Below are 72089 nucleotides of genomic sequence, written 5' to 3'. Positions count from 1 at the left end.
ATATAAGCATGTCTGATACCAGTCGTGAATTCATATCTGAGACGAGTGCCGAGGAAGTTAAAAGTGGGCCTGTATGATTTCTGATGAGCAGCTACAGGCCACTGCAGCAAGTCCCCAGCAGCAGTATTTCAGTTATAGGAAACCCAGTTCAGCCATGCATTAAAAAGCTTCCATCTGACAATTCTTGAGACAAAAAAGATGGTTTAATTGACTTGGTATACTTATATAGAATGGTTAGAATAGTCCATGAAGTAAAATTCGCTGTTTTGTTTCCCATGCCAACATTTTGAGTTTACAGTGGAATTACCCATATGGTGCTCCCTCACTATAATGCAGGTCTCGGGGGCCACACAATTTGAGCATTACAACCAAAGAGCATTATACATGGGTGAAGGGGTGGGGAACAACACACATTTAACTAAAATACAAAATAACTGCCTCTCTATAGTCCATATAAAATGAAGCAAAATGTAAATTAACATTGCAAGCACAATTTAATCAACAACATATTTTTCACAAAAAAACAAAAAACAAAAAAAGATAGTTAAATTCCCACTCATAGATCATTTTAATCAGTTTTTAAACTATAAATAGCCTGGCTAAATGGCGGTTGGAAGTTCAGTTCAAAGCAACAGACAAGCAAACCAAGTGCGAGAAGGAGATTGGGTCGAGCGAGGCGGCGAGAAGGAGATTTGGTCGGACGAGGGGTTGATGGGCAGAGGGAATAGGCTCACCCCAGGTTGCGCTGCCAGAGTGGGGCTGAAGCGTGTCGTCTCCCAGAGAAAGCCACAGCTCCTCTAGCAGCAAAGAAGCAAAATACATTAGGAAAGATAACCATGTAATAGACCTAATATGTATTTAGTTATAAAACGAATGCTGAATAAACGAATGCTGTATTTAAGGTAGAAATATTGTTAGGACCCCAACCCCAAATACGCCCCCATGTATATCCTGTCAACCCCATCGAGTTGGGGTTAATTAAAATTTGTAGAACTCTGACATTTTTTCATGCTCGGGTGGGGTTGTCTTGCGAATGACCCCATCACAATGCAGAAAATTAACTTTATCTGAACCCGATCCAGAGAAGATAATCAGAAAACAAACGCAGTGAGCAGTAATGTCACAATGCACGTTGGTCTTCCAATTAAAGCTACAGTACCACATTAGCTTCTCAGTACACAATAGAGTGTCATCATTTTTGTTGTATTCAGAATAAAATAACAAGCAGCATAAATATTCTACATTTGTTTAATTCTAACATGTAATAACATTAATAACATGATCTGAATAGTGCAACAATTCTATATTGTTTGAATGTATTTTCTATTTTTGGTCAGGTTACAATATTTCAATCAATCAATGAGTTAATCCATGCATTTTTACATAGCACCTTTCATGGCAATGCCATCCAAAAGCTCTTTACAGAAAAAAAAAATTCTAAGTACAATGTCATAACTAAAATAAAAACATGATACAAACATTACAAAATGATTTACATAAAAAAATTAAGTGCATCATTACTGACATAAAAAAAATATTACAAACATTACAAAACAATGTACATTAAAAAAAAGAAGTACAACATCATAACTGAAATTTAAAAAATATATATATTACAAACATAGAAAATGATTTACATTAAAAAAAACAAAAAACTCCCTATTACCAAAAGCTAGGAAAAACAATTGCGTTTTTAGCAGTGTTTTCCGTTTCTCAAGAGAATGAGAGCCTCTCACTAGTGGCAATGAGTTCCAAAGTTCAGGAGCACAAGTGGAGAAACTCTGACCTCCCAGAGTGACGTACCTGGTCAAGGGAACAGCCAGCAATTCTGAGCTTGAAGAGCGCATCTGACGCCTAGGGATGTAGGGATGCAGCAAGTCCAATAAATATTTAGGGCCAGTTCCCCAGACAGCCTTAAAGGTCAACAGAAGAATCTTAAAAAATAACCTGATATTTGAAAAGTATCTGATGCAGAGTTTCCAAGACAGATGTAATATGTTCATTTCTTTTTGTACTTGTCAGTATTCTTACAGCAGCAGCTATCTGGACCTACTGTACTATTCAGATCTTTTTATTATGTTATTATTTGTTAGAATTAAAAAAAATGAAAAATATTTAGGTTGCTACTTTATGTGTTATTTTATTCTGAATACAGCAAAAATGGTAGGCTGTCGTGTAGTGCACAGCTAACCTGGTACTGTAGTTTTAATTGGAAGACTTAAACGTTGCTGCTCGCTGCATTTGTTTTTGGATGATCTTCTTCAGATCGGGTTTAGATTAAGTGAATTTATATGATATATGATAATACACCGTGAGTGAAGGGCCAGAGAATAAACAAGGGTCAAGAACAATTGTATACAAAATAGGGCTTTTTGGACTTTCAACACTGCTATCACCTCTCAGTGCATGAAACTTTCAATGAAACCCGTCGCACTCTAACAGCAGATTATTCTTACAGCAAAACATAGCAAGTTAATTAAGCACTTTCTTCAAATTTTAATATTATAAAACTGAAGTGGATCCAAGAGATAATGTCACTCAAACACTGTTGAAAGTTACACCAGATTCCTTACACAGATCATCTAAAATCACCTTCTGAGTGGAGCACTTATGCCTCTTCACCATGCGGGTAAGGAGAGCCTGGGTTGTTTTTCCACTGCAGAGCTCAGTTTGCCAAAAGATATGCAAAGAAATGGTGTTAAAAATTAATAGACCAACAGTGCAGCTGTATCTTGTATCACTATATTTTGTAAATAGATTTAGGTATTTCTTTATATTCCATAAATTTTATTGAGCATATCGATTTAATAAAGTTCAATTTGTTCTGTTGAAGGGTGTGACAGGATATGGCTGAGTGATGACGTCAGGCCAGAATGCGGAAGCAAAACACACCCAGGTACTGCAGTTCAAAAGATGCGTGGTGCACCATTTATTTTCAATAACGTAAAAATATAAATAAAATATTTAAGCAAACAGAAACACTGCTCACAGAGCAGAACATATTAAAAGTTTAAACAAAACAAATCACGAACACAAAATACAAAACAGACCTAAGGTCATGCTGGGCAGTTGCCTTTACTTATCCTTTTTCTTCAACTTTTTTTTTTTTTAGTTTAGTTTTCAGTTCTCTCCTCTGTTCCTCCTCTGAACTCCCACCCAGAGCAGGGAGAACTGCAGGCTCATCTACCATGGGCGATGGGTTTAACTAGCTAGTAATTGTTCTTTTACCCCACGGCCACAATCTGCACGAGTTTATTAGTGTGGATGGGGCTTCCCATCCACACTGCAACAAATATAAAAACAAAACCTACGGCCATGCTGTCAAAACAATAACACAGCTCTCACCGTCATTTTTACACATAAACACAAATAAATAAATCATAATACAAAACACAAAATAAACTTCACAGGGGAAAACCCAGCTATAAAAATAAATACTGTACAGGGCTGCTTGTCCTGTTACAAAGGGGAAAAAAGAATGTTTTAAAATTATGATTTGCCAAAGATATTCCGTTTAAGGATAGTTTTTTTTGGGGGGTGCTTAAAAAAAAAAAGAAGCTGAGCGAGAGCAATGAGAGCTGTAGTTGTTTGTGTGGTACAGCTGGATTTTGTTTTAATATATTTATTTATATTAATATATAGTAAAGATCAAGGTTGAGAAATGTGGTTGAATTTAGTGGTTTTGAGTGAGTGAGTTAAGAATACCGTACCAGCGGTTTATGTCCATTTGCTTCAAATCATCAGAGATTCAGGCAAAAACTTTTTCATTTCTCAGGCATGACTCCAAATCTTCCTGAACACTTCTATCTGCCCACAGCAAAATGTGAACCTGCACTTCCTCAGCGTCCCAAGGCTGTACTTTTCTCTCATCACACGCACTGCTCGTCATGTTGTTTGTTGTTTGTCTTTCTGGAGTTTACTGCTCGGAGCCGGATTCAGATGTCTTGTGAGGTAGGAGTTTCACGGTTTGGTTCTTGCCCAGCTCGACAAATACCCAGTGGAGAACCACCCGTACCCATAGTGTACTAAGCCCTCATGGGTCAGGTGTGCCAGTGGAGAAGGGGTATTAGACTGCTACTATAGGTAACCCCTTTGTGTGTATGCACACCTTTAAAACTCATAGAATATGTTTATTCTTATGTCTTTTCTGCATATATACAATAAATGTGGGATCAATTACTTTATAAAGGTTTTTCACTATACAGTGTATTCATGCATATTATCCCACCCCTATTAGTGTCAGAATGCTGCTCCACAAATACAAAAGTGGCAATCTGGTTCTAGGAAAGTGATAATGTTTATACAGCCTAGCAACAAGTAGTAAAACCATAGGCTTTAGCCTATCCCTTAATTGATCTACCTTACTTGATGAGCAATTCCCATTAGACTAGCATTGATGTCTACAGTTTATCCAGGGGAATCTCAGACCATTTCTGCTGCAATACTATTAATGGCTTGTCTAGGTTTGTTGACTTTGCTATGGCCATATGTGACTTCAAGTAATACCACTGGATTTGTGTCATGCCATTACTGTCAGTTCCACTTCACAGGGTTTCCTCTCAAGTATCTGCTTATTGAGTCTTGCTATGTGGGCTCAACAGCACAAAAGACTAGTGTACATGTTTGACAGTACCAGCCACACACTAAGAATAAACTTCCATTTTTAGGATCAATGGACAAATACTCCACATTGACATGAGAATCCCTTAATGTTCTTATTGTTCCCTTAATTTTTGCACTGCAAATAAATCCATTAAAACATGCTTAAAAGGTAAGGAGAAAATAGGGGCCCCTATATATAGATATATATATATATATATATATATATATATATATATATATATATATATATATATATATATATATATATATTATTTCTTCAGAACTTCCTAAGGATTTATAATAGTAAGAAACATTAAATTAGGTATTATTTACGTATACTTACTTAGCATAAAAAAAATATAACTCTTATTTTCTGTGTAAAATGTTTCCACCAAATTCTATTTAAAAGGGCATCACATTTTATTTACCATGCGCCATTTTTTCATTAAGTGTACATCAAGTGTCATACTTCAAAGCAAGTTTTCGGAAAAAACCTGTCTCTGTGCAATGGTATGGTTGTATGTTTCCACCTGTGGACCTAATACTGTGTTTTGAAATTGTATATATATATATATATATATATATATATATATATATATATATATATATATATATATATATATATATATATATATATATATATATATATATATAAAAAAAACACCTAAACAAAACACACCTTAATTAACATATTACACACTAAACATTTTCAAAGTGCAATCTGCCCTAAGCGGATCTCATCACACATCAACTGCACTAATCGTCACCCCGATCACAATAAACAACTAGAATCCAAAGACAACTACAGCCGTAAATACATAACTCACTCCTCAAAAAAAAAATTAAGGATCAACATTTCAAACTTGAATCACATTTAAATATGGCAAGGAAACACTCTTTACACTATTAAATTAATAGATACATTAATTTAATTATGTGTGTCACATCAGTGACACACATCTGAACATGACACTCATGGAAATCAAAATGTCTATAGGCACGGTCTCTGTAGATACATTTTTAATACAGTTTGAAATGGTCTATATGTATGTCTCAGTATCTCTACATTAACAAAGCATGCTTTTAATGACGTCAGATGACGTCTTGGGGAAGATGACGTCTTGAAGAATCCTGCCCCATTTTTCAGTCAGTGCAATATCAAGCCCTCTGATGTCATGTTGAGGGTTACAATGCTGATGAACACATCCCAAGGTTGCTCTATGGGATTAAGGTCCTGATTCATTTCGGCCAGTCCACAGCTTCTATGATCTCTTGCTCAAGATAATCCATGACAATCAAAGCAGTATGATGACATGTTTTGCATTAGAATAAACGCAGGATCTACAGGGTCCAGGTCTGTGTCTGTGTTCCATAGATGTGTAAATCTGTACTATTCTTTTGATCTCCAATGCAGTTGACTCCCCACGCCCTAAGTGAGTCACCTCCAAACCAGTCTTATTCAACAATGTTGAATTGAGCAAATCATTCTCCATGAGCTCTCCATACTCAGACATGTCGATCATTAGTGGACAGATACAAATATTTTTTCATCACTGAACAAAGCTGGTGCCCAATGACTGAGCTGACATTTCTGGTGATCAATGTAGTAATAAACTGTCTTTTCAGGTATGTGGTGTCAAATGACATGCTATTTATTATTTCAGTGTTATTTGGTGATCTTAGGTATTTATTGTAATGGAGAGGTGCCTATACAAAAAAAGAAAATATTGTTATTTTCAAGAACGAGTCAAATGACTGCTTATTGAATCTGCAACCTCTAAAATGTACAAACATGTTTCCAAAAACTTGATATTTGATATATCTTTGATATAAAAATACAATGCATGGCCCTTTAAACAACACACACACAACTCATGGGAAAAAAATACAACACATGCAACCTGGGGAACATAGGCATTCAGATAATGCCGATACGCTAAACCTTTGTTAAAACAATACATCATATAAAGTAAAAAGCTGAAGCTGATTTTTGATTTTTTTTTTTTTTAAGTGTTTGAGTCTGTCGTTCTTGTTTGTTAAGTGTGTAGACCTAATTTCAATGTGTGCTGTATTTACAGATGAAATTAAACAAATACTGCCAAAGTATCGAAAGAAAATTGAGGTCCTGAATAAGAGTAAACGTGGAACTAGCAGGGAACTGGGAGAAGCTGTGAAAGGAATAGGTTGAGCTTTCTAATCCAAATTCACAATGAATCTGAGTAGTATTTTAATCCGAGTAGTTCAAAAACTTCAATACATTTTTTTACATTTTTTTTTTCTCCTCTGGATAGCAATTAATAGCAAAATGACTTGTGTAGTACTCGTATGGATATCCGTTTGCACTTGTTGTTCGGCATGGGCTTAGTAGATATCGGTCACTGCGGGATGTGGCTAACCTCCCACTGTCTTGTTCAGGACGTCTAGTGTACAACCCTGTGGTTTGAGACTGTGCCCACAATCTGGAAACAACAGAATGGGTCACACCAAACTGACCAGCTACACATCTATTTAAGTTTTCACATACTGTACAACCAAAGAAGACAGTTTGATGTCTGTTATTCATAATTCATAGTGAAAGGACTAAAATAGAATAGTCACTCGACCAACACACAATAAATCTTTGAAGCATAAAAAGATCAGAGTGAGACACTGCTGACTCCCACACACATCGGCATTGAAATGGTTAATCAATCAATCTTTATTTTATATAGCGTCTTTCATAGCGGACCACCATCACAAGTGCTTAATCAAGATATATCTTTTTTTTTTTGTTTATGATTTGCCAAAACATTTGCTTTCAAACCCGTATATTGGAAACCTATATAGTGAGTGGATGTGCAAGGCATGGCAAATGCGTGGAATCATTTTCTCATTTACAATCAATTTTGTAGGCTGTCAAGTCAGAAAAAGAACGGCTATTACTTTGTTTTATGTTACAGACCAGGTTGAAACAAATGAGAAAGTTCTAGTCATTTGATTGTTATATGTTCTATTTTTATTTTTTTGTGGTATTAAAGATTCCTTTTTTTGGGATTACTGTTTCTCTCCTCAGTGTGTGCTTTGTTTGATTTTACAACCACTCAACCTATGAAAGCAAAAAGGAAATCTTAAAAAAAGTAAGAAATAGTAACAGTAAAATATACAAAGTCATTGTGGGAGGGTGAAAGCATTGCTGGTGCACAGGTGTGTGTGTGTGTGTGTGTGTGTGTGTGTGTGTGTGTGTGTGTGTGTGTGTGTGTGTGTGTGTGTGTGTGTGTGGGGGGGTGGTATTGACAGGGGCTTAAATTCCTCCCTGCATAATCGTGTTTATTAAAAGGATGATCACGGGTTTTAGTTTAGTATTAGTTTAGAGTTCATGTTGGTGTGTAGGTTCGTGGTTGGTGTGCTGTACTGTGTTTACGTCCGTGTCTGTGTCCTGTTTGTGTCAATGAGTGTTTTAAAGACCTTTTGCTTTGGCCCTTGTGCTGTTTCATTTTGGTAATGTGCTTTGTTTAGTGTATTTGTTGTTATTAAACCTGTGCAATAGCACTTTGAACTGCAACTTCTGTGTCTGCCTTATTGACACTCACCAGCCTGGCCTGTGATACTGTCCTGTTCACAGTCATTTATTAGGCATACCTTTGCAGGGAATATTTGTTTCTTTCTAGTTCCATTGTCTTATCTAAAATCCTCTAAAACAAGAACACCGGTAGAGAACATTCAGTAATGCCAGAAGTGTAAACTAAATGTCATTTATAAGCATATTTGACAAGATTTGTTCAAGATGAGGATTTCCATCAGCAACACAACTACTGTCAAAAAGCAGTGCTAAGAAATGAATTCATATCAAATATTACTTTTTTTTTACTCTCACCACCAGAAACCTAAATAGGTTACCATAAATGTATTAGAATTGAATTGGCTTGCGAATTGCCTTATGTTTATGACATGTAAACACATGGAAATACATTATACAATAAATTACAAGGGATTATCCATGCCTACACAAATTGTCAACGGGGCACTAAAAGATGAACACATAAATCATATCCAAACTGCCTAATTACGATCAAGTATCCAGTATACAGTCACTACACTTGGTAGAACCACAAACTTTAAATTTAAATGTTTAATTGATAAATCCATGAATTAAGGTATGCACACTTATAAGAAACAAATAAACAAAAAATCTTACAATACCTCTTTTTTAGCACAAGCCGGCTGATATGTCTTTTGTTTGTTTTTAGCTCTCTCTGTGGGCTTTTAGTGATACATACTTCTGCTGCTGAGAGTATGAGGAATTCCTTCCTATAATTCTTTCAGTGAATTCTCTTCCCCTGGTACAAAAGTGTAACAATACTTTATGATGCAGTGCTGTGACACATTTAGGTCAATGCATAAGTATAATTTTACTGTATCATTTTTTTGGAATCTACCAGGCAAGCTGCACTGCAGAGCTTAAATATGGGATAATAATGCTCTGAATTCAACTGCTTAATTTTAGTTTAAACATTTCTTTTCCATACATGGTTATCATTAGTGCAGTGTTATTATTTGATAATATGTGCTTGAACATTTTTCTTGTATACACATATGTTACCATATTCACAATTGTTGCATGTATTCAGAATGCTAAAGTTTGTTAACAGTTTTTTTTAGCACTACAGAAATACAGTCTGTAAATATGTAGTAAATGCAGCGCAATATGAGGTGAAAATTACTTGGTGTTAGAATAACACTGACAACAAAGAATGGCTGTTATCTTTTGCTTTTGTCAGATGGCATAAGGTAATTGATAGTAATGTGGTGCAATGCTCAAAAGGGGATGATAATAATATTACAGCTTTATTTGTTCCAAAATCATAGTGCCATCAATAAACAAGCTGTGCACAGTCGGCAATTACAAACAGAAAATTGTAATATAAAAAGATGATACTTTTAATATTGTAATATAAAATGATTAAACTTTTCCATATATATTTCTACCACCTGCACAAATTTCTAAGTCATGCATGTGAAGATTGGATCTATGTCGACTGGTGTACTATTGAAATGTACCCTACTTTAGACCAAGCTACAAAGACCCAATCTGCCATACATGCAAGATACTTAGTCATTCTACCCAGATCTATAGCCTTGTCCTGTATGATTGAAGAAGAAATGGAGTATCAGGGAAATACATTTTATTCATTTACTGCTACAAAAAACATATTACCTTAGTATCTTTCATATAGGAACTTTTGAGACCTAAGAAATAACTGTAATACATATGTGACAGGGTCTTACTCGTGTCACGCGTGTGGGTAGCCGCTGTTCAAGCATACAGAGAGACAGACGTGGTGTTGATGTTGAAAACGCCGGCACAGGCTTGCAGGTTTATTAACACAGAAAGCGAAAGTAAAATAAAGGTGGTCATATGACGTTACCAGCGATGGTAACGCATAGAGGACTAATACAGCAAACTGTACAAAAAGTGCAAAATAAAACACAGTACAACAAACTATAAATCAAAATGTGCCGTGAAAACGGCAGGCCTTGCAGCAGCCAGGTCTCCATGTCCGGGTAGCGTGGACGATCTTTAGCCCGTTGTCCGTGGCTTGTTAGTTGCCGTGTTTCTCCCAGCTGGTTTCTCGGTCCTCGACCAGCGCTTCTGTACACACAGCGTATCTAAGAGGGCAGACCTGAGGAAACAGCAGAGCGTTAACTTATAGGGCTAACAATCTCCCAAGACTCGCCTCCCAGCCATTCAGAGGGGGGGAAAGTCCACACACCCACTTTCCCACCTCCCCGTGTCACTGCCATGACTCACAGGCGGTTGTTGGATGACTGCTGCCCTCTTCCTGCAGCCCGTGAACACGCCAGCAGAGTCAGCACAGATCTCCCCCTGCTACATAAGATTTACTGATTTATTTTCTTAGCTCTATGCTAGCATTACTGGCACACCGGTGGAAAATGTCACATTGATGTAGTGTTTTAGAGGTATACCTTGTGACATGCCTGTATAGTAAAGTGTTATGAACGAGTTAGGAAGGTGTTCTGTATCCTGTGTAAGTCCATTTTAAATAAAGCATTACCGAATTTTGGTTAAGCATCCGGCTAAAATATTGAGTTATATCAGCTAGGGCATCAACATACAACATTTGTTTTAGGGATCATGAACACTGATTTTCTTACTTTAAAATGCTTACTGCAAATTAAATTATGATTATGATTACAATCTTATGGGAGTAGTTTAGAGCATAAAACATATATTTTTCTTAAGATGTTATCATTTTTAAACTTCAAATGTCATGCTTGGTTTATTCAAATATATTAAATTGTCAGAAACATTATGCTGAATATCAGAAAACACTACACATTTACATATTTCCTCTATCAACTGATAGTTCTCCCTTTGTAATGTGTCTGCTTTCCAACTTCATCAGACGGACTATACTAGTGCCGCCTCAGGGGCAACATTTCTGTAATACAATAAAACCCATACTACACATACAATGAACAGATGAAAGGAGCTCAATCAGCAATGGCATTTCTCAGTCTAGCAGCTTGGGTAAGCATTTGGGTGGTAAATATCCAACTGTGAGAACAATTACTATTTGCTACATAATAATTAGTGTGGGATTCTGCAGACAGAGATGTGTAGTTAACAATCTACTGGGCATGGAAATTAGCAATTTTGCAATCAGACAGAGATTGAAATATTATAATGCTTAGGTTTTAGTCATTATGAAATTGAATATATAATTAAATTTTTTTTATATATTATATATATATATATATATATATATATATATATATATATATATATATATATATATATATATATATATATATATATATATTGTCAGAATATGGCTACTTGTAAATTGTAACAATGAGACATAATGAGGTACTGGCATTCTTTCCGTACCTGTACACATCTTACAGTGCTCAAATTAAATACGCACAGTTTTCATACAAAATGTGGCATTGCATTTCATTGTACATTTACCATTGGAATCTATTTGCAAGGCATTGTCTCTAATCATCAATTAACACCTAATTGCTGAACGCTGTACATTCCATAATAAAAAATGTATACAGAAACAAATAACAACAACTGGAAAATGTGGCAAGAACATTAATTACATCAGATTATTTGTAGGTTGTTCTAGTTTTGTAAAATTAGAAATTGAATTAAATGCTTTGAACATATTCCCAGATACATTTTCTGATACTAAAGCCTGATTCATACTTCAGACTCCACATCATTTCTAATCAAGGGTCTCCGACCCTGTGTGACAGGTGGTTATTATCACACTCCACCTATAATCAAATTTAGCAGCAATACAAATGACTTGCACCACACTTAATATCATTACAAACTGCATGCATATATATTGACACTTTTTGTATACTGTACGCTGCATGATCTCAGTTCTTGACATGCATTAACTGCTGCCACCTTTCTGCTTTGTAAGCATTCAAATTAAATTGAAAGTCTTGGAAATATAATTGCATAAGCACAAAATATACAATACCTTCGCTATCAGATAAAAGAAAAGTCTTACTGACACATTTTCTTCACTTTGGGAAATGACTGGAGGATATAGGCCCTACGTGTAAAAAAGCTGTTCTTAAGGATTTTTTAAATTTCATTTTTCGTAACATTATTTTTTTTTTGTAATGCTACTGTTCAAACAAAAAGAAAAAAAACACTTTGGAAAACAAAGCAGCAAGAACAGGTTACATGCAAGTAATGAAAGCTGTTGCTTTAAATTGTTTTGTTTCTGATCATCATTGCATCTACAGTACTGTATATCTTATGGAATAAAAAAGAAACAGCATAGACTTTTCAATAGTTATATGTTCTCCTAGATGCAATTCTTGAATTAAATGAACTTTTCTATGTGTGTAAATATTTATAGCTTTCCTTTCATACATGACGCAGTTTGAGATTGTAAAAAATTCTATAGACGTAATATTCAGTCACTCGTCTAAAAAACGTTACTTGCTGTAACCCTGGTTCCCTGAAAGAGAAGACGACCACCAAAACATTACGTATGGGATATGCTTGCCTATTGGTCGGTATTCACTGAGCTCTCTATACCAGAGCTGCTGATAGGCCCCTTCATGGATGGCATTCTTGGTCCCGCCTACCGAGGGGTTAAAACCGTCATTCCACGGAAGTCATTTCTCTTTTTGCATCCAACCCATGAGGACGACCAATGCGATCTCGCGGTTGGTGGTCGTCTTCTCTTTCAAGGAACCAGGGTTACAGTAAGTAACCTAACGTTCCCTTTCAATTCGAAGATGACCACCAAAACATTACATTTGGGAAATGTATACCAGGTTAACCCTAGGTTAGTGGTATGAGCATGCAACCTCAAGGACCTTCGTACCTATTGAAGGCAAAGAAGGATATACCACGTTCAAGCAGTAGAACCTGGAGAATGTATGCGGCGTAGCCCAGATAGCCGCCATACATATATCAGACAGTGAGGTCCGTCTGAAAAGGGCCCAAGATCTAGCCAACCCTCTACTACAGTGCACAGCTCTGCCAGGTGGGGGAAAGCCAGCACTGAGACTGTGTCCGCAGAGACTGTGTCCGCAATCCAAGCGGACAGACAAAGAGCATGTGTGAGACACTGTCAGCCGATGATGTCTGTCACTCTTGGGGTGTAAATGGAATGCATTGAGCCACGCTTGGAGTGGGCGCATGCATAATAGACCTAGCTTGACAGTTGATACGGCTGTGGCAATCAGACCCAACAGTTTTTGGAACTACACCAAGGGGACCTTCGATCCCTGTTGAAACAGGGAGAGGCAACCCTGATAAGCTGCTACTCTGTCGTCTGACAGGTATGCGGCATCGTACTGGAGTCCAGCCGGAGCCACAGGTACATCGTGTACTGTACCAGTATAAGACGACTCTTTGTATCGTTGATGGAGAGGCCCAGTCACACCAGATGCTGCGTCACAATTGCCGTGTGGGCCACTACTCACGACTGAGCACAAATCAGCCAGTTGTCGAGACAGTTGAGTACTCTGATCCCCTGCAACCGCAAGTGGGTCCAGGATATCATCCACGCACTTTGAAAATGTACGAGGAGCTATGGAGAGGCCGACCGGCAGCACAGGGAACTTATAAATACTTACCTGAAAGGCGAAACAGAGATACTTCCTGTGCTCTGGATGAATGGGAACATAAAAATACACATCCTGTAAGTCCACGGTGGTGAACCAGTCACCCGGCCGGACTGACTGGAGAATGTGAAGATGAGTCAGCATTTGGAACCTCCTCTTTTTCAAGAACTTGTTGAGGAATCTCAGGTCTAGGATGGGTAGAAAGCCAGCGTCCCTCTTGGGTAGCATAAAATAGCTCTAGTAGTACCCCTCTACGCAGGAGGTGGGATCTACGAGATGAATGGCCTGCTTGCACACAGATGTGTGCGTGGCTTCTCAGAAGGGGGGGGGGGTCCCCCAAAAGGAACTGCAGAGCGTACTGTTGTACACGGTAGCAAGCACCCAGTTGTCCGAGGTGCAAGCGTGACAGTATTGCAGCTGTTGTGCAGTGAAAGGCAGTGGCTCTCACTTGAATGGAGCTTCCACAGTTTGATATATTAAAGTGTACTCTGGTTTTGATAAAGCTATTGTTTGGTACCTTGGCATGTTACAAATATATTGTGGTTTTAAAATTTCGTGAGAATTAGCAATTGATGCAAACAGTTTATTTCTGCTCATACGTGACATCCCAAATAACTACAGACTTGATCAAATCCTCACCTTTATAATTTACTGCCATGGCCATCGTCACAATGGACAATCTGCCTGTTTCTATCTGGTATTCAATTTCACATTTGTATGAACAGTTTTCAGTGCCCATCTCTTCAGTCTCAACCAGCAATCAAATTGTTTCTTCGTGGCATTGACAAAAGTAAACCTCCAAGCAAATGGCTTCTGATTACCACTGAGATCCTATCTAAATTAGTGTCCACTTTAGGAAGAAGTATGCTCCACCCTTTGAGGATACCTTAATGGACTGCATGATGATATGTGTTTTCTTTGGCTTTATGCACTGTGGGGAATTTACCACCAGTACTGCTTCCCTTCACCCTGGATCTGGTCTATGTTTTCAGGAGTGCTCATTCTTTCATCTGCGCTCATCAAAAGTGGATAGAAAGAAGGAAAGTGATGTCATTCAATTCAACAAGATTGGATCTTTCACATGCCCAGTTACTAAGAATATCTGCATGTGCGTCAACTTTCTCTTTCCTCCGTGCCATTGCATTCTATTTAAGCAATATAGTATATCACTACGTCTAATAAATCTTATTTCTAATCCTTATCTGAGCTGTTGACTTGTTCAATGAATATTTTTTAGCTGCAAGAAACCACCTGCTATCTATGTTTTTACTAGTTATGTGGGAGCCATGAGGAATATTTTCATGACGTTTGCAAACAATTATTCTCTTATAAATATGTAGAGAATAGGTGTTCTTGTTCAGAGTAGAAAAGTCTTTCTCAATACTTCCAGCTGAAAATCAGCTGTTTTTGTAACAATGAAGTGTGATGCTTTTATTTTACAGATACTACTGAACATTGTGAGTGAGACAAGATAATAAATTATGAGCGTGAAAAAAAAACTCACATTCGGCCCAAGGGGATCGATCCCTTTGTACAGTGGTTAAAACACATGTTGGTAAGGCAAGGTTAGCAGTTTAAGCTCAGCTTGTTACACCTCCTGGTGTTTGTACTCCATGTATTTCTTACTGGCCCCTCCTTCAGACCTGTACCTCAGTTCTTAGCCTTGACCTTGCCTGTTTGTGATTCCTGCTAACAGCTTCCTCCACAATTTATGCAGCTTGTTGCTCCCCACCTGGCCTTGTGCAGCTTGCTGATGACTATAACCTTAACTAATAAACACAGGAAGCTGAATCTTTTTTTTTTCTCTTAGTATCTAAGATAGCACTGCTCATCAGGCTTCTCCAGTGCAAGGATGGAGACTTTTTTCATGGCAACAGAAGCCTAGTTAGTCCAGGGTAGAAGATATTCAAAACAGTGCAGCTCATTGTTTCTGTGATAAGACGCTAGCACTGTTTCTGGCTTACATTCTCTGTTCTTTTACTGTTACTCACATTGTCTAGATACCATCTTCCTAGACTTGATGTGCTGTTGTGATATAGTGGAGTTGATAAATCCTTTAATAGAGCTGCTAGAATTTCAGATCCATTATATTTTTTGCAGATGTCCATGATTCTCTGTGCCTCTTCGTCCAATGATAGTAATCAACAAAATTAATATCTAATTAAAGCTAGTAACAACTTAATCTGCAATATTATTTTTTTCCAGCAGATGTCTGTATGCTCCTTCCAATTGATGTAATAGAGAATCCTTATGTCACTGACAAACTTACATAATGGACCACTTAAGACACTTTCTACATTTCCAGGATACATGCTACAAGAGATAACATTGTGCAATATTAGTAATGCAATATATATATATATATATATATATATATATATATATATATATATATATATATATATATATATATATATATATATATTCAAAATTGTTTTCACCAAATAAGAACAGTGAGGCAAACAAATCCCAAGTATAATGATTATTGTTGCTGATGAAACTGTTCTGATGAGTACTCCATACAATAGCAACACATTCATCTCACTGACAAGGGATGTATTTAACATTTGCCATACTGTGCTTCATGCAAGTCTGTCGACTCCATTAAACTGTTGATTTATTTTGGTAAGCTCTTTATCCTTTAAATTGATCACTGTTTGTCATTGGGAGTAGGTACTTGACATAGAGGCTTTTAATGAGAAGCAGCATTGTCCCTGATGTACGTCAGCAAAGCAAGGATATGTCATTTACTACTAGATCCTAGAGAAAAGACAGACACAGTATTGTATTCGGTGAAAATCTATTCAAACTACAACAATCATACAAACTGGATCCTTTTCCCGCCTCCGCACAAACAAACGAATAAACAAATAAATAAATAAATACATACATACATCAGCAATCTGCAACACTTCTAAATGATCCCATAGTCACAGAACAACCTGCAATCATACTATTGCAATACATATGTATGCTTTTTTGAAAACCATTTACAGTATATTAAAGCTGAATTCCATGTTAAGAATGATTCCATGCAAAATCGACTACACTCATAGTAAATTATCAATATCTTAAAAAACACTGAAAAATAACAAGAACAACACTCTTTTGGCAAGTGACTTCATATATTTATAAAATATCATTGTAGTTTCTTTTTTGTATTGTTATTATTTTAGGGCCTGTCCACACTACACATTTTAAACCATTCTTATGATCTGAAACTGGTTTAAAGTGGCATAATATGGTCATCATCCACTATACACTGGGAAACGAACTTGAAACCACCTCCAGAGGCAGTCACAAGTGCTGTTCTAATTAAATCATATACATTATCTAAAAATGACTGCCATTGCCATATCAGGGGTTAGGGGACCATTTTTGCTGTAATATATATATATATATATATATATATATATATATATATATATATATATATATATATATATATATATATATATAAATGATGACTTCTGTCAACTGTCTATTAAGTAAGGCACTATTGTTTTGATAAAGCCCTTTTTTCAATAACAGCAGTAACCCATTGTGTCTTTAAATCCACTGTATTACAATCTGTTACCATGCAGTAACAGATTGTGCCTCTAAATATGAATTATACCTATGGCTATGTAATTACAATGCAATAACAGCAGTAACAAGTTGTGGCTCTAAATACACTAATTACACCTATGGTTGTGTAATTACAATGCAATAACATTAGTTACACATTTACAAATGGTGGCAGTTTGTACCATCTTCTGCACACTATTTACATTTCAGATTGTGTATTTCCTATGTTATTATTTTGTTACCACTGATGTAATTACAGTGCTAGTGCAATGCAGAGCGAATCATTATAATATGTTACCAGCAAATTATTTATGTACAGCAGATATTTCATGTATTGCTTGATTATCAGATTATCAGGTCAAACACTCGTCCGTTACGTGGTGGTCGAGAGTTATAAATATAATTCAACAAACTCTGACCTTGGTTAGATATGTGGTCGTCCAGAGTTATAAATATAATTCAACAAACACTGTAGCAGCGAGGTGTATTCGGGAGCTCCTTTTTACAAAGATACCTTCCACCAGGACACACCCCCCCAGCTGGTTACGGAGCTGCAGCTGCACAATACCCAGTTTCTTTTCCCCACTGCTAAACACAGCAGGTAGGATAACAAAACAAAAGTACAAATTTAACAATATACACATGCGCACGGCCTCAGCCCTGTAACACCATGGCAGTTTTTTTTTTTTTTTTAATTATTGTTATTATTTTTCTACTGTGACTGGAATATATCTAGATTAATGAGAACATATGCACATTAAACAATATTATAAATTATATGGAACAGCTAGTCTCTGATTAACTGACAGCAAGTTATTAACTGTCAGTAATGGTCCCATTTCAGTTCCAACCAAGCATTGAATTAGTCATACAGTTACAATTCCAAATGAAACTAGACATACAGATGTGTACGGTATTACCATAATGTGATTTTTTTTAATGTATTTATTTATTTACAATTTAGTCGTTGCCAATGCTTTTTACCCCATTTAAAAATTGCCAATTGTGTTATTATGAATCCCAGTTCACTACTGTAACCCTCTGGCGACTCAGGAAACGGAGCTTGACACACGCGTTCTCCAAAACGTGTCTCTGTCAAGCCATCTTTTTTCGCACTGCAGATCTATAGCGAAGCCATCAGACATTTATTGCCGGACAACACAGAACTGAATGGCTCCACTGTAGATCCGCAGGTGCCCTATAAACCTGCGATCTCCAGGCTATAGGGTGCATCCTGCACTCCACGCAGGAGATCCTTTACTGGATGCACACTCGGGAGCCCAAATAATGTGATTGTATCATTTTAAAACTTACATTGTTGTTTCTTGTTTACAATGTGCTTGATGCTCTGCTTTAAAGCATAGCAATGGCAGCAGACAACCCTATGCTTCATTGTCTAAACCTGACAGTCATAATTTACTTTCTGCTGGAGGTTAATCTGGGAGTTAACAAAATCCTATCAAGAAAAAAAGTAGCTACATTTAAACCCCTACCAGCATGTATGATGGTTGATTTAAACATGTAAATATTGCCATTAGTGACATTTAAGAACAGAAACAGAAATTTTTGGTTCAACACAGAAATCCACAGCAAAAGAAAAAAAAACAAACATAAAAGGATGACAGAGACAGCAAGTTAATATGGGTCATGTACTGTAGCCTAAATCACATCTGGTCTATCTCTGTACCTAAAGAAGGAATGTGTATCTGTCTGGTCTTTAGAGTGACTCATACTGTTTATGGAAGCACAAGTTTGCATCCTGACTGTTTCTAGGCTTCTTGTCATGCATATTCATAAACATGTTCTTGTTCCTCTGAACCTGTGCCAGAGCAAGCAGGTAGGATCCTGGCAAAGTTGGCAGACAGAGGAACCAATCAAAAAGTTGAACTTTCTGAGAGGAGTGGGAAACCAATGAAATGTATGTGATTGAACAGGTTGGATTCAAGCAGTCAATGTTGTGAATTCAAAAGACATTTTGACTGAAAGACCTAATGCATAACTGATGTAAAATGAAAATAACTAGTCAAAAGTGATTTACAAAAATATTAAAACAATCTTTAAAAAAAAAAAAAAAAGACATTGCAGGAATACCCACAAGAAAGCAGAAAGCTAGGGAAAATAATGCATTGGGCCTCATGCACTAAACAATGGTAAATTACCTGAAATATTGCATGGTAAGAGCAACCCATACTGCATGCAAAAAGGAAGGCGTGACCGCTCTATTCACTAATATAATAATATGCACGAATAAGGTGAGCTAAATTATTAATTTGACAGTCATCCTAGCATGTGAACAGCTGCACGTGTTACACACCCTTTATTTTAGTATATGGGCACTCCAAAGGACAGGTAGTCCGGCTCTCACTTTGTCAGAATGACAGCGACCAAGGAGGCAACAGCTGGCACCAGCTACATCTTCAGTGGGTCTCCGTAGGGTGAGGGGAGGTGGCCCGGTGTTACGCAGATTTCTGTATCTCTATATAATTCTGTATCCCCTTAGATTTGATGCCTGCATAGATCAAGATGGCTATACATGTAATAACATTAAAATGTGTTTTAAAAGAAAAATACAATTATATAAAGTTACTTTTAATCAAGGGTTTTGTGTATTGAGCAACACAGGAGGCTGAGAGTACTGTAGAAAATCAGTGGTGTTAAATGTGCTGTTTTATTTTGCTACAGAATTTGTTTGGTCTTGTTTTCAATATTTGTTGCAAACTGCAGCAGGACCCAATGGCAGTGCTTGAGAACACAACAGGGCTTGGGCACAAGAATATCACGCATCCACGTCCAGCTTTAAAAAACTGTATCTGCACAGGCATGGAATCATGCGGAGATACAAAATTCTGCGTAACACCGGGATGTCTTGCTTTGAGACGATCAAAGCAGAGAAAGAAGAACATAAGAAACTGAAAACAATTATTTGTTGTTCACCTTTATTCCCCTATTATTTTGAAGGTACTCAGGTACTGAAACGTTGACTAAATATAAATGTGTTTCTTTTAAGGGATTGCAAATGTGCAGTTTATTTATTTCTTTATTTATTTTAAGAAATTAACCTTTCAGCTGTTTATCCGGTGATTTCGACGTGCTGCACAGGCTAGTCACAATTTGTGCAGTAGCCTACTCACTGTTGTCTTTTCCATAACAAAAATGCTAATGTTTTCAGAACTGAAATAATTCAGTGTAATGCATGTGTTAAAAGAGCACAACTGTCTCTTGGCCGTTTCGGCAGTACAACATCATAATGGAAAAAATACAGTACATCATGCGATTTTATATAGCACTGTCTATTCATACCATGCATCTTGCATTGAGAAAGCAACACGTTTGGAATCAGAATAAAGGAAATGATTATGTAATACAGTTCACGTACAGCCATCTTTTGGTAAAGATGGCTTCATGTGAACGGTATTACATAATCATATCATTATGTACAGTATTACAACACTGTATGTTAAAATATTTTCCTCTTAATCCACAAAATCAATGAAATACATCCTATGTAGACTATATTTGACATTCTATTTGTAGTGTTCTGTGGAACATGGCTAACGTTTATCCTGGAAAAAATTAAACACAGCACTCATCATGTTAAACACAGCACTACTTGTAGTCTGCTCTATATATATTGTGATTTAGACAGATACCGCCTGGTTTCAATAAGCGGTAAACTTAACACGCACTGAGACACTTAGAAAAGTTAGCACCTTAGTCAGCAGTATATCTGGTTTTTACATCAAGTCCCTCCCTTGTGGTATTAAGGAAGAGAATTTGAATACATTTCCATGGATTACCTTTATTAATTGTATGTAAATGACTCGCACAAGGTATATTTTTCCACAAGCTTCATTTCGCGTGCAGTCATTTGCCGCTGATTAGTGAATAGAGCAGGTGTACAAAGCACGCAGTAACGGGCTTACTTCGTGGCAAACTGGTTACCGCTGTTTAGTGCATGAGGCCCATTGTGTTTTAAACTCCACAGCCTGATCAGTAACACTTTAATATTGATTTGAATTATTTTGGATTGGTGGATTTGGTTTATGTACTGTAAATATACAACTGCATAGCACAACCCTGTAATTATACAGTTTAATATATCATCATACCAACATAGTTGCACTTTCACCCTAAATATGTGCAGTATATGGTTATGGATAAGGATGGACTAGATTATAAATCACAAAAATGTAATCTAACAAATCAAGGGAAACGGCCTGTGTTTCTCACTAAGTGAAATCATTCACTGTCTCATTTATCACATGACTCTGAATGAGATTATCACAGTACACTGAGTCCTGACATAATCTAATCCGGTTACGCAATACATTTCTTTATTTTACATTTAAGGATTTGTCAGCTGCTCTCTGTGTGCCTCACAAAAGTCTGTAATAATTTTCCCACTGCATCTTTGCACTGGGTGCTGGCTGCATTACCCCTTCAGGTTAATGATATGAGCATGTAAATCAATGTGGTGTTGAAGCAAACCACGGTTTTACAAGAATGTTGTGAATATCCTTTCTTTTATTCTTTTTTAACGAATGGGGTGTTTAATGTGACATTGTGGGATGGGAGATCGGGGGTAGAAAAAACATAATTTTGAAATATAGCCCATCATACTGATAAAAGCCTGCAGCAGGTGACAACAGCTCTTATGAGCCTTCCTCCTTAGTGCGACCATAGTTGATGTTCTTAAAGCCACTGTGTGAATTATAATTACAATGGTGATGTATTATGTAATTTATAAAAAATAACAAATACAGTAATATTATATTAATTTTAGAAAAGAAAACTACTCAGAGTAAACTTATTTATTGTTATGGATGGATCAAGGACAACTACTGATCGATTCTGAGGTGATCTGGGTGTACAGTGTGGGTTTTTAGTCAGACTTGTTCACGGTGGAGGCTGGGAATGAGTCTGGTAAAACTCAGCAGTTCCTAGAAGAACTGGTCCAGGTTCCTGAAAAGGACAATGATCAGTTGGAGAGAGAGTTGAATTTCCAGGAGTTCTCTGATGCTCTTGTGGGACTGAACAATGGTAAAGCACCAGGGATTGATGGTATACCAGTGGAATTCTATAAGTCTTTCTGGTCTACAGTCGGAAAAGACATGTTTGAAGTGGTACTTGAGAGTATTGTGGAAAAGGAACTCCCTTTGAGCTGTCGGTGCGCAGTGTTGACATTGGATTCTATAAGTCTCCTTTGTACAGATTACAAAATATTATCAAAAACTTTGACGAAAACAGGTTGGATAATTATGAGGGTGTGATTTAAAATAATAAATAAATACATTAAATACGTGAATAAATAACATAATGTTTGTTTAAATATGTACATGCTTTGTATTGTTATGGAATTGTTTGATGTATGATTATGATAAAGATCTTTTTAAAATATCTATCTATCTATCTATCTATCTATCTATCTATCTATCTATCTGTACACACACACGCACACATTCACACATATTTCTATCAGGAATATAAATTTGACAGCAATCTTGAAATATACTGTGCTTGTCGATCCTATCACTTGTGTTGTAATATTATTAGCTTTGACTGGGAACTGAAAAAGCTGTTGTAATAAAATATACCACTTGAAATTGCATAAATAATTTCTGTACAGATCCATGTATTTTCCTGGAGGTATTTAGATTTTAAAAAATTATAACTTATTTTGTGAGCACATTCAAGGTGCTGGTATGTGTGACAACATATTGTAGTGTACGAGCCATTCGGCAAGAAGAAACAATAGAGGAGAGGAGACTAGGCAATTCATGTCTAAACAAATATTTTATTCTATAGGCACAGTGGACATTACCAAGACCCTCAGCACGCTTTTCATACACTACACTTAGGAGCTCGCAGGCTCCCCTTAGATAGTCCTTAGCCTGCCAACAACATTTCAATAATGTAATAACCCCGACCAATCACAATCCACTGTTCCTTGTTTCTCTCCAGGTGCACCCTTCCATCCCCTGAATCCCTTGAATCCCTTGGCGAGGGGTCACCGACAGTGCAAGGTTGCACCAATGTCCATCGATTGAGGCAGTCTCTTGTAGGCTCCTAGCACCGCATCTCTGCACTGTGCACACAGGAACTCAGCACCCTGCAGGGCTGGTGTTGCTGCTAACAAGCCCCATCCGTAACAACAGCACAGCCACAGTGTTCCATCTGCATACACAGTTGCAAGAGGTTTTTGCAAAGTTCAACATCTGCATAGTTTTTACTCAAGCAGTTTTATTGGGGGGGTTTTGGCCAAAAACAAACAAACTGTTTAAATATCTTGACTTAAATATACCAAGATTAGTTAAAATAAAACAATGTTATAGAGGTCTAACACCACTGTAAAACAGATTTAAACTAAAATTAGGCTTTCATATGTTTGCAAAACAGGACCCAAAACTCTTTGGATGTTAGACATATCGCAATAAATCTTTAAATAATACAACAATGTTATGTCATTAAAGTGGGAAATGACTGTACCTTAAGTCATTTCTCTGTAGAATTCTTAGAAGAGTGTGCTCACTGGTCTCTCATGACTTTTTATACATTTCACCATGCCAGGCTTTATATGCTATTAGGATTATAAGCTTTGGCTGGGCTGATAAGGCTCTATGTAGGTAGCTTCATTTTCTATATCTTAAATTGTGTCTTTCTTTGAAAGCAGCTAAATCATAATCACAACAGCAAATATGGTTTTCAGTACATAGAAAACACGCCTTTCTTAAAGTATATCTATCAAACTGGCACTGTTGTAAAGTGTATTTTCCACTAATCAGATGCATTTCACAGGACCCCAAATAACTGCAAATAGCCGCTTGAACACCATCACTATCACATATCTCATTCCCATCAGACACCATCATAATAACATTTTATGACTGCAACCTGCAGAGTAATCTGAGCTGGCAACAATCCCAGTCAAATGTTCTATACATATCTCCAGTTTTAGTTAGTTCTTCTGCAGTAGTTGCTATGCAATATGTGTTCCAGAAAAGGTCCATAAATTATGCTTAGCTTATTCTTACTTCAGTTTTATTGCTAGTTCATGAAAAGAGAATGCCCTAATCTTTGATAAATCAATTGTACTTAGCAAAGCGATTGTGTTCTTCAACATGCGACGTTAACACTCGGAGGCTTTTCAATGGTACTACTGTTATTAGAATACTACGAGTACTAAGGATAATAATAATTGAAAGACCAGATACATAAGTGACATACTGCTGACAAACCCCTATTTGTAAGTACTATATGAGCATAAACACATTAATGTAAGCGCACAGCTTGCATCGGCAACCCTAATTCATGCACATCTACTGTAGCAGTCCCTAGAGCAAAATTATATTCTTGCAGATCAAAGCAATAATGTGCTTCTCACTCAGATCTTGCATACGACAACATTTCACTGATGCTTTATTCAGTGTGAACCTCATCAAAGTGGTGTCTCTCCTGGCCAGTTGGATTCCCAGTTCTTGTTTACCTAGCTCAGCCTTGACCAGAGGCAGGCTTGATTTAAATAACAGGCCAACATTCTGTCCAATTAACTGCACCTGTCTAAAAAGGGGTTAGAGCTTCCATTAAAATATAAGCAAGGCTGGAGCTCTGTATTCAGGTGGAAAAAAGAATGAATACATCGAAACACATTTATTTAAGTGAACAATAGGAATACTATAAACATCAACTATCATCTCAGCAAATCACTTTTCAGTCATTATCGCAATGATTTTAAAACAGCAAAATATATTTCAAGCAGCCCAAACAATCCCGTCCGAAATATAACCTGAACACATTTTGTCTTCACACGTGTAATACTATAATAGCCCAATATTCTCCACAGCGGCAATTACCAGTAGCTATCTGTGCTTGTCTTTCACTTTACTGTCGCTGCGAGTCAGACCCTAACACTTTAATAGAAACACATATTAAATCTAAGAAAACATGTGTGGCGCCCCCTCTAGGACTGTTGTTTTAACTATGCCACCCCTCAATTATACCAGGAGTAAGGAGAGCTCCGAATTAAAATATCGCCCATATATTGTGACCCCAGCCTGAGTCCCTTTCAACCAAATGCATAAATGTTAATCTCTACAGTACGCCTGTAGAGTCCAGTAGTAAAATCAGATATGCTATTAATAACACAAAAATAAAGCACGATGCGGCATTGTCCATCTTATTCAAATGTATGGCATAAGGGTGTCTGTATTAGCAAGGGACGACTGTAATTGAAAACGGCATGCCTGCTGAACTGTAGCATAAAGCCACAAGCACTATGTAGAAGTTGTATGTTCCTTTTAAAGTCTAATCCTCTGGTTTGCTATCATACATCGATTTCTACTAAAGTATATGGAATTCAAATAAAATAAAAAATACAAAAATGTACGTGGAGATATGTACCATGTAATAGATCTCTGTTAGTATGTGTTTCTAATTTCATTGCATCAGCTTCAGTTTTAAGTTGCTGTGTTTGCAAAAGTGTTTGTATTAATCCATTCACGTCATTTTTTTTTTTTTTTTTTTTTTTTTATGTAGGCAGTTCTATTTTCCAGAGGGCAGCAACTACAGCTGCTAGAAATGTTTTTAGCGAACTTGTCCTTGCTTTCAGGATCTTAACAGGTAGAAGACATCTGGAATACTAACCATTGCTGGGAAGTGCACATTTTTCAGTTGTGCGCTGATTATTATATACAGCACTTAACACTTATTGACAGTTTTGTCGTATACACACTTTTACTAATATGGGAATATCAGAAAAATGTGCAGGTAGATTTTTTTTTAGAGAATTAAAGATGAGTTTCTGAACAAAAAAAAAAGTATAAAATCAGATTTGTTTTTTTCTATCTGTAACACAGACTAGGAGTGCTTTTTGTTGTGTATTATGTATAAATTCACCAACCGCATCTTTTGCCAATTGTTTTACTGCAGTCTGAAATTTTAATCTGCTGAATAAATAGCAATTAATTCTTAATGTAACACACACACACACACACACACACACACACACACACACACATACACACACAGAATCCTGATTTGTATAATCTTTTAATATGACCCGTACCAAATTAACTTCAAAGAACTGGAAAAGTGAAAACAGAGATGTAGCTGATACAAAACCAAAGTCAGAAAAACTTCTTGGTACCAGTCTACAAGATTTGTTTTGCATTTATTTAGTGGCTTTATATACATTTCCATGTACCCATATCCATACCTGTCAAGTTTGACCAGGACCCTCCGTTTTTCTGGACCCATCTCCCGGTCTGGACCGCTTAATATTGGGACCTGCAGTTATGATGCCAACATCAGTGACAGAGCCATGAGAGACTGTAAGTTTGCCACTTGGGCATACAACATGCACCACAGAACACAGCCATGATTCAACACCATTATCATTAGCAATCAAGTGTGCCAATTTTCATCTCAAAAGACACCAGAATGCATCTCTGAGCATCTCTGAGAATATTGAGATATTTAAAACCCGTGCCTGCATCCTACCCCCTATGACACTTTACTCACTTAACACGATCCGTTACACAAAATCTCGTGGTCAACTATCCTGGGACCTTGACAGCTATACCCAGGAAACAATACATATTTTGTGTTATGGCTGCATTTAAAATAAAATTTTGGTGATTTTCTATTTATTTATTTATTTATTTTTAAAATTATCAAACTACAGATTTTCTTTGAAGTGATATACTAATATTTAGCATTAGGGAAAACAAGAGCATAGATCATATTATGGAAATAAGCTGATGTTGAAAAATAGCTGTGTATGTGTTACTGCAGGTGCAAAACCATATATACACATACATTTTCCAGTGTTATTATTATGAGAACAACAGAAAAACACAAGAATTAAAGGGCCCTTATAAACATCCACAGACCATACTTAACCTTTCTGTTGTTGCATCACAGTCCTGGTTACAAATTAATGCAAATAACAATATACAAAGATACGGCAGCTGGCAAGAATAAGGAAAACCAATAAAGAATGTTGTTAGAGCAGTATAATATTGAATGACAGGAAGATTAATCAAAAAGTTACATAACAAAACAAGATTTATGAATCTTCTTTGTTTACGCAGGTGACCACCTGCCCTCTCCCCTATTTGTGACTGCTCCCTATGAAGTACTAGACATGTAAAGCATCCTTTAATCCCCATTTGTTTTTCACATAATATACCAATATTTATTTTTCCTTGAGAATTCTCTGTCCATCTTTTAAACATTGTTTTCAGTTCATTGCAAAACAGCCTTAAACAGTGACCAAAAGTAGATTCAATTATTAGCTTATACATTATTAATCTTTCCTCTACTGCACATGTAATTAATCAATGAATCATATACTGGCAAATAGAATAACACACCTCTTTTAGTGTAGCCTACATCATATTGTGATAACACACATTGCATTAAAATCTAATTTTATATTGTCATATAATGTTTTGTGTTTATAAATATGTAATATATATATATATATATATATATATATAATATATATATATAAATATATATATATATATATTATATATATATTATATTAGTATTTGACATTTTAGAATACCTTATGGGAAATACGTATTAAAAAAAAAAAAAAAAAACTGTGGTTGGATAAAATCGATCAAGTTTTTAGTGACTTGCACCTAACAGCTGTGTTCACACACACACACACACACACACACACACACACACACACACACACACACATATATATATATATATATATATATATATATATATATATATATATATATATATATATATAATATATACAGTGCCTTGCAAAAGTATTCAGACCCCTGACCAATTCTCTCATATTACTGAATTACAAATGGTACATTGAAATTTCGTTCTGTTCGACTTTTTTTTTTTAAAAACACTTATTCAAAATCAATTATTGTACGGTGAGATTGGTATTATGTTTTATGCTTTCTGGCAAACTCCAGACGTGCTTTCAGATGGTACTTTTTGAGTAACAGCTTCTTTCTTGCCACCCTCCCATACAGGCCAGTGTTACGCAGAACTCTTGATATGGTTGACTGGTGCACCATTACTCCACTTCAAGCCACTGAACTTCAAAGTGATTGTTGGCCTCTCTGTGGCTTCTCTCACAAGTCTCCTTCTTGTTTGAGTGCTGAGTTTGAGGGACGGCCTTTTCTTGGCAGTGCCTGGGTGGTGTGATGCAGCTTCCATTTCCTGATTATTGATCCAACTGTGCTCACTGGAATATCCAAACACTTGGGTATTATTTTGTACCCTTTCCCTAATTTATGCATTTGTATTACTTTATCTCTAACTTCTGTAGAATGCTCTTTGGTCTTCATTTTCCTTCATATTCACAGCCTTACCAATGATCCTTCAACAGTTGGGTTTTTATCCAGAAAATGTGACAGCAACTTTAATGGTTCACAGGTGGAGGCCAATGGTAAGGTAACTGTGTCCTCGTTAGGGCAATTTCTTTCATCGGTGCAAACTGGAAGCTTCCACAGCACGGGGGTTGAATACTTTTGCAAGCAAGATATTTCAGTTTTTTATTTTTCTTAAAAATATTTCCCAACATAAACCAATGTCACCTTAGAATAATTGATTCTGAGTTTCAGTGTTTAAAAATAAAATATCAAACAGAATGGAATTTCAATGTACCATTTGTAATTCGGTAATATGAGAGAATTGGTCAGGGGTCTGAATACTTTTGCAAGGCACTGTATATATATATATATATATATATATATATATATATATATATATATATATATATATATATATATATATATTCGTATTAATTGCAAAATAAGAGTACAATTATTAAAAATCATTGGGTAGCAAAAGCACGTGCCATTTACAACGTTCAGATTTTAAAATTTAATCATTGAGTGCCCCCCTAACTCACCATTCCCACCCCCACTCAAGCAGCCAAAGGAACCAGACAACACAACCGCAGACTGCCGCCATAAGACATAGAACATGCAAATCTTTCCAGATGACACAAGAGACATCCATCAACATGGTACACCAGTGCTGTAGCAATGGATATACATGCACACTTCAACACATACACACCCACTTCAGGCTGCAGAACCGGATCATCTTTACAAAAATAGAATTATATTTGCATGCACTTTGGATCTCAAAGCAAGTATGAAAGTAATTGACATGTCTCAATGCACTATTACCATTTTCTAGCATTTCGAATTTTAAAAGGATTATAATATATATAATATCTATATATATATATATATATATATATATATATATATATATATATATATATATATATATATATATATCCTCCTAAATACACTTGACAGATAGAGTGGAATGGTGCTTATATAGTTATATAGTAAAACCGTTTTGCTGATTCAGTGCATCAAGTTTTCTATCAAAAAAATCTAGTCTGTTTTACGTTGTCTCCAATGTTTATAAGTACACTCTTCAATCTGTCATTGGTCAGTGCATCTAATCAACACAAACAAAGGGAAACATTGAGGATGAGGCTTATTTGCATTTCAATTAAATAATACAATTTCCAAACTGACCCATTTTCTCTAATACAGAGCAAGAGACAATGCGTCCCAAATAGAACTGTCATTAAGCTTTAGACAAAACTGCCTGTGTGATTAGTTCTCTGCTATATTAAGCACATCTTTCAAATTTAAATCTCATATTACAACACACTTGATAACTTGTTTTATTACTATAACAAATGTATTATCAGAACACCAGCTGTGTGCCCCACTAGAATGCTCCCCACAGTCTGAGAAGAAAGCGAGTGTTAATACCGACATACCGGTATATTGCGATATTCACCAGGCAATACAATAACCTGTATTTGGACCCACGATACCAAGTACCCAGCAGGAAACTATTCAGAGGTTATAATACCACAGGTGTACAACAAAGCCAATGCTGAAATGAAGGTTGAATTGCAGACTGCTAAACAAGTGTTATCTTATAATGACTCTGACATTTACTCACACATGTTGAGTTAAGAAAAAAAAAAAACATATAAAATGAAACTAAAGATATTATTTTTTAAATTACATTTAAAATCAATACTTTTAGATAATTTGAAATAGCTAATGTTTTTGAAATATGCAACATTGCAATATGCATACAAATTTGATTAATAACTGTTCATTTCTCATTTTGGTAGCAATACAATCAACAGCAGCATCATCATTCAGCATTTAATTCCAATATATATTGCAATACAGAGCCTCAGTCCCAATACTCACCCCTAGCTTTTAGAGCAGTAGACCATATCTGTCTTCAGTCTTTGTCTTCTGTGTGAAGGAAGGAGTCTAGAAGGAGTACAATGTTGGAATGGAGAATGGAATTTAAGTCTCCTATTGTTTCAACAGGGGTATATGGTTGAATGGAGAGAAAGTCCATTCTATTTGTGAAAGTGCTGTTTCAGCATAATTTGAGGCACATGTGAAACATATGTTTAGAATATAGAATCTGCAGGGACTAAGGTTGTGCATGTTCACAGCCAAATGAAGTGTACTGTGTAGGCTTAACTAAACCTGCACATAAATGAATATGCTCAGGTGAAGTGGACTGACAACAAACCTGTCTGAAAGGGCATTCCCAGTTGAAGATGAAATGGTTAATTATTATTGTGGCTGTAATTTATGTGACTACCATTTATCGGCTAGAAAAATGTGTTGCAATAATTGTGATGTTTCTGTATCTTGAATAACCAATGAATGTAAACAAATTTAATCATGTATCGGATATAATCATCTGTTAAGAATAATCTTTCATTGGGTTTGGCTGTTCTACTACAGTTTGCTACCATGGCAATCTTTTCTAAGGATGAATGTAGAATGAGTGAATTGTTTGGTGGAGCAATAGGCCAGAGCAATAGGCCAGATATTAAAATAATTTGTGAATTTGTTTTATACAGCTCTGCTTGCATTGTGAATATCTTGCATATATTTGCAAGTATGTGTAATTCAAAAGGTCTTTCGGGGAAATTGCTATTATCACAGCACTGCGTAAATTAATATATTTACATTAATAAAAAGGAAATTAATTGCAACTCAGACTATACCCAACTGACGCAGATGTATTTGCATACAAGGTGAGACACTGGCTCAAAGTGTTCAAAATCACAGAAAGGGAAACTTTACTGGAGAGGAGATTATATTAAAAGATCATGCCATTCTTTCATAACAGAAGCACGTTTGCTTCAGGCAATCTATATCACAAATCTGTCAGACTCACATAGCATGCCAAATGTACCAGATGTTGACATTATTTCCTTATGCTTCAGCTTTCTAAAAGTCTAGACTTGATGTTTGGCAACAGGAATGATCACTGATTGTAAATCTACCTGAATTACATCAGCACACAGCAGTTGGTTGTGCTGTATTTATTTTCTTCTATTTTGTGCCCTGTGCATATTGCCACAGATCCATCATGATTTCCTTGTTAGGCATCAATAATTCCCCTGCTGTAAGAAAGCCCAAAAGCAAAATATGAATACCAGCAAACGAATCACATAATTCTGAGTCTTTATCAGGGAAGACTGGCAGAATTAAAATAACCATACTACTGGTGTGGCATTAACAATAAGGACGCACAGGCTTTCAAACAATCTGCTCCATGTATTGGGAAAGGGCTGACAATTTATAAATTATATATTTATAAAATAACACATTATACTGCATGGGGTATTGAAAATTAATTCTGCAAAATGATATGATTGAAAAAGCATTGTAAATAGTTGGCATTACAGTGGTGCTGGTTTAAAATAAGTCTGTAAAATCCACAGTTTCTCTAAAACTGCTGAAAGAGCTTAACTGTCCGTTGTGTACTTTTCAAGTAAAATTTCTGTTTCTGATTGTTCTTTTATTATGCATAGCTTAAAAACGGAGGTGTATAAACGTGTCATTCAGCACAGACACAGTCCTTAACAGGAGCCCAGCCTTTTGACAATCCAAAGTGGGGAAAAAAAACAAAAAAACATTACATTAAAAGAGATATTAAGTTTGAAAAATGTAACCTGGGTAAGTGCAGTTCATTCAAATAAACAGAACCCAAAACCAACAGTTTCTGTCAGTCATCAGACATAGCATACATGTGCACATGGCTGTACATTTTACTTAATACAGTGAAGTAATATATATATATATATATATATATATATATATATATATATATATATATATATATATATATATATATATATATATATATTATATATATTATTATTATTATTATTATTATTATAGTAGTAGTAGTCGTAGTAGTAGTAGTGACAGTTAAAGGTGTACCTAAAGTTTATGAGTAAATGTGACGGAGAGCGAATGAATCCGAATCAAAAATCTCCCTCTCGACCAGTGAGGGCACTGTACAACAGGAGCTGCGGGCTTCCTACTGAATGGCTGGGCAGTTCATCCTGGGGACAGTCGGGAGCCGGCCATTCAGGAAGAGGGCGGCGTTACGGTACCTGGAGTCATCGCCCTAGTACAGTGAGCGAAGTTTCAGTCATGAATTGGAGGAGACGTGATTTGAACTAGCTATCGGAGGGGGCGGGGCTTAGGGTACTTTAGGGGGACGTGACGCCGTAATCGGCTCCTTTGTTGTGGTTAATGGGAGGAGACAAGGACGGAATCTTGAATGAAGTGTGGGTTCATTGAGGAGTATTGTGTTTGTTTTGCCAGACGGCTGATAAGCTGGAGCTGCAGCAAGAAGCCCGGACCTGAACGCGCACGAGCACCAGCACTCAGAGCACCGCACCTGCACCAGAGCACCCAGTTTGGAGACGTGTTTTTGTGTTTATTATTTCGGGACTGCAACCCCTTTGTTTTGTAGCTGGTAATACCCATTGCTGGGTAGAACCAGCTTTATTATTTTGGGTCCAGTTTTCACTGGCAATACCCATTGCTGGGTAGAGCCAGCTTTATTATTTGAAACCCTGTTTAAAAAGGGCATTAAAAGAAACCTGACCAGTAGACTTTGTGTTTGTCCTTTGTTGGAGCACCTCAACTCACCTATACACCGGAGCACTACAAACCACTTTGCCACAGTAAAGTATAATGTATATTCATCATCCTTGGACTGGTGATGTTTTTATCCACATTAACGAGATCAGAGGATAATTAGCAAACTTGTCAAATTTGCTGACACTTGGGGGAGTGGCAGACATGCTGACAGCCATCCAGTGAATCTAGAGGTTTAGCTCACATACAGAACTGGTCAGAAAATAAGGAAATTGTACATTTCAAATTATTTTGTATATTCATTTTTGTACTGGACAATTACGCACTAGAGCATGGCAACATACTTCACAACTTCTTGAACTTGATTAAAGTAAGGAGAAGGAATGAAATCAGCTCATTCCAAAGGTAATAACCCATTGAATCCTCATCTAAGAGTTATGTATTTTTGTGCTATAAATGTAATCACTTCAGATTCCAATATAAAACTCCAGCTCTTCAAAAAGCTATAAGAACATAAGAACATAAGAAAGTTTACAAACGAGAGGAGGCCATTCGGCCCATCTTGCTCGTTTGGTTGTTAGTAGCTTATTGATCCCAGAAACTCATCAAGCAGCTTCATGAAGGATCCCAGTGTGTCAGCTTCAACAACATTACTGGGGAGTTGATTCCAGACCCTCACAATTCTCTGTGTAAAAAAGTGTCTCCTATTTTCTGTTCTGAATGCTCCTTTGTCTAATCTCCATTTGTGACCCCTGGTCCTTGTTTCTTTTTTTCAGGCTGAAAAAGTCCCTTGGGTCAACACTGTCCATACCTTTTAGAATTTTGAATGCTTGAATTAAGTCGCCACATAGTCTTCTTTGTTCAAGACTGAACAGATTCAATTCTTTTAGCCTGTCTGCATATGACATGCCTTTTAAGCCCGGATAATTCTGGTCGCTCTTCTTTGCACTCTTTCTAGAGCAGCAATATCTTTTTTATAGCGAGGTGACCAGAACTGCACACAATATTCAAGATGAGGTCTTACTAGTGCATTGTACAGTTTTAACATTACTTCCCTTGATTTAAATTCAACACTTTTCACAATGTATCCGAGCATCTTGTTAGCCTTTTTTATAGCTTCCCCACATTGTCTAGATGAAGACATTTCTGAGTCAACAAAAACTCCTAGGTCTTTTTCATAGATTCCTTCTCCAATTTCAGTATCTCCCATATGATATTTATAATGTACATTTTTATTTCCTGCGTGCAGTACCTTACACTTTTCTCTATTAAATTTCATTTGCCATGTGTCTGCCCAGTTCTGAATCTTGTCTAGATCATTTTGAATGACCTTTGCTGCTGCAACAGTGTTTGCCACTCCTCCTACTTTTGTGTCATCTGCAAATTTAACAAGTTTGCTTACTATACCAGAATCTAAATCATTAATGTAGATTAGGAATAGCAGAGGACCTAATACTGATCCCTGTGGTACACCGCTGGTTACCACACTCCATTCTGAGGTTTTTCCTCTAATCAGTACTTTCTGTTTTCTACATGTTAACCACTCCCTAATCCATGTACATGTGTTTCCTTGAATCCCTACTCCGTTCAGTTTGAGAATTAATCTTTTGTGTGGGACTTTGTCAAAAGCTTTCTGGAAATCTAAATAAACCATGTCATATGCTTTGCAATTATCCATTATCGATGTTGCATCCTCAAAAAAATCAAGCAAGTTAGTTAGACACGATCTCCCTTTCCTAAAACCATGTTGACTGTCTCCCAGGACCCTGTTACCATATAGGTAATTTTCCATTTTGGATCTTATTATAGTTTCCATAAGTTTGCATATAATAGAAGTCAGGCTTACTGGTCTGTAGTTACCTGGTTCAGTTTTGTTTCCCTTTTTGTGGATCGGTATTATGTTTGCAATTTTCCAGTCTGTCTGTACCACCCCTGTGTCAAGAGACTGCTGCATGATCTTGGTTAGCGGTTTGTAAATTACTTCTTTCATTTCTTTGAGTACTATTGGGAGGATCTCATCCAGCCTAGGGGATTTGTTTATTTTAAGAGCTCCTAGTCCCTTTAACACTTCTGCAGTGATCCTATAGTTTCTTCTGCAGCTATCAACCTGCTTTCAAACTGCTTCTAAACTGCTCTGTACTTTTCCACGCCTGTACTTCTCCCACTCGCTGTTGCTTCCACTCGCTGTCGCTGGGAAGACTGCCTCATTTAACTGCGTTGTTCTGCTGTGCTGTTGGCTCCTTCCCTCGCCCGTGTCTCAGAACGGCGCTGAATTTGAATCAGCTGCTCTGAGTTTCAGCTTGTTTGTTATCAAAAAAACACACTCGGCTGTTTGACTTTGAGCTGCTGCTGTGTTTCCCCAATGTCCTGTGTTTTCTGATTAAAGCCATTAAAGATACAATTTCTCCTTACTGCTTCTAAACTGCTCTGTACTTTTCCATGCCTGTACTTCTCTCACTCGCTGTCGCTTCCACTCGCTGTCGCTGGGAAGACTGCCTCGTTTAACTGTTGACTGTGGACATCTCTGGTTTTTCCAAACCTTAATAAAACCAATGCTAACTAATTATACAATGGCTTTGTTACAAGGACAACATATTAATATTGTTTGCAAAGTTATATCAGCCTTCATTTTTATAACTTGAAATTAAATCAAGATGTAATTACAGTATACTCTTGCTATAACAGCCTTCATTATAATGAGCCTTCGGCTATAACGAACCTGGCCCGTACTGGTACTCTCAACATCCTGGTATGTTCGCACAGGATGCCACCTCTGCAGTGAAGTCAACTCTTTTGTCTTACTATAAAGCGAGTGCTGTGTAACTTTGCATCCGAAACGAAAATAATATTATGTTACAATAAAGCTGGAAACTATATTGATCATTTGAAAAAAGGGGCAACACAGGCATTTCTCTGTCATGTATATAGGATGTCAAAAAGCTTGGCTTGTTCAGCAACCATGTGGCAAAGTAAAATTAATTAAAGAAAAACAACAACAACAACAACAACAACAACAACAACAACAACAACAACAACAACAACAAAATTGAGGATCTGTTGAATTTTTCATGTCAAACTTTTTATGTTAGGTTGATTTGAATAAAACTTTCACTTTGGAATTCTTGCATGTCGGATTAAGATTTGGTGCACTTTGAAACGATTCATGTCAGGTGGTTTTGAATAAAAGTTCAGCTTCAATTTGGGATTTTTGCTTTTTGTACTGTGTTTTAATTCTTTAATGAATAGGATAAAGCAAAGGCTGAATACTGCATACATGAGACAAACAGGTACATGGAATTCTACTTGTATTCACAATCTCACCTCATTAACTTACTCCAGCAGTTTATCATTCATTTTAATAACAAACCCCTTGATATATCGAACAAAAGGCTTGGACCCCAACAGGTTAGTTAAAGCGAGTGTGTACTGTATATTAAAAGGAATACAAACTGATAACAGAATGCTGTGAAAGTGCAATCCTTCATAACAAAGAGTCACAAAAAAAACAGGCAGGTAGAGTTTCCAGTGGCCTTATTCTATGTGCAACAACAACATAGGGTATTGTTGTTGTTATACAGATTACATTTTACTTGGAACAGCTAATGAGCTAATAAACAGGAATAATAATCTATATGGTACCCGTTAAATCCACAAAAGTATTTTATTTCCAACCTGTATTACCTTCACCAGTGTGTATTTTATTATTCAATTTCCAAGCATGAAACTCATTTCAAATGACATGTCTTCGCCAGCTTGATTACATATATACCTTGTAATGAATACTTAGACATTATCAAGGGATTAACACCTGTCCTAGAAAATCATTTGATCTTAGTTAATTACTCATTTATTAGTCAAGCTTTCCCAAGTAAATCACAATGTGTCCAGATTTAAGGCTTTAATAATAATAATAAAAAAAAAAAGATAATGGCCTCATTAGGACACATTCCCGATACTAAGAGCATATTAAATCAGTATATCAGACAAAGGCCAGTGTTTATTATAACTGCAAAGTGTCTAATTTACTGTTCACCAAATAGTATGTGTAAAAAGGTATTTTTTATCAGACATAGGTCATCCTACTGATCTTGGTAAAACATAATCACGTTTACACAGATGTCTGTAGTGTATTATCAGTATAAGGTAATCAGATCGAATTACAAGTAAGAAAGAAACATGTTGTACCATGCAAGTATGGAGGAGCAAAAGGCAATGTAGTCTACATTCTCCAGTATTAATTACTTTTCTTATATTTTATTAATAGAGTTTAAAATGATAAAACTTCCAAGCATTTAACCCATATGCAAGCACATGCGAATTGCAAAAGATAGCTAGGGAATGTGCAGTACCAGCTGCAACAAAGCCTCTGGTGCTTAGTTCACAAGCTTACACAATTTTGTTTGCAGTATACTTTTTTTTCAGGGAGAACCAGTCTGACTTTGTGCTGTGTTATTTAAGAAAACATGTAGTAACTAATTTTATAGGTGGTATAATTTTACCCAAAGCAAATTGGTAGCCAAGTGATTATCTAGCACCAACACCTAGCACCCTCTTCATCCTTTTTTAATTGCTTCCATCACAACACTCCCAAATATAAAAAAGCAAACAGAAGGAGATCCTGAAGCTACTCTGAAAGGAATAAATGACTAACAAGGCGAGTAATTAATCTTCCCTTCCCCTCAGCACCTATCTTGACACGTAGCACTCTGAAAGCAGTCTATTTGAAGTTGCACCTCTGCTGAGAAAAAGGAGGACTCAGCCTAGGATGAGAAAGAAAGTTTCTATGGCTGTTTGTGAATGGGAGAGAATTAATCTGAACTGTAAATCTGCCTCCCGACCTGGTGCTAAGTAAGGTTGGTGGTACACCTTCACAGGGATAGGCCGACTTGATGAACGGAACTGGAAGTCAGCCATCTTGGTGTAGCTGTAAGATTGCTGAACAGTACTATTGTGATCAGCTGTGGGGCACCCAGCGATTGGATAGAGCCTGGCGCTGTACTGATTAAGGGGAGGAGTTTAGCAGTCAACGGGGACGCAGCTATGTGAGTACGGCCCCTTATGTTTATAAGTTACCAGACCGGTGCTCTGCTGTGTTTTTGTTGTTGTTTTATGTGAGCAGACGGAGCACCTGCACTGCCACATCACTTCAGCCTGTACCAGCACTTGGAGCTCCTGCACTGCCACATCACTTCAGCCTGTCCCAGCACTCGGAGCTCCTGCACTGCCACATCACTTCAGCCTGTCCCAGCACTCGGAGCTCCTGCACTGCCACATCACTTCAGCCTGTCCCAGCACTCGGAGCACCTGCACAGCCACATCACTTCAGCCTGTACCAGCACTTGGAGCTCCTGCACCGCCACATCACTTCAGCCTGTCCCAGCACTCGGAGCACCTCCACAGCCACATCGCTTCAGCCTGTACCAGCACTTGGAGCTCCTGCACTGCCACATCACTTCAGCCTGTCCCAGCACTCGGAGCTCCTGAACTGCCACATCATTTCAACCTGTACCAGCACTCGGAGCTCCTGCACTGCCACATCATTTCAACCTGTACCAGCACTCGGAGCTCCTGAACTGCCACATCATTTCAACCTGTACCAGCACTCGGAGCTCCTGCACTGCCACATCATTTCACCAGCAATTGCTCACCCCCACAACACATGATTTCACACACCATTTTGTTTGAGACTGCAAGCCTACCATTTTATCCCCAATACATTGCTGGTAGAGGGGATAGATGTGTAATAAAAACATGACTGTTATTGTAAATATACCCTTTTTGTGGTCATTCTATCATTACTGCACCACTCACATCCTGACACAGTAGTAGACACAACAATTGAAGTAGAAGGATTGACTTTTATTTTCTAACTGTTACACAATGAGACCCTGGGTGACTCAAGTGGATTGATTATCAGCAGTGAAGCCTTTACTACTGGTGTATGGTTTACTTTCAGCCCAGGGTACCTCTGTTTTCTGCCTGTAATGATCCTTTAGGGATTAAGAATGTACTTGGACTCTAAATCACACAACCCCCACTGCAATTCACATTAATTGGGAAGTTGTTAGCAGTACTATACTGTGGTCAAAGCTGGGGCTGGATAGAGGGTATAATCCCCTGTTGCTATCTCCCGGACAAGGTCTGATAGGTCTAGGAAGATTACACTCTGGAATAATAACTAGTAAAAAGCATTATAAAAAAAAAACAACAACGAACAGTAAAAAGTACTATGAAAAAAAACAAAAAAACAACAACAAAAAATGGGGCTCCAGATCATGGCAAAATTAGGAAATGTTTCCCATAAGGCAAGACACAGCTTTACAAATATGCTTTCATGGGATTCGATTTAGTTCAGGTAGCTGAAACCCCTCTTACACTGAAAAGGAGCCTGTTTATCCAATTTTTATTTCCTTTTATGAGGAGATTGTTGAACATAATCCTGTTTGCACATTTTCTTTTTCTAAAATGTACTGTTATTTATAATTACCATTTGTAACCTATCCACTCTGAGCTAGGTTTCTTTTCAAAACTGAAATATGGGGGTTTGGGTTTGAATTGTCTTGATTTTAGTTTTGGTTATCGTTTTTTAAAGAGTAGGCACTAATTTAACCCTCCCCCCTCCAAATCAACTGAGAACAAATAATGAAAACATATATTGCCTATATTTAATTATCTATTGAAAAAATAAGGTAGGATTCTAATCCAGAACTATGTGGGCCAGGACTGGCCAGAGTACAAACAATTAATTCAAAAGGCAGTCCCGACCATACACATAAACATGATAGACAAACAAGGGGAAACAATTGGTGAGATTTTCCCCTTACAAGCTGACTTGTTTACTTCCTTTTTTAGTCCTGGAAAAACAAAGAAAGAGACGGATTGAAAAATGGGAAGGAGCATCAATGAGACGAGGTTGGGGTCCGGTGGGAGAAAGCTCAGCTGGTATCAAACGGCAATCAAAAGGAGTCGGTATGCAGTGTGACAGAGAGGGCGAGGTTACTGGGTCATCCAGGGCAGATGTTACTCTGGCCCCTCTCAATATACCGGACATGTGGAACCAAAGCGGGGACCTAGTGTGGGACCAAAGCAACGACCACACACTGTTGCACGCTTGGGGACAGGTCTGGTCTATTGAAGGTAAGGATGTTGAAGGCACTGGGGCGCTAGTATATCCACACTTCATTATCAAGGGGCAATTATTTAATAGGGTAAACCCTGCCATGGGCACAGGACAGCCTGTAATACAGTTGATGGTTCCCCCGTCTTATCAGCTCGAGGTCATGAGGCTGGAGCATGATATCCGTGATACACACTGTTGTGTGGAGTCAGGTATTATTATTTATGGTTGCAAAACAACTTAGCCACACAAGGGCTGTCTTTACATAGTGCACACAGTTTTAAAAGCAATAGATTTAAGAGATCCCCAGGAGGTCTGACTCTGTGGAAGATAGCCCTGGTGTGATGTCATTAGTCCATGTGTGCTTTTATCAATTCTACCCTAGAGGCAGAAATGCCTCAGAGAGAAAATTAATTTACTAAAAAAACAATACAATACGTGCATTCAGAAACCAAAAATAAATTGAAAGCTATCACATTACGTTATCATCTGAAATCGTTTCCACAAATAACAGGATTTAATTGTATTCTAGTGAGAAAAAAAAATGCCATGCACATCCATTCACTTTATACTGTAGGTCTCAGATGTAGTTTTGAATGAAACCTAATGTTTAAGCAAACTTGTATTTTTATTTTAAAACAGGGTATCTGGTACTGCAGTAAGTTACACCAATATCTGTTTGCAGGCCTTGCTTTCAGATTGAATAGGACCTTCTTGGTAATTTCACCTGCAGAGGAAATGGTTTCCAGTCCTTTCAGGGTCTTCTCTCCTGCAGCAAACCAGCTGCTTCCCAGCTTTTTAGTCAATAAGATGCCATTCTTCAGCTGTTGATAGACAAGCTGTAACCTTTAGAGGTGATGCGCCCCATTATACCTTTTTTCTGTGGTGTTATTGGGCTATTTATGCATTACTCTATGGATCTGGTTTACACGCAGTCTAAAAACTCAAAACAAATTATTTCTCCATTAGCATGTAAATATGGCATTCCTCATGCCAGTATGCAACCAAAACAGGTGTGTAAATCACCTTTTCATGCTGTATCATGTTGTGTATTATTATTATAATTTTTTTTTACATGTATTTATTTTTTAAGTGACACCATGTATTCAACATTTCAAATTAGTGCCATTTGCTGATGACTCCTAAATTTAGTTTAGGAGTCATTTAGTTTTAAATTTAGTTGTTGTAAACAAGATTATGACAAAAAAAATGAAAGCTACTATGACAAAGTTAAAAAAATGCAGCCCTTTGCCAAAATATAGCAAAGCCCCTTATCCATAAATATTTCAGTCCCTTTGCAGTAAGACAATGTCATTCATGTTACACTGGTCTTAGGTACCATTTGTCATGGGTATCTACCAAGAACAAAAAAAGTCACATTTCGGGGCTCCCGGTTGGTGCATCCAGTAAAAGCGCTCCCTGCGGAGTGCAGGATGTGCCCTATAGTCCGGGGATCGCAGGTTTGAGTCCAGGCTATATCACAGCCCACTGTGACCGGGAGCTCCAAGGGGTGGCATACAATTCGCCAAGCACTGCCCGGGTAGGAAGGGCTTAGGTCAGCAGGGGAATCCATGGCTCACCGTACATCAGCGAACCCTGTGGCCGATATGGCACCTGTGGTTCTGCAGTGGAGCTGCCAGAACTGTGTTGTCCTCTGGCACTATAGGTCTGGTGGCCTTGCAGCGCAAAAAATGATGGATTGGCAGGAGCACGTTTTGGAGGACCATTGTGTATGTGATCATTGGTGGCTCTTTAAATTTGTTTTAGTAATTTGTGTATCTAAAAAAGTCACAGAATTGTAACTATAGTCCAGTTAGAATTTAAGACCTTCAGAGTTTTCATTTAAGAATTTCTGAAACTGTTGTAAAGTGGAAATATCCCCTTTCATTCATCAATGTATCGTTCCCATTCTGCAATATAGGGGAAAAAAAACTGTTCTTATCTGGGTTATATAAAACTAACTCTTCTAATTTGCAAACAAAGTAGCATAGCTCAGTGCCATTTTTGTAGTCATTGCAGTTTCTCGCATCCGTAAAAAAAGAACATTGTTAAAGAAGAAAAAGCTTTTTCCAGAACAAAGGAAGCAAGGTCAGCTACAAAATTGGTTGAGGGTACGCAAATATTTCTAGTGTTGAAGTAGTGTTCTAAAGAGCCTTGTTGATGTGGAATATTAGTATATAGCGATTTGATGCCTAATGTACAGAGGGTTGTATCCCACCCCAACGGGCGTAAGTCCTTCAAAAATATTAAGAATTGCATTGTATATTTAATATATGATTTCAACTTTTGTGCAAATGTTTTTATTTGATGATCTACGTAGCTTGAAACTCTTTCTGTAAGCCCCCCCAACTCCAGAAACAATTGGTCTTCCAAGTGGTTTAACTGGATCTTTATGTATCTTGGGGAGAATATAGGAAATGGGTTTCAAAGGATTTTCATTAAGTAAAAATGTTTCAAATTTTATTGTAATGTCATTGTTTTGCACACCTTCTTGTAGCAAATTTCTCAATAGTTTGATATTTTTTTTGTGAGATCAGATTAAAGTGCCGTATAGAAAAGAGTATCCTCGAGTTGTCTATAGACCTCATTATCATATGTATTTTTATCCATAATGACTGTGGCTCTCCCTTTGTCTGCTGGTTTAATAACAATAGTGTTGTTCTTTTCAAATTCCTTCAATGCTTATCTTTGTGCTTTCGAGATATTGTAGTTAACATTTTGTGATCCTATGTTGGACCAGGTTCGACATTACAATTTTCCCTTTCTAGTCCGATGCCAGACCCTGTCCGACATCATCAAAAAGACATAAAGCACAGGTCTCTAGATATTTTTTCTCCAGAAAAAGCCAAGAAAACCTTTCAATGCCAAGTGAGATCGATAGGAGCAGAATGAAGCCAAAAAAAAAAAAAAAAAAAAAGGGCGCATCTGATAACCCCATGCACCACAGAGATAACACAGACATAAACAAGGGAGATAGTTGCTTCCACATCCATTGCTTAAAGAATATCATGGATATTTGCAGAGCTTTTTGAGAAAATAAGGACTTGGTTCGCATTCTTTAGGAGTTTGGTGATAAAACGAGTGATCGAGGATTTATCAGTATGCAAATCTATAAAGAGTTATGTGAAAAATACAGAGAACAAGGGGTGGAGCTTGGCTGGAGATGCAGTACTGAGTGTACTTTTGCGATTCAGTGCCTTTTAAACCTATTTAACTCTGAAAAAAATGTAAACTGCGTGTGTAAAATTAACAGCGCGTGTGAAAATAAATTGGACCTGACGTGCCCGTGTGCTGAATAAATGGACCGCTAAGGGTTATTGTAAGTGTTTTTTTTTTTCTTGAGATATTTTTCAAGTTCCTGTTCCATCAACGTAGGGTATGTTTCGATTGAGTTTTTCCTATATTTAAGTGGCATAAATGTGCTTTTAGACTGAAGGTTCTTTGTATGGGAAAGTTAGAGTCTTTAAAATAAATATTTCCTTCAGACATCCCTCAAGAATCTGTGTAGGCCCAAAAATAAGTCAAAATAATAACTTGGTGGAGTTGCTACAAACGAAAGTCCCAATTCAAGCACAGAATGCTGTGTCTCAGTAACTTCATATTGATTTAAATTAATTCCAGGTGATTCCTTACTTTCTGCTGGGCTCTCGTCTGTGGATGGTATTTGGATCGAGAACGTCTCCCCCTATGGGTGCATGTTGTCATTGCCTTTTCATTTCTGAAAGGATCTTATGCCTTCCTTTTGCAACTGGAATTATCCACTTGCTTTATCTAAAAAAGGAACTCTTGTAGATTCCAGGTCCTGCATCGCTTCAATTCCCTTTCTGAACTGGAACGACGGTAAGCATTCTTAGAGGAATATAAAGCTTTTTTTGAAAGGTTTGTTCTATATCTTGGAGGAGTATCTTTAGTTTGACTGGTCATCTTTTGTGTAGGTATTTATTTTGCTTTATCTAGTTCCACTTTCTTAGTCCAAGGATAAACATAACTGCTCTGATAGTCTTTTTCATCTCTCAAAAATGCCTTTAAGTGGTAGATTTTCAGTAGATTCCTCTAATTTGGATTAATTTTCTTTCAATTCATCCTTCAGTAAATAACTTATAAGATAGCCAAGTTGTTTTCTTTCCAATTTACCACAGTGTCATTTGTAATTATATGTGTAAACATACAGTAATCTGCACAAATCAACTCATGATGACATGTTTTCACAATGTGCAGCTTTGAGCAAAGGTGCAGTTCTCACAAATATCTTTGGTCTTTGGTACTGGAGTGTACTTGCACTGTTAATACATTATAGAGGTTATTTACCATTCGCATATTAATGTCAGATCCCAGAAGGATTCTGGAAAAAACTATGGCTATGTTTACAATGACTTGGCAGCAGAAATGGAATGTTCTTTTTCTAGAATGTTGATATTATCATACCATCATCGTACTATATTTTTCTTGATTTTGAAAAATGCATATTCCAAGCATGGAAAGCCTGGAGGGGTTAAGTAAATGTCAGTTTGATAAAATTGACATCATCAACGGACAAATGAGGGGCGGTTTATTGGTATTTCCAATAGGTGGAGCCAAAGGACTAAAAAAACAACGTGAAATTATGTATATGTACAAAGTTAGAGACATATGTACATCTCCCACAGAAAGAGTTAGCTAAACCCTAGATATGTGAAATGGTTTATGTTAGTGATTCACTTTCAGGATACACAATAATGGGTTGAAACCTTGTCCATGACTGTCCAACAAAGACTGGTTAGCCTGTGCTATTATCCTTTTAAGAAACATAATTCAAATACAGCTGGCATTTGAATGCTGGGTAAATCTGTTATCAGAAAATAAATAAATCATACCAGACAGGAAGCTGCTACAGTGAGTTTCTTCTGCATCTCCTAGAATACAAGGTTTCAGCAACATAAGCTTCAATACTGTAGGTCCTATCATCCTTGGTGATGCATTCACAACCTTACAAAGTTGACATCTGAATTCCACAAGAAGAGCCTGACCAAAAAATGGTTACTGATGACTATAATATTTGTCATACCTAGTGGCTGCCACATGTCTTATGATTATGAAAAATATATTTATATACCTTACAGACAATTGCTGTGCCCTCTTTCATTGCATTGGTGATTTTAAACTTCTACATTGGATGGATGTTTCTGTAGTTTTCTTTCAGGGAGAGAATGTATCCTTCAAAATTCAAATGACATAATTATTATAAAATTATGGGAGCATCTATTTAAATGCTTCTGTCAATGTTCCAATTAGGCCTTGCTACTACGATGAGTGATACCATCCAGCTTTCTTATATTTAGAAGTTTTTAGATTGTGTTGATGAAGCGCAAAACATGTTAATGAATGTGCCCACATTTCCCATTGCAGATGTAATAATAATAATAATAATAATAATAATAATAATAATAATAACAATAAAACATCTGAATTCCACAAGACAAGACAAGGGCAATGCTATTATAATTTTTTGTTACTCAGGATCCAGTATCCTGGTGGCTTGTATGAGTTCAACAGATTCCTCAATAGATGCTTAATCCAACTTGGGCATTTTGTAACTTTTTGGAAGTTCGTTCTCTAAATCTTGCAGAAAGCTGAAATTAAGCTCCACATTTGTCTCTTTGAAGAAATTTGTGGAAACCAAAAAACTTTTTTTTTTAGTTTTTTTTCTAAATTGAATCTTGCTCTACGAATTAAGTATAAGAATTTAACAAAAAAGCTAGAAATATTAGAAATCAAATAGTAAGGGCCAATACCTATCAAACAACTAAACCAAAAACCTTTTCTGGAGCTGTTCTAACAGGAAATTATAAATTATAAAGGTTTCATAAACTGTAGAACTAGCAATATTACGTATGTGATTTACTGTCCTTGTGGTAAAGTATGAATTGGTGAAACTACACTCTCTTTAAAAGAATGTATTACAGAACACAAAAGTGCAATACGACACAAGGATATTAGAAATACTTTAAAGAACAATCATCAGACCTCAAGTTTTTGCTATTTTGGCATTGAAAAAATAACTATCGGCTGTAGAGGTGGCAATCCAGGTTTAATTAGAAAACGAAGAGAAGCCTTTTGGATTCATCAATGTCAAAGCCTATTTCCTAAAGGACTTAATGAAGATTTGACTGAAGAATTTCCTATAATTGGAGATGCATACAGTATATGTAACTGTATTCACAATCTGTATTTGTAAGCTATATCTAGGTGGATCTGTGTTTACTATATTTATAATATTTCGTTGTGTAACTATAATGGTGAGTTTATTTATAGATACTAAAATAATTGTTATTGCTTTATGTGTTGATTTAATGGGTTACTGGCTGTATTAATGATTATTACTTACATGTGTTTGAATCCTATTACATTGTTGATTTTGTATTAAATATACATATATTTGATTAAGGGGCCTTAACTAGACATTGACTCTAATTGGCTCATTCAAACCCAATCCACTGTTGTTTCATTGAATGCTGTTAATTGCCTGTTAAACTCTCTAATTACTGAGTCTTTTTATACTGATGTGTATGTAAATGTAAATTTTAATTACCTTGACGAAGGCGCTGGCCAAAATGTGTTAATTAAACTAATAATGTTTTTTTTTTCTCTTAAGTGTTGCTGGGCTTCTTACCTAAGTTATTTATTGGAACATGAGAATGTTTTACACAGTAAATTTAGCAAAGTGGTGATTCAGGCAGGGAACAAACTGTTAAGATAGATAAAAAATGCAAACCTCAAACATATTAGGATATCAGGATGTCAGTTAAATGGCTAGTACACCGTCATTTAACAAACAACTGGTCCAACGATGAGCTAGAAAGGGCTTTATATCTTACCTCAATCCATCATTCCCAGCTGTATGGCAGAGTTTGCCTCCTCTTCAGCCATCTGTTTTTGGCCTTGTCTAAGTGGCTATCCCACCCCCTGCCCATGACTTCCTTTCAGAGTCTCTCCATCTATCAACGACTAAACTATGGGCAGAGGTACCTTGATGATGTCGTGGAATTATGTATAAAGCTGTATTTGTTGCCTAGCTATTAATAAATACTGTTATCTATCAAATGAGTTTTCCTGACTGAAACAGTATAGCAGTGCAACAGATGATAGATGCCTCCTATTGCAAGTAATTATAACAAAGGCTGGGGGTTGAGCCTGCAGAAGTAAGGGTGACCTATTAAAGCAAATAAAACAGTTACTACAGAGACCTATTTTAAATTTATTGAAACTAATTATTTGCATTATCAAGTTTTTCACAGATAATGAAATGGAGCTTCATAAGCAATTGAATAAAAAAATGTTAACACACTGAAATTCAGGACAAATGAGAGATTTCAAAGGAGCAAAATGCTTATTGTAAGAGTGAACATGAATAGAAGTGACTGCAATAATATTGAAGGCGGCAGCCTCCAAAGGGTAACTGGAAAGATCTGCTTAAGAATTTTTTTTTATAGAGAGGTTTGAAGATTGTAGAGAGAAAATCAATTACGGCAAGCCTTCAATAAAATATAAGATAAGGTTCAGTTCGCTATAAGAGTTACCGGTCCAATTACATTTTTTCATTTACTTTCAAGTACTTTCATTGGATCTATTTTAATGGTGGGGGATAGCTATACTGCTGATCTAAAATGTAGAAACCTGATTTGTCATGAACCTCATTCCACTGCATTTTTATTCTACTGTATTCAATATTGATAAGTGGCTCAATAAATTCCCTGTGGTGGAAAAACCCATGACATTAAAGAATGGCAGTACTTAGATCTGTCACTTTTTACATCATTAAAATTGACCAGTGATTCTATGTTATTTTACAGTGGACTTCATATAGAACACATTTAAATTTGCAACATGTGGAATTAGGGTCTCGCATTAAGTTTCCCGTTTCACGAGATGCAAGTTCAAAGGGCTTAATTCCTTGTTTTCTAAGTAAACAAGCCTCAAAACTCTTTAGAAGCTCCCCGCAATAATACAAAATCCACCATTCTTCCCCACAAAACCCCAACCCAGCAATAAATAAACAAAACAAATTATAGACATCTCGTCAACATAGTTTATTTTCAAAATATAATCTTATGAAATGAAATGTAAAAATATAAACTTTCCTGACAGATGTCACTGCAGAAAAACTGACCTTGGACATCCAAAGTCAATGCCCTACTCAGTAATTAATGCAGTATTAATTTATTACCTCTAATAATGTGACAGTAGAATCATTGAATGTACTTTGGATAAAAAGTACAGCTAAGGTTAAATATGGAACACTTGCCTCAGACTTTTAAAAGCTTGCTTGAAAAAAAAATCTAACCCAATGGGGCTCTTTGATATTAATGCTTAAAAAACAGTTTAAAAAAAATTACCTAATGTGAAAAGAAATGCACCTGTTTGATGTAGTGATGGAACATGAACCATGCACGTGACGTTTTCTTCATTACTGTATGATTATACACTGCATTTCGAATTTCAGTACTGGGTTATCATTGGATATGTTACCTGAGACACGCTTGCAAGAGAACCACATGTGGAAATACCACACAGTCACAGAGGAAAATTGCACTGAACTAAGACAGGTAAACAGATGATGAAAATCAATGTGTTTATCACACTAAACTGGCTAAAGACATGTGGTGAGCCTTACCATATGGTAAAACCTTCTTCGGGTTCTATTGTTTAAGTAAAGGCAAATAACTGAAATATTGATTAGGAATAAGTCAGTGTGGGTGTGTTCTTTTAATGTAAATGTGTACTCCACAAAACCATTTTAACAAACTGAAAATGACTGAACAAAACAAAATATGTCTTCGTCCTTAAGTTAAATAAATATGTCTACTAATTAAATATCACATTCCTGATGACAGTATTTGTGCAGTTATATATAAGTTGTTATAAAAAAGGAGCATGTGCTGTTTTTTTCTGTAATGTTTTCTGAACTATAGAGTGGTGCTGCAATATTTATTGTTGTCTGCAAGTGAGGGCAACTGCTAGAGATTTGTTTTCATGACCTGTTATTTGCTGTGCCTTAAGCAAGCAGACACTGCCGTGTTTTGGAGGGAGTTACTGTATGTGAGGAGCATAGATAAAGGCTAGCTACTGTATTTCTGAGAGCTATATTTGCAACATGGGTGAAAGGTTATTTAATCTGATGAGTTCCATGTTGTTCCAAATGGGAATGTATTCAATTTCTGAAAAACTAGTTTCTGGGAGTGTAGTACAGTACATGGTGGTGCATTTGGAGGTACCCAACAATTTCCATTAAAGTTTGAAAAAGAGTATAGTGGATATATATATATATATATATATATATATATATATATATATATATATATATATATATATATATATATATATATAGTGGGTCAATTGTTAACTCTGAGACAGAACTAAAATGTCGAAATACATTTTGATTATGCAGACGTTATTTTCTAATACTAAGGATGATCCTAGGTTAGTTAACGCAAAAAAGTTTTATAAATACTATAAGAGAAGTACATTTATATTAAAATACTTTCCGACAGCAGGATTTGGTCCAAGGGTCTTAAGGACCGTAAACTAAGGTTTTTATTGATTAAGCTACAAGAGTTCTGCATCATGTCAACTTTTAAGTGGTTTTATCAGTGTAAATCTGGAGGTACAGCATGTATATACTGTATTTGTAAGTTAGATTTAGAAACAATGTACATTAAAAACAGATTAACCTGCTTTGAGATTGTGATAGTCTCAAGGAAGAACTGATAAAGATGTTGTTGCTACGGTTGTTAAAATGAATTATCTTGCCTCTGCTGTTTTCATTGCTCCCCTTATCACTGAGTGCCACACTGCCCATCACATCTCAGTATCTATGTTAAAAGCCTAACCTGCATTCAGCTGAATTATGGGTGTTATGGCATTTCCTTTTCTTGCTTCAAGCTTAAACCATAATTATTATTTTTTTAAAATATTTTATATATATAGGGACCCAAAGTCTCACCTACACTAGTAAAGGTGCTGCCGTGTGAATCGTCAGGCATTGGTTTGCTTCACTGTGCCAGAATGACCCTTGCAGCTAAAGTTTTAGCTGCTTGGCAACATTGTCTGCTTAGAGTAGCTGTATGAAAATCTACAACTGGCTGCACAACAGATACAGAGGATGGAAACCACATACCCAGAAAATACTACATTGGGCAATCAAAAAATGGGAACAAATAGTGCAATTCTTCTATTTCGCTATAAAACTGAAAACAATAAATTATTGAAGGGCCCTTATGCAGTAAAATATAGTAGTTTTACAACATGGCCTAACTGTGAATTAATCATCGAATTTGTGGCCAATCATCGAATGAAGAAATACTGAGGGAGTACTGTAGTTCATTATTAGTTCACATTTAAACACTGAATTACCTAAAGAATAGAAAGAGCAAATAGATTAACAAATAAATCCTTTGTACATTCCAAAAGGAATGCACATCGTTGTGGATATTTCCCACAGAGGTTGCTCTATGTTTCCTAATTAATGTAACTCGTGTAAACAAACAATAACTAATTAAAACATGATATTTTTTATAAATGTTGCATACTGTACCTTTTAGAAGTTAGTACTGACATAAAAGTACAAGCACTTACAGTGTAGTATCATTGTAAGTTAAGTAAAATGCATGCAAATCACTGATAAATATAGTAAAACCTGTGGTTAACCATGATTGTGTGCAAATGCAAAGTATAAGCAAAGTACAGCAAAATTACTGTGCAGTTACTGTGCAATTTGTCAAATTCCCAGTGTGTGTGTGTGTGGACAAAACAGCAGGCAAGCTTATAGCAAAGATAAATCAGGTTGATCCATCACTCATGTGCCAACATCTGCCACCAAGCAAATGCAGTTATTGTCATTTAAAACTTGTTTTTATTATTCTCAATAACTAAGCTCTCAGGACAAGTACAGTGCTACCCCATTATAATGTGGCTGACAGGGTCCATAATTGGAGACCTAGTTATTTGTATTTCACCTTATAACGAATATTTGCATTGTTGTTCATGAAATGATCTACAATGGCTAAATTAATATTGTAGCATACCGTGGAAAATGAAGGATGGAGACACACACAATTTGAAGGTACTCATGGTTTATTGAGACAATTTTTTCTGGCCCGTGAGCCTGGGCCATATCAAAAACAACAAACAGTCTTGCACATTCACACAGCAGCTTGTCTGACTCAGCAGACAGCTCTGTTCATGTTGATGTGGGCTCTCATGTCCACAGCTACCTGGACGTTAATCAATCCCGGTTGAGGCAAGCTTACCCCTTCCCTGCTTACACACACACACACACACACACACACACACAAACACACAGGGTCCGTAGACCAGTCGTGTAACAGTATAAATCGAGGGTCATTACAATATATACAGTAAAATAGAAACTGTTATTCTACCAGTTTAAAGTTTACAACGGTCTTATTTAAATTGTATATTTTTTTATAATACATGTTGTAAACAGCAAATAAATAACACAGAATTCCAAAACGCTTATACACAGTTGTATTGTTTGTACTTGTTTTGTAACATTAACGTACAGTTGTTTTTACTTTTAGAAAAAAAAGAGCTTTATAAGTACTGTATGTCCCTGTTTCAACTTAAATGGGTTTAAATACGCTAATGTAAACAACAATAAAACCCGACATTTGTGAGTGAAATTGCATTATGGGGGAAATGGGAACCACAACCATACCATGTTATAACCGATTCCACACTAACGGGTATAACGGGTCACGTTAGAACGGGGTAGCACTGTAATTACACATAAGCTTTTACTGTACTCCTGTAGAAAGTGTCATTTTACCGCAAGTATAACTGGGCATGGAATGTACATGTTTTAAACTGCCCTGACTGGCAGTACAAGACAGTTCAACCCACTCTGTGATATTTTATGTTCCATTACCAAACAAGTGCTGTTAAACATATCCAATCTGAGGCTGCTTCTGATAACTAATTCTTTTGGTTTTCAGAAGATTGTATAAGGCTTGCATATTAATTATTGATACACCATAATTTGTCCAAAAGGCTTCAGTGGGAGAGTACATGGTATTAGCAGGCGTATAGAGCAAAAGGGATACTGCAGCTGTTTAATCCACAAATAGAGACTAGACAAAGGGGCATTCAAAACAGAAAGTAAGAAGCACATTTTTGGACAGAGAATTGTGAGGGTCTGGAACCAACTCCCCAGTAATGTTATTGAAGCTGACACCCTGGGATCCTTCAAGAAGCTGCTTGATGAGATTCTGGGATCAATAAGCTACTAACAACCAAATGAACAAGATAGGCCGCATGGCCTCCTCTCATTTGTAAACTTTCTTAAGTTCTTATGTTCTTGAAACCTGTAATTTAAATGTGTAGATATACATTTCAAAGATAGTGTAATCAATACAAATTACTTATTTCTATCTTGCAATTGTTTTAAAAAACATTCTGGTTGATTCTCTTCATTTTAACTAGGAATGCGTTTCTCTAAGCACTTTCAAGAACTTCAAAAAAGAGAGGTTTGAACATAGCAACAACAACGATGTCAACGTACTCACTTTTTTAAACGGTGTTCTGTTGAGTCTTATTGGCTGACTCGCCAGTGGGGGGAGGGGGTTCTAAATAACAATGTTATTGTATCAAACTCGTGGTATAGTAATGACAGCTTTAGTAGCAAGTGATTTTCAAACTAAGACTGGGACCAAACCAAAAGCTTTGACAATGTGCTAATCGCACTTAACAACACTACAGTTTTGTTAAGTGCAATTGGTGGGTTGTCAAAGTTTTGATTTGGTCCCAGCCTAGGTGCAAATAACAGCAAATAATTTTAGCAATACAACAAACATATTATAAGGTTACAAATGATTTCAAGTGAATGGATCTCATTCATAAACAAAAGTATGGGAAAGGCTTAAATATATTCATCACTATAAATATTTAATTATGTAAGTAGTCTGTAAGAAATTAACCCTGATCCTGGTACACTCTCTCTCTGTATCATCGGCGTCATTGCTGCTGTCTGTTACATTTCTGTTTCAAGTGCCAATTAACTCCTAATAAATTATAACAATCAACATGGATTTACATTTAAATTCAAACAAAAAAAAAGTTGCAAGAAGCACTGCTCGTTAAGATATTAACATTATTTCGTAAATCAACATAATTTTAACATCATATATGTAGTAGCTTTAAAACAGTCCATAGAGACACTGAGAACCAGCGAGGCAGTGCGCTGCACAAGATGAAGTATACTGTATGTGGGTAGCAATATTATTTGTGTAAATGAAAATTTCCTGCAGAAAGACATTGTAAGTGCAAAATCTATAATCCCTGCCAGGGAAAATGAAAATGCAGAGCCAGCGAAATCCCCTACGAATCCACCATCTCCTCACCCTCTCACACGCTTACTGCCCCACGTTATAAAACTATATAAGAGTTAGAGGGGCCAAACATGGGAGGGAAGCCATCAATGCCTATATGAGTTCATATTTTCTGAAAAGTGCTGATATCAGAAAAAAAAATCATAACAATAGTTTCCTGAAAATGGCACTATTCTGTGTTTGTATGAATTGGCACAATTAACCCCAAAAAATATTTATTTATTTTCTTTTTACATCACTGACACTGAATACTATGTTCTCTGTACATTACCAGAATTCCTGTTTGTACTGTATGTAACCACAGTGATTCATGGAGAAGTTAATGCAATTAACAATGTGTGAAGTGATTTATATTTCAATTCAGTAAAGAAAACATTCAGTGATACACACATCCATGAATTACAATCATTTTCAGAGAACTTAGTGTTTATAGATTTTTTCTATACAATTCTAAAATATAAATTGAAAAGCTAATGTATTGCATAATTAGCCAGCTGTATAATAATCACATTATTAGTAAGACGAATGAAGGATATAACATCATAGGACAATCTGACCAAAGTTTAAAACTAGGCCAATTTTCCCCAAAGGTAATCCCTTTCTGAAGATACATAATCTGATGTGTTTTTCAAGAGGAAAATTATTTAACCAGTAAGATCAAACAAATTCTTTTTCAGCAGATGATAAATAACTAAAAGTGATTTTGTCTCTTTCTTCTGCATATTCATGCAGCATTCTGAAGCAACTTTCTGTCGCATGATGTGATGCCCCATTATTCAGCTAAAGGTACATTTCACATTCTTAACTTAAATGCTGAGATACTGGTATTTATTATATGAGCTCTGTAATTGTTTTGATGAAAAAAAGGCATTAGCAAATGAAACAAAGACTAAGATGCCATTTTAAAGACCATATAACAGTAATAAAAAAACTGCAAAAACATATGATCGGGTTTATATTAATCGGTTAAATGGTTTACGAGAGGCAAGAAATGATGCTTGAATAATGAAGCTCAGTGTTCTAACATACCCTAAATAATTACATGTCTTGTACTCCCACTGTGATTAATTATCTCTGTTGAGGGGATTTCTTATTTTAGAGTCCTCTGCAGACAAGAACTAGAAAAAAGACATTACACAAGCAACAACTTATCAAAATCAGGTTGACAGAACTAGGCTATCCAGTAGATCCAGTGCAGCTTGAACTGGCATGGCTAAAGCATGTAAACCAGTTTTATCTCAGCAGGACCACAGTATTTATTGTGCTGTCATTTTTTTTTTTTTCCCATAAACTCATTGCCAGTTTTAAAGCAGCACCTGACGGTATAGTGGCACTATATTAACCTTACCTGTAATACACAGTGAAATGATTTTTTATGTATTTATTTATTTATTTATTTATTTATTTAAATGTTTGGGGGTTGTGAGGGCTTGCGGGCTTTACTGTAATGTTGGGAATGTTAGGCAAACACCTCTACAAACCTTAGCATTGTGTTGTGCTATACACAGTGATTGTATGTGCAGTATACTTCACATACTGAAATTATCACTTTAAAGTTACACTAGAACTGATGAATTAAGCAATTTGAAGCAACAATATATTGAACTAAAAACAGGCTTTACAACAACCTGCCTAAGCAAACGATTTATTATCACAAACATAAGGATTGCCAGACTAGCAGTACTTCTGGCAGAAGGAACCTGGAAGCAGTGTTGGAGCCAGGTAGACCCTGGACTGACTGCACAACTTCTTCAGTGTGTTTCTATTTATAAAATTAAGAAAAAAAACAAACAAAAAAAAAACAATCTTTAAACTCAAGTAGACACAGTATGCGGGGGATATATAATTGAGAACCAAATGTGCAATTAGGCTATTTGTTTTTACTATTATAATTATATATAATATATGTTGAATAACAAAGTAGTTACTAAGCTTACATTAAATAACTACCTTTATTGATTCCAGTAGTAAATACTGTAGCTTGTAAAGTCATGTTATAGGATATAAAGTTCATGTTTACTTGTAAAAAATATTACTCAGACATTTTTTTCAAACTGCTAAAAAAGTATTGTTAAAAAGCTGAACAAATGTAATTATGATGTTGTTCACAGAATGATATGTTTTATTTGACAAACATATTACATTGAATTAGACTGAGGGGTAGATGTACTGAAGTGTTGCGTCGGTCGCAATCGTTGCAAACCACATGCAAACCAGTTGGAAATGTAGCGTGAAATGTACTAAACAAACACAACGCTGTTAGCATTATTTTAACGAATGCTTTGCAGCCACAGTTCTTATTTGCACTTTAGCCTTAAATGAATATGTAATTCTGGGCGTTCCTGCAGAAATTCACAAAAACAGGGAGGAGTGCAAATGAATAATATTATAATGAGATGTACTAAAGCTGCAGACAATTCAGTCACTTACAATGGCATCAATTTGTTAAGAACTTTTGAAAGCATGTTTTAAACAGTCGCAAATTGTTGCTGGCATTTCCCAGTGAGCTTTTTCTCGTGTGGCCAGTTGTGATCAATGTATTTTTTAGATGTACACCCCAGTACATTCACTGAAGACAAGGTGTACTTACAAGCCTTAAAAACTAACTTATATGACATTTCTGGTTTTCCCAGCATGTTGGGAGGAACAGCCTGCACACATGTGCCGCTAACCCCTCCAGCTCATTCTGAGCATCTGCAAAGGACCATGATCTATTGTGTGTTAATTGTCTAGGCTACTAAGTAGATGAAGTTAAAAATAATAATTAAAATAAAATAAAAATAAGAACCTGAAATCATTTAGATTCAATTTAAAATAATAATTTATTCACCATTGTAGACCGACGTGTATAATGCAGCAGCATTATTTATTTTGTGTTACCGGTAGGCTAAAGTAAAAGGAAAATGTGCTAAGTATTAATTGGATTTTATTACTATATGCTGAATAGGTCTACTGTACAAATGTATATTTTTACGAGAACTGTAAAAGTATATGTGTGAAATTTTATTTTATTGTCTTTAAACCCGACACCTCCTTATGTCAAACAAACATGTCAGGTTTAGGGTTGGGCTACTGTAAGATTATGAAAAGCTTTTTGGGGGTGAAGGTTGGGGCCCCACTATAGAATCTGATGGGATTAAACTACCTTTCATTTATATATATATATATATATATATATATATATATATATATATATATATATATATATATATATATATATATATATATATAGCATTTTTTCCGTAAGTAAACAGCCATAACGAAGGGAGCCCTCTTCGTCTTTGTGCAAGCATAAAGTTTAAATTTAATTAGCCCTTTTTGCTGATTTATATTATTTTTTTCATATATTTGTTTTTGTGATATATTTTGCAATTAGGGGCAGTTCTTGTCAATCTGAAGCAGCAAAAATTATAGGCAGTTTCAGTTGTATGTAGGCTATGAGCTAATTAGAGGATATCTTCCATATCTGTAACCTCGAGGGATGGGGCTGGAGTGAATGAATGCTGCAGAACTCAGCTTGAGGATTGTCATACTTTATATGATTATATTATGCTTCATCTACTCCAGTAACATATGGATACAATTTAACAATTGTTAAATGTTTTGGAAATATGTAAATGTGTATGAAATATTCATGAATACATTTTATTGCCTTTCCTGTGCTGCAGTGGCAGCAAGACAAAATGGCAATGTTGCCAGTTTTGTGCTAAACCACTTTCATGAAATGACAGACTTGCCAGCAGACACCTCAATTTCAGAAATACAGGCTTCATACAATATGTTGCCCTTATTATTATTTTTTTCTTTTCCCTATTGCATTATAGACTTGCCAAACATCTTACATTGCTGATTGCTCCTATGTTAGAATAAGTGTTGGCTTTCATGGCAGCATTATATCATTTTAAAGGTTATTCAACTCTTCAAAAGATTGATCAACAAACTATATATAGAGATATTGGGCTTTTCTGTGCTAACCTAAAAAACAAACAAAAAAAAAAAAAACATATTTCCTCATAAATGAAAATCCCAGCCTCTATTTAATATTGACACATGGATTGAATAGGTCTTTATGAGGGTCAGTGTTTTCTAGAAATGAAAATATAATTATTTTTGATTTCCAAAACTTTAAATTTGGGATAAACATTATATTACTACAAACAATAGCTGTTTGAACATGAACAATATACAAAACCTGTAATGTTAAATGTTTTAGAAAGATTATGTGGAGTACTGTTTTAAAATGACAGGGAACTTAGTAAGCAAATCATAATGGAGATTCTAAATAGACAGCATTATAACCACTACCAGTTTTTAGATACACAAAAAGTGGTACATTATATATTTTACACTAGAGCAGAAGCTTAGTCAGTCCAGCTCATTCAGCTCTATTCAAGCAATCATGCTCATCACCTTTTTTCAAGCAAACACTCTTGAAATTATGAAAAAAATATATTCCTTGTATTTTAGTCTATTCTTTGAAAACATTGTAAACATTGTGAATTACAAAAATACTGATAAAAAAAAAAGTAATTATAATTTGTTTGCATTGCAATAGTATATAATCACAAGACAATTGTACTCTGCCTCAAGCTAACACTTCTTCAAAACATTGTGCTTAAATGTCACTGTATCCTTTGAGGTAAACCTGGAGTCTTGTAGCTTCAAGGAAAAACAAAAAGGGTTTAAATAAAATTACACAGTAACTCCAAAGTAAATCCAAGGCTTCTATTATAATGAGTGAAACAACGATATAAAAATAATAAAGGAAAATGGCCATATTAACAGTTACCTATTAAGGTGTGTATGTGGGAGGATGGTAATAGGCTATAGTATTTAAAAAGAACCTGTAATAGGGGTGTAGGTGTCCGCTGACAGATATCTGTTGACACAGAGGTTGTGGTTGACTCGCCACTCAGACACATGGGATTTACAGTATTTACAAATATATATGAAGTGGCACCACTAAGGTGTCAGCAATGGTAGCCATAGTGCAGAAGGACATATGCACCACTAAAATAGGTATTTGCAAACAATTTTTTAATATCTATACATACAGCTCATTATTTTTAACCTTTCAGTTTGAGCTGACTACAGCCATCGTTAATAATACCAGAAGGGTTGTTTGACAAATTGTTTGAAAATATGAAAGAATTATGAAAAAGTATATTGTTTTTCCTTACTCGATGGTCAAATTCCTAATATACTAAAGGATAGAAGTTGGATGATGTGCAGCTTTTCAGGGAATCTCAGAACATCTTGGGCACAGACAGAGAAACAGCATGAGCAGAAACACTGAACTGGCTGGAATAATGACGCACCACAGAGAACTCCTGCAGATAATGTAGCAGCTTCAAAAAAATTGTCTGAAGCTGTAGCTGTGTTAGTATACCAATGTAGTATCTGAAACCAATGTAGAACCTTGTGTCTTTCATGCATATAAGTTTTGGATTTGAGCACATTCACAGTAGGTGTGCTGTCTTGGACTTCACACCAGGGAAGCACTGATTAGCATCAAAATCAGCATGTGCCCTGACTTTTTCTACATAACTTTTTTACAGGACAACCAGGAAATCATGCTACCATTATAAAGCTTGTGTTCATTTTTAAGACGCCTCTATTTTTCTTTTCTTCATCTATGATTTTGCCATTTGTATCTCTTAGACATTTAACCTCCTATTTGAATGTTCTCTTGTTGTTGTAATATTGGAAAAACATTTTGGAATTGGTTCAGCAATGTTCATTTCTATCTCTCTCTTGGCCTTTCTAACATCCTTTTTGACTTGCGTTTGCAGTTCCGAGTACTCTTTCTGTGTAGTTTGTTTTTCTTTTCAGGTGACCTATCTCTTTGACACTCTTGTTTCACGTGTCTGACATCTGACTGGAAATGGATCGTTCATTCATTCATTCACAACTACCAAGTGCAGCTGGTTAAAGAATCAGTTAACAATGAGTGAGAAGTGAAGGATTAGTTTTCATTCAAGTGGCTTTAAAGTCCAGGTTATTCAGGCTAACAAGCGTGTCAGCAGAACTTTTTTCTGTGCGAAACAATCGACAGTGATTGATTTCTGTGTGAAACTGTAAGTTGTTTATTATTGTTTTTGTTCACCAAGTTAATTCTGTATAATGCACATTTGTCAACTTTTACTATTTAAGCTGTCAAATTAGACAGTAGAAGCCAATAACTAAAAGTATAGTCAACAGTTTGTGCACAGTTTGTGGTTGGATTGTTTTCATATAAAAAAAAAAGAAAAAACGCTGTAGTTATTCTATTAATTCTTATTTCAGTCGAACTATACGAGTTGTACCGAGTTTGTACATTACTGTTTACTGTAATTAATTCATTCACTGCAGTTCTTTCCACTGTTATCATAAGGACATTTAACTAAAAATAAGCTAAAAAAATAATACTGTAAACAGGTGAGTTCTGTTTCTTATGTGCATGTTAATGCCATGACTCATGTGCACCCGTGGTTAACTCGACACCTTGGATAAGTCAACACTAAATGGCATCCCCATGGGATGTCGTGTTAGCTGAGGTTGACTGTATAAGTTATTTTTTATTGAAAACAGCCAGCCGAGATGGAATCAAAAAGTAAAGATGCTGCAGGACTCCAGAACTTAAGAAATAATGGTAATACAGCACAGATCTTTCATCACCTGGCTGGTAGTCTAGAGCAGAAAATGATTTATATTAGTTCCTTAGATGCCAGCAGGACTCGAATGTTGGTTGTCAGTCCCTCCTAGCTATGCATACGAGCATAAATATACAGGATCGAGCAACCCCCAGCACTGTGTGAGAACTGGTTTGACTTTTATGGTGTTTTTAACACCTGTCCTCAGATTCGTTCTTACAAAGGATAGTTAGGTAGTACTGTACTTGCACACTTAAGTTGGCGGTTTTGTGTGTAGGCTTTTTATTTTTTTATTTTTACATTTCCCCACAAATTCCTAATTGTAATCTTCTTTTAATCTCCCAAACAGAGTCTCCAGTAGAAATACAGGAATGGGCCGCTACTCGTAGTTGGGATGGGTTTAAAGTATTCAGAATGAATCAATGATAGATACAAGTCAGGAAGGAGGGACACTGCACAGCTGCACTGGGAAACGTTGTTATTTATTTTGAAACATGCATATTAATTCAATCCCACTCCCATACTTGAAGATGACATTTATTATTTGCAAGTTAATATTCTGGTGATAATTTGAAACATGACATTACACTGTAGTCTAGGTGAAAGACTTTACAGAAATATATGTGTGAGCTGTGTATGATAACAGATTGAAACCTTCTTTGTGAATACCAAAACATAGAACATAGCTATTTCTACAGCAGAAAATACTAGCATTGAATATCCCTTCAATTAAACTAGCCATCTCATGAAAGGGCTGTCTATTGCTGCACCTTTTTCTTTTAATGATTGATCTTCATTGTCACCATACACCATTTTCCCAAGTAAGTTACAATTTTCATACACATTTTCATCTCTATAGCTCAGTGTGAATATTCCTGATCTCCTTTACTACCATCTGTAACACCAGGAATCCTGCCTGAGGATTTAGCTGTCAGTTTTGATGCAAGTGACATTCTCTTTGTCTTAAAGCTGTTTATGCAGCTTTGAAAGTTAGTTACACCTCTGTGCTGTAGCAGCATGCTATTTTTCACGCCTCATGTTATCTCAGTTTGCTTGTTTTTAATAAGGTGGTACAGATCTGGGACCTGCTCTTCAGTTGTTATTGTGAGACCAGTGAATTTTAATGGCAGTGAAAAACACATGCTAAATGTCTAGTATGGTATTTCTTTTCTTCAGGAGAAATGTCCATGCTCATATTTAAAGACAGCACTGCCAATGTATAAGACAACCGCATAATCATGTGTACAATAGGTGCAACTTTTTTTATGAACACATTTTACCATGCCATGAATTATCATTTTTCCACTTATTCCATCTATAATTATTCATTCCGGGATGAATATGTATTGAATGCACTCCATTGCTGCTATTCTGTATTACAAGTTGTTTTGTATTTTAAACAATTATTTTGAGTTTTTTAAATAATTTCAAAGCCTTGCCTGACTGCTAATTGGAAATCACCTCCCACATATATAAACCCTCAAATGTAAACAGGCTTTATAATATAATCCAAAGTGAACACATTATACACATGTAGCCCTTTACCAACAACTTAGAGAGACGTGTTGGAGGTCATGTCATTTACATTATTGGCAAGGCAGCTTTTGAAACAACATTGTTAAAAAAGTACTTTGTGACGTCAAAAACTTTAGTAAGATCAATACTGATGTTACAAGCCCCTTATAACATATAGATGTAGAAATGTGTGGCAAAGTGGTTGGTAAGGGGGACAGGTGTAGCAGTGATGCGGTGCAGGAGTGATGAACAGAGAACAGTGATTCAGTGAACAAGGTGTTTTAATTCGTAATCCAGGTCTGGTGACCGATAAATAATAACTCCCCGGCTATACACACCAATGTGTATAGCGCGGAGATAACAAAAACTGGGCACAGTCCCGAACAAAACACAAGACGCGGTCACCAGTCCTGGGTGCGTGCAGACGTGCAGGTGCTCGGTGTAGACAGGTGTGTGCAGTGGTGCTCCGGATAGGGCTTTTCTTTCGACAGCTCCGGAGGTGTGCGTTAACTGTCTAATAGCGTGACAAAAAGACAGACAATGACTCGCAGACAAAAATAAACACACAACACGTAAATCCTTTACACTGAGAGCTCCTCTCTCAATCATTCTCTCTCCCACTGTTTAACCCAAACGAAGGAAAAGATCAGCTTTACCCTGGCCCCTATATGTAATCCCGCATGATATCTAGGTAAACGTTTGCAGCTGCCTTATTACTTGCAGCTGCCTCTCGTTTACCTTTCAAATCAATACGGTCTTACAACAGAGTCGCGCTTCTTTCCAGGCTGACCCACTTCCCTGACCCGGAAACGAACTGTCAGGCCAGCCCTTCCAGGTACTTCTCCTCCCGTTCTTTAGCGCCCTCACAGGTCGGGAGGAAGACTCATCACCAGAACTCATATTTCCGTCACAAAATGCTGTTGGAATCCTGACTGCTGAGGCATTAGCTGTTGTTTTGCAGCAAAGTGAAATGCTTTTTTCTGTGTTATTATTATTATTTGTTTATTTAGCAGCCGCCTTTATCCAAGGCGTCCTACAGAGACTAGGGTGTGTGAACTGCAGAGTCACTCACAACAACGTCTCGCTCGAAAGACAGAGCACTCGAAGGTTAAGTGACTTGCTCACGGTCACACAGTGATCCTGGTTACAAGTCCTTTTCTTTAACCACTGGACCACACTGCTATTCATTCTCTTTTTACCTCATGCAAACTGGCACACAGCTATTCACTTTGATTTGTGGCAGAGATTAAGGATCATAGAAACTGTGATGTCACTGTCAGGATCTGGTCTATTTGCAGCCCAACATTATGTTATAGTTCATCCCTTTCTCAAGGTTAAAAAAAAAAAAAAAAACAGTGAACATATCTATAGGATCTTGATAAAATAGTAACTATTTTTGTTTATAAAATTGATTATATGTTTATAATGTATATTTTTGCAAAAATTACCAGTAATTCCTTCAATATAATATCTATACACACTGCCCTACTAAAAGTGTTGGAACACCAGACTTGAAACTGGACAACTGGGGGTTGGGTTTTTATCGTCACTGAAGTATCTTGGTATCATTAACAGATAACTGCCTCCACTTTAAATATAAGAACAACTTTTTTAATCCCCCAAAATGTCAATTTCTAAGGATTACACACTGACTGGGACAATTTTTGACAATTATTTAACAATTATATTTAGAAACTGTTATTTAGGACCTCTTTGCTGTTCACTATAACACGTCTCTTTATAGAACCAATGAAGAAATCAATAGTTACAAAGACCATGTGGTTATTTATAGAACACTTTTTTTAAGCCTGTAATGAATGCCTGATGATTAATGCAGTGCCTTTAGAATGGAAAGTATTAACTAAGAGGTAGAATTAAACTGTCTCATATACATGAGCATAGATACAGCATATAAATAGTACTGTCAAAACAAATGCTATTTGTATTTCTCATTCAGCCACATTAAACATGGAATAACTTGACGACTTGTAAATTGTTGGCGGTCCTTAACAATTTCAGCATTTTTTATTTTTTTTTTGGAAATAATTAACATTTTAAGAAAGCTCATCCGTGAAACAAAGTGAATAGATAATAATTTATTCTGTACCATTTTTCAACCTCACAAATTTAGAAAAGTAATTAGAAAGATAATATTCTATGATCGGTATTCATCTAAAGCTCTGCTGAAATTATGTGACATTTGGATTGGTCAGGCAGACAGACAGAACTAAATGCATTTAAAGCATATTTAATTCAAATGAGTACAGTGGATATTTTTATGTGAATTATTTATTTGTTTGGATTTATTAAAAGAAACTGATTGCTCTAGCACATGTAGACTTGTTGATACTGTATTATCCTTCTTTGTATTTTATATATCTGCCCTATTGTCTGTGTGCTCTTTTTTTGTGCAAATGCATGCAAAACGTTTTGTAGTGTTATTTAATGCACACATCAAAGCCCAGTAGCAGCAATACACATTTGTAAAATTAACCTACCCTAGCCAGATTTAATAAGGAAACATTTCATTTTGATACAAAATCTAATTTTGTGGAAGGACTATTGCATTCCACTGCCAATGCAAGAGCAAAGTAAAAAAAAAAAAAAACAATCACAAAAGCGGTCCTCAAAATGTTTTGTTTAATTTGGTAGCTGATAGAAAAGCCCCACACTTTTTTTTTTGTTCTCTGCTAACGGAAGCAAAGCTTTTCCTAAGTCCCTGGTGGGCGTGACTCAATACTGACACCTGCCTTTAACAGGAAAGCAGGGAAACTTTAAAAAATGTGTATGGAACTTTGAATTTACGTTCGAGAAAAAAAAGAAAAATATGATTTTGTTTTGGCCAGGATTAGTAGGTTTGGTTAAACCGAGCTTCCTATATTTCCTCAAAGGCAATAGACAGGAATGGCAACTGCAGAGGAAATTATTCCAAAGTGCAATAACAAGTGTTTCTGCCTGCAGGATAACATGCTATTAAAAAACTTTACTGCCACGCTAAATTTGTCAAAGATTCTAGCCTAAAATCGTGTAATTCATTAAAAGTAATGCCTCTTTTAAGTTTTAACTTTTGTACATACTTATAATGTGCTTGCTTCCTCCATAAACGTACAAAGTAGGCATGGTTATCTTGCAAATGGTTTTATTAACAAATTTCAAAAGCTGGAAGTGCGCTGGGTAATGTAATGAATGTACCCATCTTAATTGCCTATATAAAAGTCAGTTCAGGCAGTGTTCAGTCAACAGACATGCTCAAATGTTTCACAGTTTTTGTTTTCGATAACATCTTGTTTGGGAGACTGTGCATATAGTTTGTAACCACACTTTTAAACAGTGCGTATTTTGTTAAAGAAACATTGATATTATTTTGTAGCCTTAACAATACATGTTTACAGTGAGCATATATGTTCTGCAATTTTATTGAAATAGAAATGAGTAGTCTAAGTAGACTCAAGTAGACAAACGGCAATCCACTTCACCAGATTTCTTTCACTTTATCAGGATTGCCCCACCAAACATTGGGTTAAAGAACTTTTTCTGCAATGATGGGCTCGGCAAGATGCTGGAATATCTTGCAGGAGTGTGGCCCATAAAGTGACTACTGACTGTCCTTGATTTAGAGGTTATTCAACATTTTCAACATTTATGTGATTATACAGTATAAACAGTTTTGCTGTGTATTTTTACAAGTGAAAACTTAACACAGTATATTTTCCAGAAACCAAGGAACAGATCATTTAAAGCTTTAGTGCTTGTTGCTAATTAGTTCTTCATTGTCTCAGAATTGATTAAAATGGAATGGCTTGCACAGATTAATAATGACTGTGCTAGCGCAATTCAGCGTGTGCTCCAATCAACTGTCTGCAACTCTTGTACTGTTTGTTTTTTAAATATTTTGTATCCTATGTAATGACAGATACGATCAGACTTTCCAGCTACAAAATATGGAGATAAGATCTATTACTACTGTACATCATCAGGTTTTCATCTGTAGAACACTAATCAACATTAAACTTCAACTTAGGCTAATGTACTTGATGGTGTTAAGTGGGTAGACTTAACTCTATAGCTAAACCACTGGAACATTGTATACAGTTATGGGTGATTACATAGACTATCCATGGATATAGCTTATCATTTTTCTTTTACTTTATCAATCAGAATGAAATGAAACATCTGCAAATGAACTGCAGTGTTGTCTACTGAAGCTAAAAACAAAGCTGACATACTGGGAAAATCAGTGGCTCTAAAATTGATGTGGTTTTATACAGCTACTACCCCGACAATGTTGTTGATTTGTATCCCACCCTTCATTTATTTCCAAGGTAAAATATCTTACCAAAATCATAGGCGTACCGTATTTGTGTTATGTGCTTTATTACTCTATGTGCTTTAACAGTTTCTCTGAGATATGAACGTACAGCTTTACTTATTTTTTTTTTTTTTATGTATTCTCATTTTGTTGATTATAAATAAACATTTCTGTACTATGGGTGTTGTCGAGTGATTGAAAATGAGACATGATGTGTTTGAATTGAAAGTGATGGTATCAAGGGGTCAAATGGATCAAAGTTCAAGTATACTTTACTCTAGAGGAATTATCACTGTTTGACGTCACTACTGTCGTATTATCACTTTTTTTTTTTAGAATGGCTCCATTTTGGTGAAGGATCTGGTGGAACTAGCAGCCATGTTGCTAAAGGCCTTACAAACTGGGTTAATTGCTTAATTGATTGGGTAATGAAGAACACCTGTGAGACATAGATAAAACAAGCCCATGGAAGAACCATGGGGGAGGGGAGATAGATAGATAGATAGATAGATAGATAGATAGATAGATAGATAGATAGATAGATAGATAGATAGATAGATAGATAGATAGATAGATAGATAGATAGATTGTTTGTTTGTTTCTGGGTAAGCAGAATTAGCCTGCCTTTGTTTAGTTTGGAAAAATAAGTGCTTAGTGTTTGGACCCAAAAAAGGATTAGGTTTTGTTTGTTTATTTGATTTTGTTGTCAAAGATAAATACAACCCACGGAGAGTAACTATACTACTGTTGTTAGTGTTTGTTATTTAAATATACCTGGTAGTGTGTGGAAGACTATACAATACAGTCAGAAAGTGCAACCAGAAGCAAGAATTCATCACTATATCTATATATATATATATATATATATATATATATATATATATATATATATATATATATATATATATATGTATGTATATGTAATTCATCAGAGTATCAAAACACTTGCTTGTACCGTGCTTATTTGTAAGCGCAAACCATTTCTAAACAACCTATTTTATTTAAAGGCAATAAATATACTTTTAATGTTTATCAAAGCGCATTTATTTATTATTGTTTTTACTTTGTTCTACATGTGTATCTTTATACTACAGGAGAGTTCTTCCCAAGAGATCTGGTGACAAATTGAGTTGGCAAGATCAATTTGGCACTATTTACTTTTTTTTTTTTTTTTATCACTCGATAAATTGCAAAACTATGCTCCTATAGTGAGTTTTGAATTTAATTTACGTGCAGCTAGGGTGCATTGACTCTGACTTAATATAAATCATTCCTGGAATATCACACAGTTGAAGCCCGGGAATAAAAAGCATTCAGATTGTTCGACGTACTCCCATTGTATTGTCTCAATATGTTGCAAAAGCCCATGCTGAAACTGTCAATGATGCCTGGTGTGCATTTCTGAAAGCTTCCATCAATCTTTTTGATTAATGTGGAGTTGATCCTGGTTCTTGTCCCAGAATATCAGGCAGCTTGTTACCTTAAAATGTGTTGGCACTGTCTAAGGACTGGATTTTTTTCATTCTGTCCTGGTTTTTTCTTTGAGCTCTCTGAAGGTTTTGCTAGTAATGTGGGTTGGTGACTGGACAGCTGAAAAATGTATCTGATTAGAAAGGAATAACAACTGGCAGAAGCTTGTTCGGCATTATCTGGGAGACGGCAATGAAGCTAAGCTGACAAAATGTAAGAAGTAAGCTTTTAGCCTGATCAGCATTTTTTCTGTTTAAGGAAGACATCTGCTGCAGTACTTCTCTCTGGGACTTTAATGATCTGAAAATTACAGCAGCAGTCCTACATGTTACAACTATGACTGTTGTGAGGCTGTGAGTACTTCAGCATGATTTCTCATGACATTGCATCACGAGGCTCCCGAATGGCGCAACCTGTAAAGGCACTCCGCGTGAAGTGCAGGATGCCCCTATAGCCTGGAGATTACAGGTTTGAATCCAGGCTATGTCACTGCCGACCATTACCAGGGGTTTCTGCTGGAGTACACACTTCTGTCCAATAAGCCTTCTAGCACTGGGTAACAAGTGAAAGTGCAAAATGTATTGATATTTTGCAGCATTCATTTATCCTTCTACAATATAAAGGTCACTTGTGCCCGAAGAAGAAAACCAAGACCAACCTCCACCATGTTTAACACAGCATGAATTCTTCTCCTCGCTTACTCCAAACATATTGTTGCTTTCTTGGTTAAAAAAGTTTGGATCTTTGGTTTTCGCTCATGGACATTCATCTTAAGGTATTGTTGAATTGTTCACTTGTGAATTTCTTGACCCTCTTCTCGCAATGCTTGCATCAAATCTTTTTACAGTAATCTGAGGATTTTGCCGGGCTGCTTGAACAATTTTTCTTCCAGATTTTGCAGAAATCTTTCTTGGTCTTCCACACCTAAAGCTAGTTGCAGTAGTTCCTGTGTTTGTCAAAAATAGACCATGCAGTGCTTTTTGGTAAATTGAGTCTTTCTGCTATTTTTCTGGTAGTTTCTTTTAGTTATATCACTGCCATTTTGAGATTGTTGTTGTAGTTTTAACCACTTTGTGTTGCTCTTTTGAATCCCATATTTCCATTTTATTTTTCAGCACTTGATTATGTATTTATTAATTCTATAATTATCATCAGTATTCAATCGCAATTGTCAATAATTAACAATTAATGTGTTTCTTATTAAATATGTTGCTTGCCCAAATATAGTATGAAATTTGTTTTTGCATGTTTTAAATTTTATGCATGTTATGTCATTTTTTTTTTGTTTTATTATAGAGCTGAATCTCTAATTATTTCAATAGAACAATTAGAAATGATAGAAATCTCTTTCTTTGTGGAAGCTTTTTTTTTAACCCAAGTATGTTTGTCTGCGACTGCGTGTGTATACAGTGTCTATAGAAAGTCTACACCCCTTTACTTTTCTCACATTTTGTTGTTTCAGTGCCTCAGTTTTAAATGAGGATTTGTTTCCACGTATCTACACACCATACACTGTTAAGGGGAAAAAGTTTTTATTGAGAAACTATATATTAAAAATATAAAACTGAAATATCATAATTGGATAAGTCTCCACACCCCTGAGTTAATACTTAGTGGAAGCACCTTTGGCAGCAATTACAGCTGTGAGTCTATTGAGATAGGTCTCTACCAAATTTGCACACTTAGATTTGGCAATATTTGACCATTCTTCTTTACAAAACTTTTCAAGCTCTGTCAAGTTCCTTGGGGAGTGAGGATGGACAGCAATCTTCAAGTCATGTCACAAATTTTCAATTGGATTTAGGTCGGGGCTCTGACTGGGCCACTCAAGGAGATTTACCTTTTTGTTCCTTAGCCACTCCAGTGTAGCTTTGACTGTGTGCTTTGGGTCGTTGTCATGCTGAAAGGTGAACTTCTGTCCCAGTTTCATCTTTCTTGCAGAGGGCGGCAAGTTTTCCTCAAGTACTTCTCTGTGCTTTGCTCCATTCATGTTCCATTCTATCCTAACAAGTGCCCAAGTGGTTTTCTTTGGGTGATGTGCTGTGTTGGGTTTGCGCCAAACATAACGCTTTGCATTTAGGCCAAAAAGTTCCATTTTAGTTTTGTAAGATAACATATGCATATTTCAAATGGGATTCAAGGTGGGCTTTCTTGAGTAATAGCTTCCTTCTTACCACCCTACCATACAGGCCAGATTTGTGGTGCTTGAGTTATTGTTGCCACATGCACACTTTGACAAGTCTTGGCCATAAAAGCCTGTAGCTCTTGGTAGCCTCTCTGATCAGTCTTCTTCTTGACCAGTCATCCAGTTTGGAGCGACGGCCTAATCTAGGCAGGGTCTTGGTGGTGCCATACACCTTCTACTTCTTAATAATCGTCTTGACCGTGCTCCAAGGGATATTCAAGGACTTTGATATTTTTTATACCCATTTTGATCTGTGCCTTTCAACAACTTTGTCCTGGAGTTCTTTTGAAAGCACCTTGGTGCTCACGGTTGAGAATTTGCTTTGAAATGCACTACCCAAAAAAGGGAACCTACAGGAACTGCTGAATTTATCCAGAAATCCTGTGAATCACTACAATTTAACACAGGTGGAGGCCACTTAACTTGGTGTGTGATTTTGAAGGCAATTGGTTACACCTGAGCTAATTTAGGATTGTTATTTCAAGGGGGGGTGGACACTTATCCAACCAAGCTATTTAGTTTCTGTTTAATTATTTTTCTAGAATATGTTTTTCTCTTGGAAGTTGTGGGGTAGGATAAATAAACAAGCCCTACCCTTTAACAAATTCTATTCTAGTTTGGTTAGCCAAATCAAAAATGTAGACTTCAGGGTGTACAGAGATCAACACACTATGTACATGGCCCCATATATTTTGCTTTAATTGTTTTAAATAAAAGTGCTCAAGCTCTCACACCACCAATATACAAAGCATTACTGGATGAGCTGGAGCAGCCCTCTCCACAGGTAGCAGTCCTCACTCATGTATTTTCAATTTAAATATCCACCAAGAATAAAAGCATTTAATAAAAATCAAAACTTTTGAAAACAGTTTTTTTTTTCTAACATCTATGAGAAGATGTAAAACAAGATGACACACAAAAAGCACTGACCACAGTATTCTAAGCGCCAAATTAAATTTTTTGATTACTTACAACAACATATAGTGTGTAGAAAATAACAGCAACTTGATATGACCTGTGTCAAGGCAAATGTTTTCTGAGTATGTCTTTGCAATTGCTTTTTCTGTTTAAAAATAAGCGGTTTGTATTCCAATCATAAATATTCCATAATGAAGACACCAGTTAACCTGGCTCATTTATTGTGTTATGACACAGACAAACTGTAAAAATTCACTCGCATATTTTATGTAGGATGTTAATAAATTGCATGCCAATTTTTATAGGGTTTAAAATTAATTTTCCAAACAGAGTAAAGATATTACATTTGCTGTGATGCCTCTGGACTGCAGAATGGAGATATCATTTTTCACACAGCCCTACAAGGGAATGTAGGGTATCAATTTAGAACCCAGCACAGCACATTAAATGACGTTTCCTAGGAAACGAACATTTTATTGTTGTACACATATCCAGTTATAACAAATGTTGATTGTATTTATGTAAGGTACATAAACCTAAATATGCTTTAAATATAAAGCGTGGTATCTTGTTTAAAATATCTTTAAAATCTTATATTTTATCTCAAACACAATTTGCTGGATTAGAAAGAGTATGTATTTACTGTGTATGCAGTGCTTTAGCTGTAAGCAAACAAGTAGGTAAACATGTGAAGTATATGTTTTTAACAACATGTTGGTTGAATATGTCGCAGGTAATCCAGCAGCCTTGTTTTGAGTTTCAAAAATATTTATAAAAACCTTAATAGTGTGTAATATAAGGTCTTTATATGTTTTTGCAGCTGTTGCAAGATATTGGTGAAACAAAAGAAATTAGATAGATGGTTCTAGTAGGGTTAAACAGCTAGACGCAGATCAGGGACCAGTAGTGTTCAAATGAGTGTGGGAGCTCAAACTCGACATGTTTTTACCTGCAGCAGAACCTCCAGGCAGATTTTACAGGTGCTGATTTGTACAAATGTACTACTGGTCCAATGGCACTCCAAACCATAGTCTACAGTAATGTCACCCCTGATTGGGGCATATGGTTTGGTTGGCATGCAACAATAAACACAAATCTTACTTTTCTGCCGCACACTTTTTTTTAGCAATTTTGGTGTATTTTTTTTTTTTTACGGAGAGAAATTATCCTTCAAATTTCAAATGATATAATTAATAATAAAATGTAGGTGGGTATATTTAAATGTGTCTATCAACATTCTAACTTTGGCTTGTGCGACTATTGATGTTGTTCATTTTACACTCAAAATGAGAATTTTTAAATATATATATATATATATATCTATATATATATAT

The sequence above is a fragment of the Polyodon spathula genome, chromosome 9, assembly GCF_017654505.1.
Source record: "Polyodon spathula isolate WHYD16114869_AA chromosome 9, ASM1765450v1, whole genome shotgun sequence".
Classification (NCBI taxonomy): domain Eukaryota; kingdom Metazoa; phylum Chordata; class Actinopteri; order Acipenseriformes; family Polyodontidae; genus Polyodon; species Polyodon spathula.
This window is presented reverse-complemented; position numbering follows the sequence as displayed.